Genomic DNA, 72089 nt, shown 5'->3' on the forward strand with positions numbered 1-72089 from the left:
CCTTTTGGGGAATTAGCTTTAATCTCTGTAGAAAACTGCGCTCATTATGCGACAGCATTTTGCCATTTGCCTTTAAGCTACCTTTTTTTTTGATACAGCGAGGCTTCAAACTTGATTGCAACTTTAATTTGGCTACAAAACGAAGCAAGTTTGTCTCCGACTTTGCGCTTGTGGGCTCTGATTCTGATTCAGATTCAGTTTCTGATTCTGATTCTGTTTTTTGCCTTTGGCTTTGGCTTTCGCTGTGTTTGGCACAAATTGGCTTAAGCCCGCACAAAACGTTTTTCATCATACTATGGCAAAAACTTTTCCGGCGCTGCTTTCCCGCGCTTTTGTCACAAGTTTTCCCAGCGCTTTTGCTCTCTGCCACTTCTTCTCTCGCTTCCTCTTTCATGTCGGCCCGCCACCCCGCACACCACTTTGTCTGTGTGCGTAATTGCATTGCATGTTGCGCTGCATTAAACATTTCATAATTTTATTTGGTTGCCTTTGTCATTGGCTTACGTTTGTTATTTGGCAGTTTTCCACAAAAGTTTTTCATCACTCGCGTGTTTTTAAAAGCTGCCTAAAAAAAAAAAACAAGAAAAGCTGTATAACATTTTCGAAATTTCTTTTGTATTTTGTTCGCAATGAATAAAAACCGGAAAAGGATTTGAAATTAATGTGCACCTGCAAATTTTTGTAAAGCAGACATAATCCGGCTTTGCCTGGGCCAAGTTTTTTTTGCTCAATTTAAAATCAGTGTCCCCATTTCCCGCCAAAAAGGTGGCATTTTAATAATCTGCAAAGCACGTTTTAATTTTGCATTAAATGCTGTGAGATTGCTAAAAAATTTCCAATCAATGCCAATGTCAAAATGAATACACATATTTATACATTTTTGATACGATCAGTTAAATAACAACACAATTCTTCATAACCATTTTTAAAGAGTTTTCCGTCAAATAAAAGAATTTTCCGAAACCCGAATCAGTCGGTCGGTCGGTAAAAAACAGCTCCATATTTATATATATGTAGATTTAACAGTTGAAAATCGTTCCCTGAATCCATTATAAAGGCAGAAGGAAGCATCTCTGCCCCATAAAGTATATATGTATATTCTTAAACAGTATCAATAGCCGAGTCGATCTAGCCATGTCCGTCTGTCTGTCCGTCCGTCCGTATGTATGAAGGACGGACAAGGATCGCAGAACCTATAAGAGCTAGAGACTTGAAATTGTAGATGTATATGTAGATGCTCCTAGATCCCGCGCAGATCGAGTTTGTTTCCGATAATCCATAACTTACTCCGTTACCAAGCAATCGATAAATATCGATATCGATATCCTGTTTTTGGGCAATTTTGGTAAATAATAAGAGCTAGAGTCACCAAACTTGACATAAAGCTTCTAAAATAGAATATATATATGCATTTGATGTTGGAAGAAGAGGGTTCAGGGTATCCCCTAATCGGGAGCCCCATTCTAGAACCTCTTACTTGTTTATAATTATAAACATGTTCTGAACGATTTCTGACCTATAGAGCTTAAACATATTTATTAAGCAAATACTCATAACAAGTAAAAATATATTACTGAATGCATAGAAATAACATTTTAAACGTTTAACTTATTAATAATTGATTAAATATGATAAAATTAATAATAATATATATAGCAAGTTTTCTCAAAGAGCTTCTAGAAATTCTCCTAACTTCTTCAACATGCCCTGCGGTCGACTTTCTTCTGGCCGACACTTCAATTACAACGTGGGAAACTAAAGAGCACTCAATAGTTTGCAATATCTAAGCGATTGTTCTGCTTGTCAAAATATTGAAGGCACCTGAACTGCTGAAGAGAATCTCGTTTCAAAAGTGCCGCTCGTCGCCGTCGTCGAGTCGGTAGCAGCCAGCACAACAAAAATTCGCAAACTCATTGCGGCGCACTCATAAAAAGAAGTGAGACAAAATATGAGAAGCGCAGAGGAGAGTGTTAGGTTTGATGGAACAGAACCCGAACAAAAAAGTGTAACAAACACACGACTTCCCACATTTATTAACTAATTTGCTAAGGTTGAGCGGGCGAGCGAACAATGTGACCAAATGTTAATATCTTCTAATTGCTACAAGCGGCTGCCACACACACAGGAGTATGAGAAAGGCTGGCGGCGGTTTTCATGAGCCACCTTAAAACGATTCCCAAGTTCAAGAATACAAAAACATGTCAACGTCATCGTTTTTGGCTTTGCGTGTGGCCCCCTACCTCCCGCTCCACTGCCCGCAACTACTGTTCGGTTTGTGGGTCTGGACAATGGTGAGCGGCATCTTGGGAAAAATGTCGCACACGTCGTTGTCGTTGCCGTTGACATTGTCATTGTCATATAGAGAATCTCATGCTCATTCTTCTCATTGTCATTGTCACCTGAGAATTGGTTACTCTTCGACTCTCTCACTTTGTGCCGCATGTCCTTTTTGTATGAGCCGCTGCCTTTTGATCCTGGTTGCTTACCGCTCGATTTGCTTTCATTTGAAACTCATTTGGCTGCACTTGCCCAGCCCTTAAGTGTTTTGCCAGCAACAATTTGTGAGTCGCTCAGGTGAGCCTGTCGCTTCTTCAGCACACATTGTACGACTTTGCGCAATTGTTTGCGCTCAATTGCCAAAAATTGTTTGAAGCCGCCCGTCGACGCTTTAAGGCATTCGCCTACCTCGCATCCCTCTGCTGTTCTTCCTTCTTTTGCCATTTGCCACTGATTGTGTCTGTGTGCGGTCCTCGGCTGGGAATCGCCGCAGCTCAGAAAACATTGCATTTTGGGGCATAGACTTTGCATATACTTAAAATGCAGTGTGCTCTCGGCTCAGTTCGAGCTGCTCAACGATGAAGCTGATGGTCGCCTACGGACCTTGCGGCTGCATAGTGGGGCGAGTGTTACACAAAATAGAAATAAATGATATTGAATAAAACTGATTAAATAAATATATATTGCGAAACCGAAAACTTTTATCGTAAAACATGTGTCGATTCACTATCTTAAGATCTACAGTATTATATTAAAAACGAAATGAAATATCTATAATAAATTATAATATAAAACTGATATATAATAAAAAACTGATTTTATGGTTACAAATTTATTTAAATATATAATATTTTATATTACTGTACATTTTTAGGTTTTTAATTAAGAAATAAATTCACAAACAAATATGTAAAGCACTTTTTTTCATTCTATAATTATATTTAACTTATAAATAGGTGTATTCAATATGTATTTTGTTACATTTTGTCGTACTTATACCCAAAACAACATTCGATAAATTATAATAGAAACTTTTAAGAACTTTAAAACCAGTTATTTTATTACTACATTATACAGCTTTAATTAATATTTAACCAATTGTTTATCCTGATCCATAACCTTTGCCATCTAATATGTGTAATTTGTCCCACTGTGCATAGGCACAAACGCACTTTGTGCCACTGATGCTGTAGCTGAACTGTTTTGCATGATTGACTGTTTGACATAATGAAACGCATGCAGAAACAAGCTGGCGAGGAGCAGCCAAGCAAGCGGCAGAGCCAGAGGTGCCCAAGAGCTGGCAAGTAACCAGATTTGGGATGACCATGGTGCATAGCCCACGCAGAGTTGCGTTTGTAGTAGTAATCATTGCTGTTGTTGTTGTTGCTGTTGCAGTTGTTGTTGCTACTAATCAAGTGCACTGCTACTTCCTGGGGGGGTCGCTGAGCTATGGTTGGCATTCTGTCATTCAGCTGGTTCCAGTATTGTGGTTTTTGCCAGCTGATTTTCTTTTATCAACGTTGAAACAGACGGCAGTCCATGATTGCAAACGTTGTTGTTGTCGATGTTGTTGTTGTTGTTGTTGGTCTTCTAATCAGTTAGTGCACAGTGCACAAGGCAGAAAGTTGGTCAGCAGTCGGTTAGGGGGCTAATGAAAATGAAAAGCTGTGTCAATGTGCATTGTTTGCATATTGAACAGAACTTGAACTAAAATTGAGTTTGAGTACCGTTTGAATTGTTGTTGTGAGGTGAGGCTTGTGTCAACAACATATTTTTTGTTTTGGAGATTTCTTTTGTTTAGCATACAAATTAACTGGCGACATGCTCTGTTGTTGGGTGGGCTGCTGCTGCTGTTGTTTCTGGTAATTGCTGGTCAGGTGTAGGTGCTGCAGTGCCCCCAAATCTTGAACAACACTTCAAAGAGCATATGACAAGCATTTTTTTTCTTCATTTCTGTCACTTCAAACGCTCGCTGCGCGGCGCATGTGTGTGTGTGGGCTCAAAAGCCAGTTCCAGTTCCAGTTTCAGTTCGAGACGAAACTATTAAAACAAACGCCCACCGTTTGTCAGGTCTGGAGGTCTTCAGACCGGCAGCATGTGACGGACATGCATTTTGCTTGTTGAATTTCGACTGACACTGAAGTGATGAAAGTGTTTCACAATCAACCAAGACATTGCAAGGCGGCAGCATCACAGGCCAAAATAACCAAGAGTGTTCTAGTCTTAGCGCTGCCCGACCAAGAAACACCCTGTACAAAGACTTTAGTTGCTGTATAGAATTGTAAGCTTATGCAAATTCTGTGCTGCAGATTTTTTAGGCTTTCTTATTTCACTCGACATAATTTAAAAATATATGGGAACGATAAACAATAATACAAAATGTTGGATTTAGCAACCTTCTGGAAACATGGCTGGTATATAAACAAAATATAATTGTGCTAGATGAAAATGTATAAGCCAAAGTTCGAAGGGAGAGATTCCCTCTGCTGCCTGTGACATAGAGCTGCAAATGTATACTAAACCCTGTTCCACTCAGCTCGAGGGTACAAAAACACAGACATTCAGATCGTTGCATTTATAAACTCACACAAATACACTCTCACATGGACACGACACCCACACACAACAGGACGCCGTCATGTCTGAGGGCACAGAAAGCAGCCTATAGAGAACAACTCATACCCTCTACCATGGCGCGGGCAGGGCGTTACTAATTTGTGTCACATTTTTTTCTTGTGCTCGCCTTGCATTTGCTACACTTGTTACACGGTTCACACGCCGATCCTTACATCTTCCGGCTTGTCTTTTGCCATTGTCTATTTGGCAATGATTTTTGCGGTAGGTCGACATCATCGATCGAGTGCTTAGGCTCTCATTCATCAATGCCGACTGGCATTACTAATTGCCGATTCGTTACAAAAATGTGCGACTTTTTACAGCTGGAGAATTGTCTTTACGGTGGCGGCACCTACTCTCTGAAGATGCCTCACTGTGTGGGCGAATCAGCGTCCACATATTAGACAGTCCGAAAATCCCTGCGACCAGTTCCCGCTGAGTCACGCAAATGCCCCCAACTCCTAGCACGTAGTGAACATGCAAAAAAGTAAATATACATATATGTATATATATATATATCTGTTTTATAATATATGGTACAAAAGTTTTTTGGACTATACTTGATTTGTATTAAAAATTTGTGCAGTTTTCACAAATTGAGTTTTTGTTTAGGTAGCTATTTTATTTTATTTCGAAAATACAAACGACATTATTTATTATTTCCAATGCCAAGTTTGTAATCCACCCATGGTGGATAGAAGTCGACATGACCCGACAAAATAAAACCTGACATCAACTCCATTGCGGTCTGAGGCAGAAAATTATGCGGATGCGGCTATAAAATATGAATTATAAACTTATCGAAGTAAAATTGTAAAATATATGGAAAGCAGGCAAACTCAACAAAAACAACGTTCCACGTACTAACAAATTAGAACAAAACTTAATACTTAATAAATTAATTGTTAAAGAGAAAGTAATAATATATTCAGCACGTCAAATATTTTATACCCTTGTAGACACCTTCCTTTTGCAGATATGTGAGAATAGTGCAGCTGGAATATGCTGAGTTTGTGTCAATATCATTGACACCAGAATATTTTGCCATATAAAATCCGAAATGTAGGCGGTACAGTTTAACTTACAAATGCCGAGTTTGGGTGGAATTAGATAGACAGACAGGCGGACTTGGCTATATTAACTCAGCTGTTGATACTGATCAAGAATATATAAACTTTATGGGGTTGAAGATGTCTCCTTCGTTACACATTTCCAGAGAAAATTAAAATTCCTTTTACAAAATTTATATATATAACATTTATGCAATATTTTAGGTGATATACAGTTGTCTGAAGCATTGCTTGTTTGTTTATTTGATACAACTGTTGGTCTGTTTGATGTGCGCCATATGTTAATAAATTAATAAATAAAGTCAGTATCGAATCATAGCATTATATATAATTTCTTAATGAAGCTAGCGCAGAAAAACTCTGATTTTTGAGGTTTCGATTTTCCTCAACTATTTTCACAAATTATCGTATCGTTTGTACTGTTCCAGATTAGTGTTTTGATTCATGGTACACTTAACTAATCGCCCATCGTTAGCTGGAGAGTAACACCAATTCAGAGCTAAGCTTTAAGTAGTTGCAACATGCAACACACCTTCCCATCCGCCCCACTGCCTACCAAATCACTTGAATGTTAATCTCAGCCAAATGCATTTGTAGCTCAGGTTACGTTCGGGCTTCACCCACTCGACAGCGTAATTTAATGTGCGTCTCTGAACGCTTTTGGCCATGATTTGGCGTACGCCATTTAATCAGAGATATCAGGCAACACCTGCCGCAGTTGGGCAGCTAGCTAGCTGCAACTTGGCTCCTGCAGCGGCAATAAACAGATAAAGTAGGAGTCGATGGGAGACGCTTCCTGTTCGTGAAGGTAGCCAGAGCATGGCGAGGCTTATTGGGCTTGGGTTGCCTGCCGCATGGCTTAAATCAAACTTGATGCTGCAGTTAAAGTCAATGCTTCTGCTGCTGCCACAACAGTTGCAAGTGCTTTTGGCGCAAAAAATTAATTAAGTTGACTTCTGGCATTGGCAAAGCCAGAACGCCGGACTGGTTGGCAAGCGGAAGTCGTCTGTTTTCCACTTTTTTTTGTTATATTTGGTTTGCCGTTGCATTTTAACCAAGTGTGTGGAAATTATGAAAAATGAACGCGCAAGCGGAACGACAACTAACGAGCAATCCACGCAGTTGCCGGCGCCAATAACAACAACAACATTTCCATGCCACATCAGACGCACATGGTGCAAGCACAATTGCTGCGTAGGCGTACATACACAAATATTTTGCACATAATTGATGAATTGTTTAAGCGCGCTTGATAAATGAAACTTCTCGACTACAAATAGTTGCTCAGCAGCTATGTGTGTGCATGTGGGGTCAGACCCTACCAAAAATGCTCCACTAATCAGTCATTAAAGAGCCGCCCCATACACACACCTTAAATGCCACAGTCTGGTATGCACCTCAATAATGCTGAAATGTCAATTGTCTGGGGTTATCAGCGACTTGCGTATCTGTATCTCGTATTCGTATCTGCGCTTTGTTACCAACAACAACATAAAATTCTGTCCACTAAAGTGTCACCGACAATTGGGCACAATATGACGACTGACAGTCGAAATTGATTTCGGTAAACGCTTAGCCTTAGATTACAAACCATTAACCGGCTGTCTATGGGCCATATACAGGGGCTTGGCTCGCCTCAAATCCCCCAAGACAGTTTCACTCTGCGTCTTGGCCAACAATTGTTTGCTTAAGTTGGTTTGCGTACTTTTTGTTGCAGCTCCATGACTGGCACGAAACTTCTTACAGATACGAATATATATATATAAGAAAATTTAAAACAAATAGAATAATATAAAATATATAAAAATAATTGCTGCATTTCAAAGTAATTTAGTAAGCATACATGTTTAAAATTTAAAATTATTATTAAAATGTAGCTTAAAAATATTTTCAAACAATGTTTTAAATATAAAACTGAATATATGCCAATATCATGTAAAATAATAATCATTAATATTACTATAAAATGCAAAAATATTTTAACAAAAAAATGATTCAAAAGCATATTTTAAAATTTTTAATGATTAAGGTTAATTTTAAGGTTGTTTTCAGCTGAGAAATAAAATATATTCGAGAGCCTTGAAAATGTATTAAAAATAAAAGAGAAACTATTTGTATGTCTGACTGATTAGTGATCCACGCACAGGCCATACCGTAAAAGCTAGGAAGCTTTTTACTGTAGCCACTTTATGAGATAAAGGTGCACGTTAAGGTTTCGGGAAATTCCATCCGCATGTGTGGAAAAATCGCGAAAAACGCGAAACTTTTTTGTTTCCCATCCAATCGGCCTCAGACTCATTTGCAGAAATCTTTGTTCCCAATCTTCCAATAGTGTATTCCTCTTTGGTGGAAATGGGGGTCAAAGATTTGGTGGATGACGTTTCGCGCTCAAAATTCTTTACAAGGATCTATATAAAAAATCATTTAGAAGTGTTCCAGTGTTCTTGCTAGATAATACGAATCATGGACTTTTTTGGTGAGGTTTGAGGTTTTGTCCGATTTGCTTCAAATTTATTTTCAAAGCTCCATATAATAACTACATAAAAGTTTATTTTACTGTCCGATAGGTTCAAAACTCATTTTTAAAAATCTTTAACAAAATCTATTTAATTCGTGCCATTAAATATTTAACTTAATTTATGAACGTTTTTATATTATAAATTAAATTAAATTTAAATTGTCTAATTTATATTACAATTTCGAGAAAAAAAATTAATAATAATAATAATAATTTAAGTAATAATTTAATTTAATGAAATTATATAAATATTAGCATTGACTTAAAAATACAGATTTTCTAACGCGCCAACCTCAGTACACAACGAATTTGGGATTGTTATGGTCAGTAATAGAAAACTAACAAAATTTATTTCATTGCCAGCAAAAGCCAGAGCAGTTAATAACACCACATTTAAATATGCTGTTACGTTTGTATATTAGCACACATTCAAACTTAATTGCTTGCACGGCTGTCATAGAGCCGAAGCTGAGAGTATATTAAATTTTAGCTTTATCGTTCTCAGATTGGAACGTTGTTTTTGTTGACTTTTCCCGCATTCCATATGTTTCTAACTTCGATAAGTTCATGAATCACATTTGATAGCAGCAACCGCACTATTTCCAGCATCAGAACGGTATTTAAAGGCAAGAACAATGCAGTTCATGCCAAGTTTCATTTTGTGTTGTGAATTAAAAAAATTCCTTTAAAAGCTTCAAAATAAAGTATACGTCCGACCAATATGTTGAAAAATTGCAAGCTGTTTGCGATTTTAATAGCTTTCTTGCCTGTGGCCTGGACAACAGAATGTTCGACTGAGAATAAATCAGTGGTAGATTAGACTTAAGTTAAAAAATGCATTCGGTACTAATTAACAAAATTAACTTACTAATTAATAAATTAACTACAGGAACAATGTGGCGCATATGCATTTCGGATCGTAAGCCCAATGCTTGAGCATTTTGCAGAGGTTAAAAATGAAATCGAAATGAAAAACAAGAAAGTAGCTGAATTGAAACAAGTTGCCGAAGCTAATACAATAACTCTCAAAAACAATGATCAACAATTAGCAAAACTAAATGACAAATCTGTAATATGTGAAACGGAGTTGCAGAATTTAACAATCCAAAGCTCAAATTTAAAAGATAGTTTTAATATTAAAGAGGCAGAGGTCTTCCAAGCACAGTCAAACATAATCATTATACAAGTTGATTTCAATTGGCAATTACAGTGGAAATGCCGGCAATTCCATGAAATCCCACCAAGGAAGTAATTTTTCAACCTACGATAGCGATAATGATGATTCTAAAAACGGGAAATGTGCTTCGATAGTTAAAGGTAGCTAGTGGTATTTTAACTGCGCAGATAAGTAAAAAAAAAAACAATTATTAAACTATGTTGTAACTGTTTGCTCAATGCTCAATATTTTCAATTAATGTTTTAGCAACCTAAACGGTAAAAGGTTCGACTTTAACGTCGAAGACACGAACGAGTTAAAAGGATGCATTTACTGGCAGCATTGGCATGGCCGGAGTCACTCCTTAAAATATGTCCAAATGATGATACGCCAATTTGAATATAATTAATCTATATATCTTAATTAACAAGTTTCTTTAACGCAAATATGAAAAACATTTTTCGAAAATAAAACATTTGCTTAAATGTTTCAAAGTTGCAACTGTAACGTTAATAATTTTTTTTATTGAATGAACATTTCTATAAGTTTTGCAAAAACTATTAATGTTAAGGTTAGCCAATAAAATAAATATGTATATATTTTTTAAAAATTCCTGACTTCTTAATACTGCTTACTGTTCACTTAATAGTAAAACCTAAATAAAAAAATATTAAAATTTCGAAGTAAGAGTGCTCTAGTCGGAAGTGCCCGACAATCCATAAAATGAAAGGTATTTAATTTGAGTATAGAAATGATTTATATATAATGCTAAAACCCTTATGTCCAATTCAGTATGCCCTTAAAACCTAAAAGATTTGCTCAAGAAACAGAATTTCGAAATCGGTGCTTATCGACCTACGTTAATATGTTATGTCGTATATACGGACAGACGGATGGATAGAAGGACAGACGGAAAGAGCTAGCTCGACTCGACTATTGATGCTGATCAAGAATATATATACCTAATGGGTTCGCAGATGCTTCCTTCCACTTGTTACATACGTTCTCTCAAGTACATTGTACCCTTTTTACTCATTTTTAATGGGTTCAGAGTATAAAAATGAATATACCAAACTAATTATGATAGAATCTATTTGAACTGGCATAGAGAAGATCAAGCAACAATACCCAAATTCTGTATCAGTTGTCTGTTATGCCCTTTTAGTTAACTTCTTTCACACTTAAATATAGACCATGTTTGATACTTTACAAACTTTATATGGTATCGTAAATCAAATCGAAAAGCTTAGCCCTCAAAGTGCTTTCGCTTGTTGCATGTTGGATCTTATCGCTTAGGATAGTAGTTTGATGGGTTTTGCTAGTGTCGCTTGGCGGCAGACCGCAATTCATTCACGAAAGTAAAACTTGTAATAAAAATTAAAATTAAACTCAAATTCGATTTTTATGATGGACGCAACGCGTTGGGGCCACAAAAATTGCAGCTAGCTGACAACAAGCCACAATATTGTTGGAACGTAAAATGATTTTAAAGCCTATAATTAACATTATCAGTTGGACATAATATGGGCAGAGAGTCATAGATAAAAGCAAAAGAGATGGGGGCATGGCAACTGGTAGGTCGACAAACACTTTTTCAACTTTCCTTTGACGCCCCAGCGAGTAACAGAGTTGATTTTTTTTATGGACTCAAATTAAACGCGATTTGTGCGTTCGACAAAAGTTTTTGTTGCGGTTATTGCTGTTGTTGTTGTGGCTGTTGCTGTTGTTGTTATTGCTGTCTGTTGATTTGTTTAATTAAAAGTAAAATCAGGTTAAGCATTAAGCAAAAGCGCAGCATGAGCTGCTTTGTGTTGGTTTTGAGGGGGCCTAGCCAAAATCTCAACTGCGACTGCTATCAAAATCGCGTAAATCTCAGGCCTACATAGGGCTAGGCCATCAAATAAAAGTTCATTAGTTGCGCATAAAAAGCAAAAAATCCAACTAAAAATAAAAAACAAATAAATAAATGAGCACACACAAGCGACTCGGAAATTCAGGTATGAAAGTGTTGCTTAATTTGTAACTACAATTTAGCTCAGTTTTATTGTCAGCTCCACAGCTGCGAATTGCCTGCCTGGAAAACAGAATTTAGCAACGCGAATTGACGTAGCTCAAGGCGAGTATTTGGCTAATGTTTTTGCCGGGCTAAGCCAGCTGCCAAAAAATTATGCTCGCTGCCAGTTGGCCAGTAACTAACTGAAAGCAACGTCTCGGTGTCGGCCAAATCCAATTTGAAATGCGTGTCACCCTCACCGGGCCTGGAACGAAATGCCAGCAGGACAAACGCAGAGCGTGAAAATCCTTTTGGGGCACCAACACACACAAACACAGACACAGGCACACCTTAGGAGGTGCGTGTTGGAAAATTTAAAGTGTGAAAATTGCTTATGTCTTGACATTCGCATCTGCAATATGTGTGTCTAACGAAAATGTGAAAAACACAAAAAACGTCAACAATCATAGAAACTCCTACACAATTTTTGCCTATGCGCTGCCAATTTCCTAATGGGATTAAATCGACCAAAAATTAAAGGTGCAACAGTTTTTTTCATTTGAAGTCGCTTGGGAAATTCGTTTGGATATATAATAAGTATGATACTAAAGAAAAAACATTATTAAATATATTAAAATACAATGATGGATTTCACGACCTAGACCATTATTAGGTTCTTAAAGGTCAGAGGCGCAGCTAAATAAAGATTTAAATACAATATTTAATAGTACACTGAGTACAAAATATTATAGGAATTTCTGTGTAATATTAAGCAAGATTAATTATAATGCTAACTTTTCATCTAAATAATAAAATTATAAAACTGTACACTGTAAATTTAATAATTATATGTATTTTTACTAATACCAATAATGCTAACTATAATTATTGATATTTTCTAGTATTTATAAATTTTGAATTCATCAAATATTTTTTAAACTTTTCTTTCGCATTAAGATATTCAAGTATATTTTTTTGCAAATTACTTCTTAAATCTTGGATGAATCAAAATAAAAGATTCTAAAAGATTTTATATTTTATTTAATATTTTTAAGAGTATTTTTCGATTGAATTGCCTTATAACCTCCACTCTACATTTTTTTAGTTTTTTATTTTTTAGTTGCTTTTGAGAGCGTGTTTTGGCCATTCAAAAATGGGTCACGTCGTGGACGTGCAGCTGCTTCAATCACATTTCATTATTAAATAAGAATATCAACAAAAACACAACAACAAATTATTATTACTGTTTTTATTATGGCGGTCAGGTGATGCGGACCACACCTTCAGCACGTTTTGATGGAATTGTGTGGCTAAAAGCACAAAAACCAAATTAAAAAGGAAACAAAAAAACAACATAAAAAAAAAAAATACTTAACAAAGCGCTGAAAATGTATTAAACTATTCATAATTCACACAGAGCAAATGTTAATGAATACTCCCCGTTGCGTTAATGAGTCAAAGCGCTGAAATTATTTGCATTCACTTTTCAGCACTCAATGAAACTGAATGGAATTCATTTTCATGCCACACGAAAGTTTATAAATCAGCACAAAATGTGCGACGCGGACGGGCTCAACAAAAACAAATTATAAATTTTCATATGCAGCTGCAACAAAAAAAGGAAAGAAGAAAAGAAAAAGTAAAAAAACAAGCCAAAATTAATTGCAGGCAAAAATTACAAAATAAATAAACCTAAAACCGAAAACTAAACTTTTTTGTAATACGCTGGCAACTAACTAATGGAAAATCGAAAATATATTCATTATATATATGTATATATATCACGCACGAAAAATCATATGTGGGCTTTATGCAGTTTGAAGACCACACACCCCCTCACCAACACACATATGCAACTCACATATGTGCCAAGTGGTGCAGTTGGCCATGTGGAAAACTGGTTGACGCTGCAATATAAATAAAATTGTGTAAAAAATTTACATTTTTTATAAGTGCAGTGCATAGATTGCAATGTTCATTAAAAGCCAACGGCAACTACAGAAAACTAAATTTTTTTCACATCCAATAATTGAGCATAATTGAAGGCTGCGATTTGTTTTAAATGAGTTTATTTATATATATTGCACCAATTTAAATATGTTATGAATCTGTTTTATTAGTATTGATTGGATTAAGAGCTTTATGTCAAATAGAAATTAAAACCCTTTGAAACTTTTGATTTACAACAAGTAAGAGGTTCTAGTTGGAAGCTCCCAACTAGGGGATACCCTGAACCCTCTTCTTCCAACATCAAATGCATATATATATTCTATTTTAGAAGCTATATGTCAAGTTTGTTGACTCTAGCTCTTATTATTAAAATTGCTCAAAAAACAGGATATCGATATCGATTTTATGGAAACGGAGTAAGTATACCCATTTTTAATGGGTTCAGGGTATAAAAAATATATATGTATATATAATAGAGAAGAAAGGTTTTTTATTAAAAGAAGAAAACGATATTTTCATAAATACTTAAGACAACATTACAAATTTATAAAAATATATTAGTTTAATTTAATTTAAAAGTTTTGATATAACTTTGCACTCATTAAATGTACTTCAATGCAAATATCCTCTGTGAAAATTTCTTACGCACTTTTAAACTATTATCGAAACATAATATTCCCAAAGCCACATAATATAATGCCAATTCCGATAGCTATGTCCATTTAATATTCATTGGAAGTTTGCTGTGTTGGGCAGTAAAAATATTTGAATAAAAAAAGAAAAAAACTGCAATTTGGCCAGATGCAAAAACAGAGCAACAACAAAAACTCCATTTGGTCTGGCATAATTTCCTGTTGGGCGAAAACGGCAAAATTTATGAGCACACAATTGTGTGAGGCCAAATAGCACAGATACCAAAAACCAAAAACATGATCAATTATACTGCGAAATGCGAGTAAAATTGCTGGCCTAAACAAATAAAGGTGGTCAGGATGTGTGAAGGGGGACGGGGCGTGTGTTAAGCAGTGGGCAGAAGGGGTTGGCTGCTTGGTTAACTAAGTTGCATTTGTTTAGATTGCGAAGTGCGGGCGCGGCTCATGTGAGTAATTCATTTATGCCATTGGCTGTAGTTGCTGCTGGCCGGCTGATTAATCGCGGCTAGTTACGGGCGGCAATTGCAAAATTAGCCATAGATAGCGCACAAAACTGGAAAAGTAAGAAACAAAAAAAAAAAAGAAACTTGGCCAACGAGCAGCGACTGCCACAGTTTTCAACACCTACGTGAGGCAACTGCCAACTGGCAACAGGCAACAGCTGAACCATGTGAAACAATTATGCAAATGTGCTCAGTGCGAAACAATGCGGAGAAATCATTGCGAGTCGCAAATTAATTACCAACTGCAATATGTATCCTAACAAAACATGAAGCTTGCCTCACGTGGGCGCGGGGGCAGGTGTAGCTGGGGCACCTTGTGTTCTGTTACGCTAATGAGACAATTGCCATTGTTGCTGCACACACTCACTTTCAAATGTGTGTTTCGGCTTGTCATTAAGATGCAGCTTAGTTTAGTTTGCGAGTTGTCACAGTCTGGCCCCGCCTTTACCTTTAGCGCCCCTGCCTGTACTTCCTGGCCGAGCAACATGTGGGATTGCAAGCACAACTACTTACAACTTGCAACATGTTGACGTGAGCGCTGACTGTCCCAATTCTCAGCAATAGCATTGTCATCACTTGTGGTAATGTGACATAAGTTGTAGGCAATTACACTGCCCAACAAAATAATAAGCTACAGAACACAAACGTGTGGACCATGAGTTTGACAACAGCTGATAAATAACTTAAAAAAACTTGCAAAGATGTTATTAAAATTATGAGTAAGGTTTGACTAGGGACTTATGAAAGATACAAAAGATACTAAATAAATTTGTTTTTAAATAATCGTCAATTTAAGAAACTGGGTTGATTCCTGTTATTATATTAAATTGTTACCTAATTAATATTCAGGTGAATAAATTAGGCCTCTTCAAGGACGACTTCACATTGAAAAAAGTTAAATAACTAACCAGTTCTTCAATTGAAATAAAGTTGGAAATGAATTCTGCAAAGCCCAAAAACTTTGCTGACCAGTGTTTATTTGAGCGTGTTTATAATAATAATGACTGTCTCTCTGCCTGTTTTTCTATCTGGTCTATGTTTGCATCTTAATTTGTAAAATGTCTTGCAGCAAAAGTGTTGCTGCTCTTACGGTTATTGTTGTTGTAAATTGACTTGCCACATTGCCTGACTGTCTGGCTTAGTTAGCCAACTGTCATCATTATTTTGCCAATATGCATTTAGCGTTTTTTATGAACATGCGTGCTGACGTTGAGGCATCGATTTCAGCATTTTAGCTTTAGGTTTGAGAGAAAGAGAGAGACGGAGCGAGTGAGAGAGGGGGAGAGGGGGATGGAGAAGCAGCGGCAGTCTAATCGGCATCTCATATTGTTGCCTGCTGCTGCATGTGGCACGCAATTGTTATTGTCTGTGGCATATCCTTGGCCATTGAACTTGCCAGTGAGTTGTTGGAGCATTGAGTGTTGAGCCGTTCGTGACAGTCGCCCCGTTGCTCATAGTCAAAGTCGTCATCAATGCTTGTTTATATTTCGTAGACATTCTTCCGTTTTTCGAGGCCTTTTTGGTCAGCAATTGACGTCGCTTGACGTCTTAATTTTTGTGGCTGCTGCGGCGACGGCGAGTCGTCAAGTTGCCAAAGCACTTGAAGTGAAAAACTTCATCACCACATCTTGAGGCAAAGGCTGAGACGGCGACGGCGATGGAGATTGAGCCCGAGACACTGTGGCATAGACGTCACAGAGCTCAACTTCAACTTCCAACTTGCCACTTCATATGTGTATGCCTGTGTGTGTGCGTGCGTCTTCCACGGCACACTTGACGGCGTCTCGGGGCATCCATTGGTTTTTGGTTACTTCCCATTAATTGCAATTGCGTGTCTGAAGCTTGGACCATTGTTTGTTTTTGTTTTTTTTTTTTTTAAGGTTTGGTTCTGCTGCTGCTGCTGCCACTTTCCTCTCCGTCTACCTCTGCCCTCACTGTGCTGCCAATAATGCATTTTTGGCCTACGCTGTACAAATAAACATTGATCTTGAAAAATTATATTTACTCAACTCATCAGCAGCGTCATCAGCCGCCGCATCAGTCACTGTTTTCTTTGCTGATTGCTTTGCATGAGCCAAGCAGATGACTCTTTGCACAAAGTGTATCCGAGGCTCGGTCTTTGGTTCATCTTCATTTTCTACACACTTTTTTTTGCAAGGTGTTGATATTTGCTTATTAAACACGAGACTTTTTTATGAGCTCTGTGTAAATAAAGCGTATGCTTAATGAGCCCAATCACGTTAATTTCTTGTGTAAATATTGAAGCTGGCAGCTCGTGCGTAAAGCCCGTCACCTTGGACTGCACAAACGGGTCTGTATTGTGGCTATGACAGGTGCTGGGAACTGAACAAAAGGATAATGAACTGATCATATATACTATATCATGACTTGGTAAAACGAATGAGCGCGTATTATGAGTACGTATTAATATACTCTTTAATAAGACATCCGCAAAGCAGAAACATTCTTAAGAACAATAGAATAATATTATTTGAAATAGTTTCAAATCTAGTTACAAGTTACCAAGGTATCAAATCAAACATTTATTTCAATATTTATAAATAATATTTATTAATGATTGTCGGACGTTCTGAAGCAAAGTAGAAAAATTCGAAAATATAATAAAAATTTATTAAATATTTTTAAATTATATTAAGAATTAATATAACATAATTAATTGAATTTATTTAAATCAAACTTCATATTAAATATTTTTTTTAATAATTATTCCGAATATTTAATACTACAACAAATTACAACAAATACAAGATTGACGGGTATTATGAGTTAACATATTTGCATAGCAGCAAAATTCTTATAAAAATTAATAAACATGCATGCTATTATTAATTCATATAATTAAGCCATTTTTGATATTTTCAAGTCTTTTTAAAAGTTCAATTAAAATAATTTGGTTTAAATCGATTTAAACATCAATTTCAATATTTATATCAATAACTAATTGAAAATCTTGGGCTGATTGACGAGAGCCTTTACCAATAAATCACCCATTCGACGTCATGAACAAATTTCACACATAAGAGACCACAGCGAAGTGAAATTCGTTTCAAGGGCGTTGCAACAAAACAGTTTTTCTTGTAATCGAAACCCACTGACTAACTAACTAGCAACAAGCATCAACGACAACAACAACTCTAACATTGATCTTGTCTATCAGCAACAGCATAGAAAAATGCGGCAATATCTTCAACCAAGTTTAATTTTGCGATTTTCTTTTTTGCGGGCCGGTTAAAGCACGTGAGCGAACAACCGACACCCCCAAAACGTAACTTACAACTTGTTGCACAACAACAACAACAAAAACAACAACAACATCTGCAATAACAACAAAGTGGAGACGACGTCATTGGAGTGGAAAAATCACTTCCGCGTATGTGACCAAAGCGAGGAACAGTCAATAGAATATTTTTTGCTGAGCATTGGAAAAATATAGAGAAATTTGTGTAGAACTCTGCCATTTTCCACTTTGGCACTGCAATTTGGCGCGCTGGCAGCAGAGTAAAATGAAAAAAATAATGTAATGCGAATTTAAAATGTTGTCGATGATAATCTATTAATTATAGCGTTGAGCTAACGGCAGCCCAAAAGGTGTTGAGTGCGGTCAGCCACAGCAGACACAAAGCCCAAGCAGAAGTTCTAGCAGAAAATGAAGCTCAAATTCAGCTGTTGCAAAAGCACTTTTATTTGTGGCATGATGCTTATGCTTTTTTTTTGGCAAACCTCAGGCAGACGCATCAACTAACAGTATTCTAGTTATAAAGTTTGAAAATATTGTAGAGTATCTAAGCGAAGAGTGCATTAACTAGAACTAGAAGGCGTACTTTTTCCAAATATACTTTATATATACATAAATATATTTTTCGTTGCTTGTAATCTTTTTGTATTTGTTGTATTTATTTTTTAAAGATTTCTAATTGGACTTTAATACTTTTTTTACGTTTAAAAATTAATCAATATTATTCGTTTATTTTATCAAATCTTTTTTTTTTTTTGTGTAAGTAATTTTATATAAAAATTTATGAAGAGCATATTTTATTTGGTGCTAAAGAGCTAGCTTGTTTTTCTCGTTTCTAACTGTTTAGAGTAACGCCCCTCAGTAACACCTAGACGACCAGCACAACAGGCACTAAGGCAACGGCAACACGGCAACTTGCAACAGCATCAGCAACACCCCGACAACAACTTGTCTAGCAACATGGCCAAGCAAATTAAGTTGGCACTCTTTAATAAGATGATGATGGTTCGGCTTTGATATATCAGCGCATCGCGACTGTGGCTATGGCTGTGGCCGTGTCTGTGTGTCGGTGGTTGTGTGTCAGTGTCTGCCTGGCCAGCGTGCCGGGGCGTTGCAGCAACTTCAAGCTCTCTGCACAACAGGCAACAAAAAGGTGTCGTGCGCATTGCTGCTGCCGCGGTGTGGCGAACGGCATTGACAGATTGCAACTGAGCGTGAAAATAGTTCCCATGTCTGGGCTAGTTGGGTATTTTCCTTATTTTCTTAACTTTTTTTTTTTTGTTCCTTTGCTGCCGCTGCTGCTGTTGCAACTTCTAATGCGCGTTGCTTACTTGCCGTTATTGCTGCTGACCAGCAACAGTTGCTGTTGTTGCCTGGCAGTCATTATATGGAATTTTTGGATATATCATCTTTTGGGCTCTGACTGACTGGCTTACCTGCAACACGTAGCGCCCCACAGTCCCCCCGCCCGACTTTCTGTTGCCGGCGGTTAATTTTTCTGTTGCTGCTGCCTGACTGCCTGGTGGACACGTCTGCCAAAATGTTTCGTTTTATTCTGTTTCGGCAACGGCAACAGCAAACAGCCACAGCAACAGAGCCAAGTACTTTTGCTATCATTGCAATTTATCACGGAACGTCGGCGCGGCGGTCCTTTTTGCCAGAGTTGCCCCTACTCGTCGCATCTGCTGGCTTGTGTGAGAAGTGTGCGTACGTGTTGCTGATGCGCCGCTGCTGATGATGTTGCCGCCGCCGTCGTAGCCGTTGCGACTCCCAGCTTGCGACTCACGGCTATGATGCTGCCCACTAACAAGCAATGCCCACTAATCATAAAAATTATGAGGTCGTTGGCGTTGCCAGCGCTGCCATTTGACACATTTTTAAAGCATTTTTTGAGCTATGCTAAAAATAATTGCAAAAATCAATTACGCTTATCAGTCAGTTGGCTGGGGTCAAGTCTGGCTGCAAACACACCAGCAACAGGCTATGCCATGGACAAGTCTCGCACACACAAACACACTAAAGTGTATCTCTATGGAGACAATCGGGGAACGACAGTTAACAATGCTGAAGAACAATGGGTTCGATAAGCTATTTCCCAAGTTAAATAATAAAATAAAAGTAAAACTTTTTACTGTTAAGAAACCGTACGATATAAAACAAAAAACAAATAAAATAACAATTTAACAAAATTCAAAATAAATAGCAAAAATTTCAATAAAATTAAAATTAAATTTATTTAAATAAAAATATTAATAAATATAACTAATTTGAATTAATATATTGCTGTTGATATGCATTGCTTAATAAATTCAATTTTATTTTTTTTGTTATCTTATTTTCTTACAATGTTACTTTGCATGTTTCCAACTAGCAGAAAGTGACCGGCATCGCCCGGTTAAAAAATCCGACAATGACGTAAGAATTTCTCTCTACGCGTCTATGCACTTCGCTTTTTATGATTTGGCTTTTTTCTTGATTAATATTAACGATTTAAATGGATAAATATGAAAAATGAAAGATTTCTGCTAAATTTGCTTACTAGGTCAATGCTCAGACATCCAAGCTACGCAGACTCTTGTCGTCATGATCGTATTTTATATTTCCATGGTTATCAGCTTTGGCCACAACTCTTCCCACTTTTGAGTTCGAAAATTGTACAAGTCCGTCTAGTGTACACTTTCGCTCCAAAAGGAAGATACAGTCAAATTTCGTTACAGCTGTGTATTTGATCGGGACATACTCATTGATAAGTATACAAATTTGAACAACATATATTTAGTATGTTAAGTCCCACTGTGCATTGATAATTTATGTTACGCATCAGTTACCATACTTTATACGCGGCCAGATAGTGCACTCATTCGCGTTCGCATTCTCATTCTCATTTAGAGATTGCGTTGGTCGCGAAACTTAACTCGATTTCATTTCCTTATCATTATCACCTTGGCCCCGAACACGGACACAGCGGACCACTCCTTGTTGTCTGGAATTGGCGATACTGTGGAACTGAGCTGCATCTCTTCTGAACACCGTCGCAGCACTTGGCTTATCTGCGTTGGCCTTAACGTAATTCAACATTTAATCTTGTCTCCGCTCTTAAGTGTCTGCCACAATTTACGCGCTGAACCCGATGGCTCTTATATCCAAAGCAGTGGCTCCCAAGGTTGGCTACGTCTGGAGTCCTGTTCTTTGTTTTTTTCTTTTTCAACTGCAAAATTTGCAAAATGGCTGATAGTTTTACACTTGTTACACTTGTTGCAACAGGTATTAGAAAAGGGCACGCGCCATTGCCTGATTTATGGCCATTCAATGGCCTTTCACTTCGCCCTTGGCCGCTGCAGTTCCGGCTAAGTCAAAACGTCAGCAGACACGAGCATGACAAACTGTCTATGGGGTATCTTACCTGGTTTTAGCCAGGACACTCATTTACGCGTCGCGACACACGCTGACCAGGAGGTGTCGTACGTTTGCTTATCTATGCCCAAAAAATTTCCGGAAAATATGCAAGCCAAAAATGTTTGCTGTCAATTGAGTTTTATGGTGCGCTTCACGCCGTGCCTTGGTCAAGGTCGACTGATGTTAAGAGCGCGTGCTATGTTAAGCGTATACAATTTCTGTGGCAGCCACCAAGAGTTGCCATCTCTTGAGTGGCTGCCACCCGCGCCAGAGCAAACGCAACACATCTGAAGGTGCACTTTGCATACGACATTGAAATTTATGACACTTTCAGCGCCGACACCAAATGCGCTTTCATCAAAGTAGCGTGAATAGCGTTTACAATCACACACATCTGATCATCAACTAGCTGCTGATCATGATCATCAGCAAATGCATCATCACGTTTGCACTTGCCTCAAGGCCCACGCAGCACCAGCAGCAGCAGCTACAAAATTAGTTTTGGCGGCAAATGTTTACACATGGCTAAGAAATCTACAGAAAAAAACATTGCAAGGGGGCCCACAACTCTCGGCGACTCTCTTTGGGTGGGTGTTGCACATAAACTACCAAAATATTTAAAGGGGGAGCATTCAGCAGTGGACAGGGGGGCCAGGGGGCACACACGCTGTGTGCAAGTTGCTCGACGGCTGCCGCTTGACAAATGCAACCGCCAACAATGACGCAGTTGGTGGTGCATTTCTTTCGGCATTTCTTTAAAAATAAATTTATGTGATAATTCCTCGTATTGGCCGCAGTCTCAGCTCCAGCTTCAATGAACTTGTAGTCCAGTTTCCAGTTTTATTATTTTTTTTTCTCCATGCGGCCGCTGTCATTGAACTTCTACCGAGCTAATTGCAAACAAAAAAGTTGCAAGACTCAATGAAGACTGATCGCATATGAGATACCCTGTACATAGATCTTTTTTGATATACAGCATGTTTTCCAAGAAAGCGATTGCTAAATAATTTTTAACGTGAAACGGAAATCAAATTAATCCAACTATTGAATTCATTTCAGCTGTTTCTAGATGCATGAACCCAATAATTTTATGGCAATAATCTGTCAGATCTACGTTTAGGAATATAAACGGAACTTTTCAAAGCATGAATAGTACAAGAAGTAAAATAAATCTAATTCAAACATGAATTACAAATACCAACATGTAACACTGTCTTACTCACTCAAATAATTTATAAGACTAGAAATTTCTGATTCAAACTGAAACTCTATCATACCCATTGACATCATTTGTAATGGGCAACAAAAAGAGCAGCCTTAAACGATGCCGCGTTTGACTTTTGTGTTCCCATTTTAATGGGCGCATCAACGTAACGCTTCGGCCTTAAATTTCGATCTAATGAAGTTTAATGCGCGCATTTGCCATAAATTATGAAAGCAGAAAAACCAAACTTCTTCTTCTTCTGCTTCTGCTTCCTTTTGTTGTGCACAACAACATTGCACTTGGACCCAAGCAAGTCGTATACATAAAGCGTTGGCTTTGTACCCAAACCCCGGGCGAAAGTTGCCTGGTTTATGCCGAGGCTTCGGACTTGTTATTTTCCTTCTTTTCTTTTTTTTCTTTTTTTTTTTTGATTATGCGTTTTTAATGTTACTTTATACATATTTTTTATAATACCAAAATTATGGTCGATTTTGCATAACAATAAAGCGGATATCGGTCGGCATTGGGTATTCAGCTGGCCAAACGGGCAACGGGCATTCAGAAGCAATCTGTGGCTCGGTTTTCATATGACTCAGACACAGAAATAGGCCCTAGACATGAGGGCGACATGATGCTCCATTGAAGAGTTTAAAGCTGAAGCTAGTCAGAACTGTCATTGATAAAATCAAAGTAAGTAAAAGAAAACGATCCGATTCTATGGATAATTCACATTTGCTAAAAATTGTGTCAATGGAGGACCCATGTACACGTTACTATGTGTACTTGCTTTCTAATTCAACAAAAGTTATACCAACTCATATATTTTTTAGAACCAGCATGTTATCAAATTGCTGATGCTCTGTGCTACACACAAATATGTTGTCACTAATTGACCATGGAGGATACAAGTGCATTTTATTAAAGAATGTGACAATGGAAGACATTGACATTATGCGACTATGGAGGATATATGTTACTATATCTACTCAATTAATGTCATGTCTAGTGACCATGGAGGACACATGTGCACTTTATTGTAGGATGTGACCATGGAGGACACAAATATGTGTTGCTGTATGTATTTGTTTTCTAGTTAAACAAATAGTATCCTAACTCAAATACTTTTAAAACCATTATCTCATTAAAATGCTGAGGCGCTGGGCAATACACGAATATGTTCTCACTAAGTGAACATGGAGGACATTTAAGCACTTTATTATCGCTTATTACAGTAGCATACATCTTAGTTTTGTCTCTGATTGCTGTCTTCTATTGTCATAGTCTGACTTGATAGTTATATTCAGAGACTATATCTGATCCAATCACAATTGTAAAACCGCACTCTGAAATGATAGCATTTGGTTTTGGCTATTTGCCAGTCTTAATCCCTGAGCGCAAGTGTCAAATGCTAAGATTGTGCTCGGTTCAGGCGGCACAGAGCTTTGGTAAACAGAAATTTGTGGTATATTATTCTTCTATGTATTTTCTGTTTCTGATTTTTTTTTTAATATTTTTTTTTTTTGCCAAACAAACATCTGTCGACAGCATGCAAAAGTTTATAATGCAGCAAATGCCGAGAATTTTGTGTCATTTTTTATGTGACAAGCGAGCGTTGTGGGGCACGTACTAAGCCGACACAATGATGCAATCATCACGTGCAGCAACAGCAGCCACTTCAAGCATTTGTTTTCTATTTCTCTTCTTTGTTTTTTTGGTTTGAGTTTTGTTGTGTTCTTTTCATTTTTGCTAGCTTGTTACCCTGTTTCGAGCTAGAGAAATATGGCATAGAATATGCATTGGGCATTCGCAACGCTCGTTGCCAGCGATTCGAGATGAGGATTTTGGTCATGAGGCCTGCTTGTGGTCCGCTTGTGGTTTTTGTTAGATTACTGCGAAAATTGTATATAAAGAGAAAAAAAAGACGAGAACCCTTTCAGATTTTAATTGTTGTTGCCCGGCCCAGCTGCCATTTGGAGGCTTAAGTTTTGAGTAGGCTACGTGACGAGGCCACACGCGCGCCTATTACACCATGAAACAAATTCTAATATTATATGAACAGTTGTTGTTGACCTGATGTAACCCTACTTGTCAAAATAGAATGCGTATTCCTAAAGTAAAAACCCATTTAAAGAAAATCTACATTTTAAAAATTTATAATATATATAATATATATATATATTATTATTATTTTGTAAATTATTTTTAAGATTTAATTCACAAATTAAACGAAATTTCTTCATATTAAATTTAACAAATTTTAAATCCCAACATTTTTAAAAATGTATTGTTGAATTTCTGCTATAAATCCGAAAAGCTCTATTAATAAGAATTTTTAAATGTTAGGTTTTCTATATACTTATTATATTATATTTTCAAATATTATATTTAAGTAATATATTATTAAGTTATATGACACTTTTTAAGACTTGCAGCTTCAATTATTTTTTTTGATTTTCTTTATAAAGTAAGTGCATTTTAAGTCTACTTTTTTTTAATATTTTACATATTCGGATAATTTCCAAATTTTTATTTGTTTTAATGATATTTGCCAGCTCCTCTAAATGGTAAACAATAGTTAGTTTTGTTTTGTTTATTTGTTTAGTTACTAATACTAATAACTAACAGGTATTTTTTCTTCATTTCCCTTACTTTGCTGTCTAGTGTTATTGAAACGAATGATGCATCTGCGAGTGGCGAGTGCATTGACTTGGCAATTAAAATTCTACAGATATGCGATACATTAATTACTCGCTTCAATTGAAATGCAAATACCTAAAACGAAAAACCAACAACGTCCGCCTGGCCGGGGCCTGGCTTGCATGTCTGGACCAAGTTAAGCATCTGCTGCAGTTCCAGTGCCCATTTCAAGAGACCCTAGCAGAGTGCTAACTGTAGTGGCTTTTGCCTTCCGACTAGTTTTCTAGGAAAGTCACGCGGATGATTTACAACAACCAGAAGCCGCTTTTTTTGTTCATCTCTCTCTATACGTTCTGCAGTCAAAACAAAAGTTGACACTTTATTGATGCTCATAAATTGCGACGTCTGGCAGCAATTAAAACAACATGTCCCCAAGGACATGTCCCCGTACGCGCCCACCACGCATCCGCGTGCTCTAGTGATTTGTTTACAGAGATTAGCGTGCGAAATACCAACAACAGCCAAATACAATTCTTGTGTCAGGTGCCTGCAACCAGGTAGGCAGGTAGGCAGCAACCATGTCAAAACTGCACTGAATTTATGTCGCAGCGATTTATGATGCCCAACCAGGTCCTGTAGCAGGATCAGCGGAACCCAGTGCCCACATAGAGCCACATAGCATATGCCATTTTCGAGGCGCGAGCTGCCCTGTCCCTGTCCGGCCGTTAGTTACATAGAAATGAAAGTCGTATATTTGCAGGCGACCCTAAAGAGTAAAACGGCGCATGCCGCGCACGCCTCTATTTGGGTTACGCCCACAGCGGCACTGCTTGTCATACGCCTACCCAAAAGTAAGACACAAAAAAAAAAAACAAATACGAAAATGCCAACACAAGGGAAACATATACGAGATGGCAGCTCTTTGATTCTGTGCCCTTTCGGTAGCAATCGCCGTTTTTCGCTTCTGGCCATAAATATTGAAATTTATGTAGTACACACAAAAGGGACACTCGTTGTGGGACTCATGAGCCCAGACTTTATTAGTATTTATTTCGTTATTGACATTGTCCGAGATTTTCGGCGGGTTTAGTTTTTCATGTTTTATGGTTCCGCGAATAAAGTGCAACAATGTTGCAGGGCACCCAAGCGGGCAGCAAGGGTAGCGAAAGATTTTTGTTTTGAGATAAGCCAAAGATCTATGCAGATATCAAATATTGATTTTCAAAGTAAAGATATATTACCTGAGTTTTTGTCTTCGATTAAGTTGATAGCAGCTCTTGATTGTGTGATTTCTGAAATCATATAAAACAAAAGAATTAAGAAATATATTTACTATATAAAAATCAAAAATTGTTTATTATTTTAAGGATATTTACACAAAATATATTTATTTGGCATAATCTAAATTCCTTTAAGCATTAATTATTTTACATCTCATTTGAATAGCAATTTGTTGACATTTCCAAAATCAAATCAAATAAATCTGAGCCATTTGACATCCATTTAAAATCTATTTCCTTTAGCAGCTGGTAATGCATTTGTACAATAGGTCGAGGTTAGCATTGCGACCACAAACTAGGCCTAATCATTTGTCAAATGCATGTCATTTAAGCGGAAAACAATTTAACAACATTTAGCCAAAAACAAACTGGAGCAATCAACATAAATTTAAAGCGCAGTCAGCCAAAATGGCCCACAAAATGCCCAAATGGCCATTTGGCAGCCGAAAAGTGAAAGTCGAATGTATGCAATGCAAAGCGGCAAAGCGCTGGCAGAGCAGCCAGGAAAACCGAGCCCCAGCCCCAGTCCCGAACACCCAAACACCCAAGCAACCAAACAGCGAATTGCACCCAAAATCCCAAAACCCAAAAACAAACCAGGAATGGCCAACACATTCGCGCTCCGCTTTGTAATTTTCCATACAAAACTTTTATTACCATAGGATTTTCCAGGCAATGTTTTGGCTGCTTGTTGGCCATTTACCAAAAGATCGAAATGCAAATGGCTAAGACAAGCATTTGAGCATTTTGTTAGACAACGCCAAACCCGTCTACAGTCAGGTTGCCTCTCCTCCTCTCAGCCGCCATTACTCTTCTGCCACATATGAGTGCCCCCAACGAACCGCTCCAGTTATGTCAAAACTATGGGCAAAAGGGAAAATAAAAAGCCAAAACATGAGGTAACTCGAAAATGTTCGTTTTTCGACCAGCCAGGAACTAAACATAGCAACTCGGCGGAAAGCAGGGGGCCTCTGCGCAGGCGGCTTGTAAAGCAAAGTGTTTTACATGGGCCGCGGCTGTCTCAAAAATACTTTTCCGTCTCTTAAATATTTTTACTCCACAGACGAGATGGGCTTGATACATTTTTAAGAATAACCAAAAATTTTAATTAATTACAACTGTCTGTCCTGGGTTACACAAGTATTTTAGCATCCCAAAAAAAAAATTCAATACCAAAAAGTGGACAAGAATATTTATAATAATTATTTAAGATCAGAACTATGCTTAAAATTCATAACGTGTAACTAAATAAATAAATTAAGTAAATAAACAATTAATAGATTTTTATTGAAAAATAAAAAACAATAGATGTATGTAATATATTATAATTATTGTTATTAAAAAGTATAATTAATGGATACATCATCATAATTATTATTATTTATCATTTAAACCAGCAATTAACATTAATATGATTAAAATATACAACTTTATTATTTCTTTTCAAAAAAAAGCTTATAAAAAAGTATAAATAAGAACTTCTGCGTATGTAATGAGTAATAAATACAATTTAATTAGAGGGTATCTTAATTTTGTCATGTTATGTGTAACGCATAAGAGGAGACATCTCCGAACCAATAAAGTATATTTTTTCTAGATCAGTATCATGTTGATACTATCAACAGCCGAATAGACATAGTCATGCTCGTCTGTCCGTCAGTCTGATACCCTTATTTTGTCAGTTTCATTATAAATATTTTTTTTTTTTTCAAGCGAAAGTTTTCATATATTTGTTTTTTATTTTGCAGTCTACTTTTTAACCAGTTCTCGTTTGCGGCCAACACAAATTGTAAGCCATAAATTTGTGGTGGTGCCAGCCTAAAAAACATGCCCAGAATTTGATTTGACATATCAATAATTTACGAGCGTAAAAAAATTATAGAGTACATTTGCAACAGCAGCAGCAGCAACAACAACAAGAAACACACCGGAACTGCTGCTGACCGTAATTACAAGCGAAAAATGCTGCCACGTAAAGTGTCGATCGTTGTCGCTGTCGACGTCGATTTCGATTTCGACGTCGAGAAGAAAATGCAAACAAAAAATAAAAAAAGAAGCAAAATTAAAATAAAATATAAAGAAAATTCGAGCTTAGCAGCTCAATGAGTTGTCTAAGCCAGAGACGTGGCGTCGATTAAAATCGGTGTTAAAATTTATGCAACTAAATTTTTACGTGATTTTTATCGAAACAACAACAGCTACTACAGCAGCAACAACAAACACAACAACAACATCAACAGTATCAGTAACAACTGTACTGCAGTTGCAGCATTTTTGGTTTTTGGCCATTTTCGGCTGCTGTTCGTGTGTGTAATTGTGGCCAAACAAGCGATTTATTGACCAGCCTCGTATAGACCCAGTGGAAAATGTTTGCAGCATCCGTTTAAAATTAATAAATACACATGTATAAAAAATGATAAGAAAATATGAAAAGCCCGCTCAACCTAACAGAACAGCTGTAAACAATATTTAAACAAAAATTTTTAATTTTTATTGTTTTAATTTTTTTCAAAATGATTTATCAGTTTTTTGGCTCAATATTTTACGGCGTCACGCGACAACGATATCATGAATCTATAGACCCTTGACACTTTTAAAACCCGATTATTTAGTAGGTTTATATACATATGCTTCAAAAAATCGGTGCCAAAGATAAGGCAGCTGAAATCGGGAGCTTCAAAGTGTTTCATTAATTCCCAATTTAATTTATATACAAGTCAAGGTACTTCTGGGTTTATAAATTGCACGACATGTCATACTCAATTAATATTTGTGTCAATAGTTTCAAATAATAAAATCTCATGTAATTCTTATAGACCCCAATTAAATATTATATTCTAATGAGAGAAATCAATTTAAGATATCTATTATATTTGAAAATATATGTAATATAATTATTACTTAATTTATATATATATATATAGCCTACTACATATCCGAACGAATGAAATTAATAAAAAAAAAAATACATGCAATCTTTATTATTTTATTTAACAAAAATGTTATTACTTTTATCATACAACAAATAAATATTAAAAAAAAAAAATAACAAAATTTCTTTTAAAATTTATAGCCATTTTTAGGCATATAGCAAATTTCTCAGCGGGCACTCTGATATCTATGCGTGTGTGTGGATGTGTGTGCCTGCATGCCAAATAATTGCATTTGGGCATTTATTAATAGAAATAAATCAAGTTTTGTGCACTGACATCAATTAGCTGCTGCCGGTTGCCACAGCCACAGCCACAGCCACAGAGCAGCCAGAGACCGGCAGCTAGCGCTCCATCGCAGCCTACTGGCGTCAGATACAAATGTATCTGTTGCCGCGCGTTCGACTTGCTGTTGTGGCCATGTAGGAGCCACGCTGCTACAGATACACACACACATCCAAACATATACATCGAGGAGTATGTTAATAATTTGCAAAATGCATTTGTCTGGCGATAACAAGCGGCTGATAGCAAGACCGCGTGGCTGCCACCTGGAAAACTGTCAATGGCTGGCCAGCCACCGCGCGCCCCGCACCCACAGACAAATGCCCGGCGCCTCATAAGGTCTTGCTGCTGGCAATTAGCGCTTGAATTTGGTCTTATCGCGGCTTATGAAGCTATCAGAGCAGAGCCAAGCAGAGCGAAACAGAGTTGAGCTCTGATAGGAGACCATGTCATAAGTCAGCATTGAAATCGGAGATACAAATTCCTGCCTGCTGTGCGTGTAAGTAATCAATGGGAAGATGGGTAGAAGCTGAAGCCATTAGATAAAAATGCGCTGACATAGATTAAAAATGTTATAAGAAAAAAGAAGTGAAGAGGAAAAAAACAAAACTTAAACGCAGCGATGCATTCGCTCGATAAGCTTCAAAACGGGCAACGGCAATTCATAATTTGTGCCCGAGTCCAGAAACTCAACATTGTCGCACAGGCGCAAGCGTAACTCGATACCAAAAGGGACGCTCGACACATAAATTGCCAAGAAAAACAAAACAAAAAACAAAGCCCGATGGGCAATGAAAACAGAAACGCATCCCGAAAAAACGCATATTTCTGGTTTTGAATCTGTTTTTTTTCTTCAAATTTATATTTTGTTAATTTTTATATGAAGAGTTGACATTTCGGTCCAGTCGCGTCGCGTCGTCGCGTCATTGTTGTTGTTGTTGCTGTTATCGGCCGTTTAAGGCAACGCCGTTGGAAGCCCCCAGGCTGCCGACTACCATTATGATAAATCATTTTTGTTTTTGTTTTCTTATTTCTTGGCATACATTGCCTTTGTGGCCACATTCACAGCTAACTAACCTTAACTTATCGCCGCATTAGCTGTTGCTGTGTGTTCCACCAGAGAAGAGCATTTCACAATATATCTTAAGAGTTTTCGATAGCAAAGCCACATTTGTTGTTGTTAAATATAAATTGCAAACATACAGAGAATACATTTATAAATAAAAGGGAACATTTCTGACATGCACTCTGACTTGTTCGCTTTACTAACTATGTTCATAAGCCACAAAATATGTATTTGTAATTTTGGTATTTTAAAATGCTAAGGCATCATTGTGGTTTCAAAATATTAGCCCAAGATGATCAAGAATTGCATTTTTCTTTCAAGAACCTTCTATAGGCAAACTGGACGAAACATAGCTAATTTGCTTGCGTCTAGGACACACAAAATGAATATATTTTTAATACATGCACAACACACATTTATTCAATATTTGGCCTTTAGTTTAACAAGCAACTTCACACATTTTTAACACATCTTTTTAATGTCTATTCCCCAATACAAACCCATAGACTAGCCTTATTTCAAAACAATAGCCCAGTTACACATATTATTAGCCCGCACACATAAAATATATCCACAATTATTTTTTTGCTGAAACAAATTAAAACTTATTTAAATATTCCCACCAAAACAAAACGTATGCACATTTTAATTTTACTTACAACGTGTATTAAGTAAATTAAATAAATATCAAGTAGAACTTAGACAAGCTTTTTTTGCCGTCTCATAAGCGGAGATAATTAAATGTAATCCAATTTTAATACTTTCTATTATAAAATAAGCGTAACACTTCCTGGCGAATAGGTTATTAAGCAATGCGCAGTTCAATTCTATTTCATATTTGTCGGACATTTCCCTGTATAAGGCAACGAGCTTCCAAAACCGCTTTAAAATGTTGAAAGATTTAAAAGTATATGCAATTTTATTAACAATTTTAATTGCGGTAATATCTGGAAGTGATGCGGTGAGTAGTCGACATGAGGAAATGTTATTATAATATTATTTAACATGTTCTCTCGATTGATTTATTTTAAGGGTGAATGTGTATTGTCGCAAAGTTGTCTTCCTGCACGAGTACAATCAATAGAAATAGAAGGAGAGGCGCCCTTCTCCGTCGCATGCGATTCGGAGACTGCAGGCATAGGGTGGACCGTAATTCAGCGTCGCACAGATGGAAGTGTTGACTTTTTTAAGAATTGGTCAGAATATGCTGAAGGATTCGGGACACCCGATGGTGAATACTGGATGGGTCTACAGAAATTGAATAAACTGACAAACAATCAAAGACACGAGCTCTATATTAAGCTTGTAGATCAAAATGACGAAGTCCGCTATGCCAGATATGATAATTTCGTAGTTGGAAGCGAGGAGGAAAAATTCCCGTTGGTTTCGACTGGCCAATACAGCGGAGATGCTGGCGATTCTTTGAGAAAACATACAGGAAATGCATTTTCAACCAAAGATCAAGATAATGATACGCATCCGAAAGCCAACTGCGCAAAAGGTCTAAAAGGCGGTTGGTGGTATTTCCACTGCGCTGACAGGTATTATTCTCGAAATATTTTGCCATGGAAAATATTTTACATATTTCACTTCACTATCGTTAAGCAACCTGAACGGCTTTAGTTTCGATTGCCAAATGGAGAAGTCAAATAAATTGGAGAGAAACGGCTGCATTTACTGGAATCATTGGCATGGCCGTAGCTATTCCATGAAAAGCGTCCAGATGATGATTCGCCCCTTTGAAGCCGAAAAACCCTCCTAGGAGCGACTTTAATTTAATCAGCAAACGCGCGCTCTAATGCAAATGAAATGCAGTACTAATGAGTTATATTATATAATTTCATTGAAAATATAAAAAACGAAAGAAAACTAGTTTATTTTTAAATAAATTGTTTGCAACATTGGCAAGCTCGATGAAATAAAACTGATTCGCTTGCGTCTTGGACACACAAAATAATAAACTTCCATTAGTTAACCACCACAGATTTATTGCTTACTCCACATTCACACACTTTCAACTATATGTAACCATATACTAACGATACACAAAATGCAATCTTAAAAATGCTATTAGTTACAAGAACAAATTATACTTATGTCCTGTACATAGCCGTATGCCTTCTTTAATTACCAATAGTTTTTACTTAACTATCCCAAATTACATTTAGATCCTTAGATACATATCCGATGGCCCCAGCACTACATTATAATATTATATAATATTACTAAACTATCCTACATGTAAATAATTAAATAAATAAATGTACATATGCACCCAAATGACACTTAGATCCTAAATATCCGAAGGCCTCAACAGCCACTATACTTTTCTTAGGCTAGTTATAGTTAAAATTATTTGTCCTTCGTACAAATAAAACAAAAAGACTTACATGTATAACGTTTATAATAATTAACATACATGCTTCATTTTCTGAGCAATCCAAAGATAAAAATTTTGATTGTGACTTGGGCGTTGGACATAATTTAAAGCCAGCTGACTGCATCTACTGGTATGACTGTCATGGTCGCAGTTTCTCACTCGCAACTGTTCAAAATTGATTCGTTCTTAAAATTTACAATAAATTTCAGATCATCGTCTATTGAATTAGTTGATATGTATATAGATATATTTGTGGCGTATGTTATACAGATATAAAAAATATATATATATAAATAAAATCAAATGTAATTGATCTTAATGGAATAGTAAAGATAATTACTTGCATTATTTAATACAACTCGGTTTCAGGACAAATCGCTCTAAATAGAGGCGCCTTTCAATACGCCATTGTTGATATATTTACGTTACTTCAAACGTGTCTGAATTGAATTGAATAAATCTCAAGTAAAACTTAGACAAGCTTTTTTTTGTCGTTGCATAAGCGGAGATAATTAAATATAATTCAATTTTAATACTTTCTATTATAAAAAAAACCGTAACACTGCCTGGCGAATGGGTTATTAAGCGATGCACAGTTCAATTCTACCTCATATTAGTCGGACATTTCCCTGTAATTGGCTACGAAATTCGAAGACCGCCTTAAAATGATGAAATATTTAAATGTATGTGCAGTTTTATTTACAATTTTGAATGTGACTGCGGTAATATCTGGAGGTGGTAAGGTGAGTAGTCAACATAAGGAAATGTTATTATAATATTATTTAACATGTTCTTTTAACTAATTTATTTTTAGTATGACTGTACCACGAGTGTATTTCCGAAAAGTTGTCTTCCAACGCGAGTACAGACAATAGAAATAGAAGGAGAGGCGCCTTTTTCCGTCGCATGCGATTCTGTGTCTGCAGGCATAGGGTGGACCGTAATACAGCGTCGCACAGACGGAAGTGTTGACTTCTTTAGGAATTGGTCAGAATATGCTGAAGGATTCGGGACACCCGATGGTGAATATTGGATTGGTCTTCAGAAGTTGCATAGAATGACAAACAATCAAAGACACGAGCTCTATGTTAAGCTTGTCGATCAAAGTGGCGAAGTCCGCTATGCCAGATATGATAATTTCGTAATCGGAAGTGAGGGGGACAAATTCCGGTTGGTTTCGACTGGCCAATACAGCGGAAATGCTGGCGATTCTTTGAAAGGACATGTAGGAAATTCATTTACAACCAAAGATCAGGATAATGATTCGCATCCGAAAACCAACTGCGCAATAGCTCTAACAGGCGGTTGGTGGTATTTTCACTGCGGTGACAGGTATTATTATCGAAATATTTTGCATTATTAAACCTTTAACATTTTTCTCTTCACCATCGTTAAGCAACCTGAATGGCTTTAGTTTCGATTGCCAAATGGAGAAGTCAAATAAATTGGAGAGAAACGGCTGCATTTACTGGAATCATTGGCATGGCCGTAGCTATTCCATGAAAAGCGTCCAGATGATGATTCGCCCCTTTGAAGCCGAAAACCCCTCCTAGGAGCGACTTTAATTTAATCAGCAAACGCGCGCTCTAATGCAAATGAAATGCAGTACTAATGAATTATATTATATAATTTCATTGAAAATATAAAAAACGAAAGAAAACTAGTTTATTTTTAAATAAATTGTTTGCAACATTGGCAAGCTCGATGAAATAAAACTGATTCGCTTGCGTATTGGAGACACAAATAATTAATAATTACAATAAATTTCAGATCTGGTCAGAGCCGCTATTGAATTAGTTGATATGTATATAGATATATTTGTGGCGTATGTTATACTGAAATATATATATACATATATATTTTTTTTGTGTATATTAATTTTTTATTTAGTTATTTATTTATTAATTGTCGACAAAACGAGTGTGTTCCTTCTTCAATAGATTATACATACAATAGATAAAGGAATCAAATGCTAAAAGCCTAGTTTCTTAATAGCATCACCGACCGATGGAGATTTTTTATTTGCCAGACCGGCCAGCTGTGCCCCTTGTCAAAGCTAATATTGTCAGAAACGCTATTAGAGCCTTCATCTAAGCAGAAGCGTGTAAGTAGAAAAAAAATTATCTTAAGTAAAATTAAAAATAATCTTAGTTTGCTATATTAATTAAGAAAATAAAATAAATAGCAAAAAAGAAAGTAAGAAGATTGTTAATAATGTAAAGAAATGTATGCTGGACATATAGAGTGTTAAGTCGATAGGACAAAGAGAAAAGTAATGGGAAATCACCGACCCGCTGGGGGAAAATTTACAGCCTGTCCGGGAAGCTATGCCCCTGCTCAGTGACTTCCCGAAGGTATCCTGAAAGCAACGATTTTATTAGGGGCAGAGAAAGTTTGGTAGAGATAACGTCATGCAAACTATTATAATTTTTACAAAGCACGCGAAAATGATTGTGCATAGCGTAGTCTGTTGTGCACGTAGATAGGAATAAGGGGGGATAATTTCTGGTTGGTTAGCCGGAACAGAGAATTGAAGTCGCCTTAGCAGAAAATGAGAATCTATATCGCCAACAATCAACTTATGTAGAAATACAACACCGAGAATTGTCCTACGGTTGGTTAACGACGGAAAATTAAGGAGAAGCAACCTGCTGGAGTAGGATGGCAACCGAAGATTAGGGTCCCAATTTAAACCTCGTAGGGTAAAATGCTAAAACTGCTTCTGAACCGATTCAATACGATACTGTCTATTATTATACTGCGGAGACCAGATGCAAGAGCAGTATTCAAGAATAGGGCGAACAAGAGAGAGTAAAGAAGTTTCGTTATAAAAGGATCGTTAAACTCTTTAGACCATCGTATAATGAATCCAAGTACACCTTTTCCCTCATTAACGATGCTATCTATGATACCATTATATATATCTAAATAAAATCAAATGTAATTGATCTTAAAGGAATAGTTAAGAAAATTACTTGCATTATTTTATACAACTCGGTTTCAGGACAAATCGCTCTAAATAGAGGCGCCTTTCAATACGCCATTGTTGATATATTTACGTTACTTCAAACGTGTCTTAATTGAATTGAATAAATCTCAAGTAAAACTTAGACAAGCTTTTTTTGTCGTTGCATAAGCGGAGATAATTAAATGTAATCCAATTTTAATACTTTCTATTATAAAAAAAGCGTAACACTTCCTGTCGAATGGGTTATTAAGCGATGCACAGTTCAATTCTACCTCATATTAGTCGGACATTTCCCTGTAATTGGCAACGAAATTCGAAGACCGCCTTAAAATGATGAAATATTTAAATGTATGTGCAGTTTTATTCACAATTTGGAATATGATTGCGGTAATATCTGGAGGTGGTACGGTGAGTAGTCAACATGAGCAAATGTTATTATAATATTATTTAACATGTTTTTTTAACTAATTTATTTTTAGCAGAAAAGCCCCACGAATGTATTTCCGAAAGTTGTCTTCCAGCGCGAGTACAGACAATAGAAATAGAAGGAGAAGCGCCTTTTTCCGTCGCATGTGATTCTGTGTCTGCAGGCATAGGGTGGACCGTAATACAGCGTCGCACAGACGGAAGTGTTGACTTCTTTAGGAATTGGTCAGAATATGCTGAAGGATTCGGGACACCCGATGGTGAATATTGGATTGGTCTACAGAAATTGCATAAAATGACAAACAATCAAAGACACGAGCTCTATGTTAAGCTTGTCGATCAAAGTGGCGAAGTCCGCTATGCCAGATATGATAATTTCGTAATCGGAAATGAGGGGGACAAATTCCGGTTGGTTTCGACTGGCCAATACAGCGGAAATGCTGGCGACTCTTTGAGAGGACATGTAGGAAATCCATTTTCAACCAAAGATCAGGATAATGATTCGCATCCGAAAACCAGCTGCGCAAAAGCTCTAACAGGCGGTTGGTGGTATTTCCACTGCGGTGACAGGTATAACTATTGAAATATTTTGTCTTAGAAAATATTTAACATATTTCTCTTTAATATCGTCAAGTAATCTGAACGGCTTTAGTTTCGATTGCCAAGTGGAGAAATCAAATAAATTGGAGAGAAACGGCTGCATTTACTGGAATCATTGGCATGGCCGCAGCTATTCCTTGAAAAGCGTCCTTATGATGATTCGCCCCTTTGAAGCCGAAAAACCTTAATTTTATCAGCAAACGCGCGCTATAATGCAAATAAAATGCAGTACTAATGAATTATATTATATAATTTCATTGAAAATATAAAAAAAAAAGAAAACTATTTTATTTTTAAATAAATTGTTTGCAATACATAAAATAAAAGTTAAATGTTTATATTTTCCATTTATGCTATGACAGTTCTGGTAGTTGAATCACAAGCCGGAGCGTTAACTATTTAATTCGAAGCGAAAACAAACCACCAAACAAAACCTGAGGACTGACTTTTAAATACCTTTATGACTTTATGATTCATCGAATGAATCGAGCTGCTTGCGACGAATTTAACGATCAGAAATCTGGACAAAAGGCACCAAAAAAGGAAAATATACAAAAACTGATAGCATCGCAGTGTCATAAAAAAATTAAAGCATGAGTTTTAAAAAAGAAGACAAACAAAATAACAAGAAATTCATAAGTTCCGTTCTGTTGAAGCATTTTATGTAAGTTTGGACCTGAGCTAAACGCTGCAGGCAGCTCAAACAGCAGATCGATACAGATCTGACGGGGTTATATATGCTATATATATAAGATGTTATTGAATGCAAAACAAAATGTACATGTATTCGACATGTGATGTGTAATGAAATGTGGCACCAATTGTCTGACAGCAAGCAGGAGGGAATACCTGAAGTGATCTGATCCGATCTGGGCTGAATTGAACTGAATTGAATTGATGTGATCTGTCGCCCCCGTAAGCAGAGCCAATTGAATGGCATTTGGAACGGTTAAGTGCCTGGGTCGCACTTCCCAACAGCGCTAATGTGACACTAAACTGATGTAAGAAAAAATCCGCTTAGTGCGCTAACAAAGGCAGCAACCAAAAATAAAACTAAATACCCAAAAACAGCAACAACAACAACAACCATTGATATGAAATTACACACGGCCAAGAAAAAAAAAGCAGACAAAAAATAATATATAAATATTTTTTATGTGGGCTACCCAAGAGTTAATACCCTGCAGATATTTATTATGATTTTATTATGTTAATAAGATTTTTGTTATATCAACCTATTTTTTAGCCACTTCCTTCTATATCAGCTGTATAATAGAATCTATACACTTTATGGGGCCTTCTTCAATTTGTTACATACTTCATCACATAAGCACAAATACCCTGTACAAGGCTATGTTATGAGTAAGCGCACAGCTTAAATGCCCACGAATGTAGAAAATCAAAATCAAATTTCAAATAATGCATCAAAAATAATATTAAACTCAAGGCTTCAGTCAATGCGTTGATTGAGGCGCACTGAGCTTTATTGTACGGCAAACCCATCAAATGACAGTCACGAGTCTTTGGGCTATTGTGTCAGGTGTCTAATTCGAATGTCAATGCCGCTGGCCAAAAAGCCCTAGAACTTGGCCCCCATATGGAGTGAAGCCAACACCAACGCTAGCTTTGGCAAAGAAATTAAATAATTATGGCGCAATCTTTAGTTATATTTCCATTTTTTTTTTCAAAGATTTTTATATAGTAATTTCAAGAGAAACACGTTTCGACCAAAGTGCTAAGGAGCAGCTTGAGTCCAGAGTTTGCATCGATCATCGATCAAGTTCTAGTGGCCCGAACTTCAATTATGCGTAATTTAAAAGAAATTAATGTCGTGCAAGAAATTACTTTTCGATATTCGGGCCCCTGGAAACCAGAAAGAAACACACACACACGCACAACAACTACAATATTTAGCTGCATTGGTACGCGTTGAATATATAACTGCGCCCATGTTTGGAGCGCGTAATCATAATATTTATATTATTGGCACTAAATGCAGTTTCCGCTCAAAAAAGAAAAACAAAACCATAAAAATATTTGAAAAGCACAGCAACAATTTTTTGTAAGTTGTTTTTGGGCTTGCTACAAAGCAAATGTCTTAACTGTAAGGCAGCTAAGTCGTCTGCATAATACAAACAAATATATATAAATATTAATTACAATAATTGAGATATTAATAAGAATTTAAATATATATTAAAGCTACAAATAACAATAGCCATTAAATAAAACCTAAATATATTCTCACATATTAATAACAAGCAATTTTTCAAGTGTGCCCAAAGGGCGAGCTGCCCCAAAAAGCAAAACCTGGGCACACACTAACCATATCTCAATCTTTAGGCATGCCACGGCTTCGTGTCTGGGTCAATTGCTTTGCTAAACTTTTGCGCTTAAGAAGTTTTGGCCAACGAAAAGCAAAAAAAAAAAAAAAAACACAGAATATAACCCTCAATTATGATATATATTTTATGAGAGCACTTTAAAAACCAATGCCAGACAGCTCTGTTCCTCAATTCAGTTGAGTTGAGCTGGCAGAAGGAGCAGCTCCTGCGCCAGCAACGCCTTTGTGTGGCGGCGTGATATTCCTTTGGGCACGGGCAACATATAACAATAAAATAAAGTGCAGTTAACACATGACTTGGCGCAAATAGTGTCACATTTTGATAAATGACACTCGTTTGTCAAACAACACACACTCAGCCAAACACACACACACATGGGAGCAACGAGTACAAAATGAACTGCAAAATATTCCAGAGATATAACCACGCGCTCTTAGTGCGCAAAATGAGACCCAAAAAACGAAAACATTATTCTCAGACTGCCGAACATTAAACACACTATATATATACTAAGATATTTACTATTGATTGCTATTTTTCTGCCTCGAACTGTCCAAATTTTTGACTTCAATCAAGCTGGTGAATGATTTCCTTATATATGCTTAATATCGAGCTGGGAAATGTCACCTTGAGTGTGTTGCACATTAAGTAATAAACTTTAAGTACCCGCTGAAAATTCGAAAATATCGTTTAAGCCCCCCTCGACACACTTCTCCTCCATCTATGTAGTTCGTCAGCCCAGTCGAAAAGGTGTTCCAAGATGTTCAAAAACTGACGTCCCGAAACGCGTGACGGATGGCTGAGAGAAAGAGAGCGAAAGAGGAGAAATCGCCGGATACACTTGGGCTGGGACAGCTTTATTATGTCTTAATTCAAACCCGGGGCGATTTAGGCGACAGACCCTTTTGTGGCACCACCTCAGTCACCCAGTGGGTCAACTTTCCTTTCAGTTCCAAAGTGGCGGTGTAGGACGTGTTGCAGAAAATTAAATTAAATTAAATTAAATTTTTTTTTTTTTATTTTGCGGTTGCGTGGGGCGAGTATCTTGTAATTTCTTAATCCAAACTGCACCCAAAAAAAAAAAAACTTTTATTAAATGAAGGAAGAAGCGAAACGGCAACTTATCATTTTGGTGGTCCTTTGCCTGGCCGCTGGGTGGGCGCGGCGTTGGCGTTGCCATCGTTGGCCAATTCTTTATTTACCGCTAGAACTTGTGCGGCGCGCGCGATCCTCATCAGAGATTTTTGGTTGGGTGTAACCATAAAATTCGCGCTTGCAGGCAGGCAAAAGTGAAAGAACGAGTTTTTTGTTATTTTTTGCTTGGCATCTTGTGGGCGTGGCTGGCCATGTCATGGAACGGACGCAGACAGTTTTAGGGGGCAGGGGGCAGCATATGACTTTGCTTTGTTGCATTTTTTAGTGGCACAAACCAATGCAGTAGGCACCAGGCAGTCAAAGCATACAAAAGCCTCAAACACTTGATAGTCAATAAATTAAAACATTAGCCAGAGCATACAAGTCACATGCGGCGTATGCGCAATGCGGACGTGTTAAAAATAAACAGTTGTTAAATTGAGCGCAACTAATCCCGAAAAACATCATGATAAATTATGACTTAAATCAGCTTTTGTTCAATTTTCAACTCATCATCAAAACTCATGACTACCAAATGCAGCGCAGGTGACTCGCAGGTTAAATAGTTGTGCATGTGTGCATAAGAGTGTGACTGTGTGTGTGCTAGAAAAGGTGTCACCAACACAAACAAAAGACTAAATGGATAAAAATAATGATGTTGCTGTTGTTGTTGTTGTTGTTGTTGCCACAGGCTATGCAAATGGAAAATTTTAGATGCAAAAGCGCTTAACTAAATGTTGAATGAGATACAAGTGAAATAAGCGAGCCTGGAGCTGAGGGGCGTTTGGGGCGGCAGACACGCACACGCACGCATACACACACACACACACACACACACACACACACACACACACACACACACACACACACACACACACACACACACACACACACACACACACACACACACAACAGTTTGTTGGCAGTCAAATGTGCAACATGATATGGCAAATGTTTGACTGTGGGTGGGTGTACGGGCATAGATATACGACACTGCAAGCAAAGCATGCAAAACGTTAGAGAGGAGAAAAATATGAAACAAATATGGTAAATTAACACATTTTTAAACATTTTTTAAGATATTAAAAATATTTATATTCAAAGTGAAAAGAAACGAGACAACAAATTTATAAACTTAACCAATTCCGAACGGATTCTTTCTCATTAATTTATTTCATTTTATTTATTTATAATTTTTCACAATGATGATTACCTTACATTCCCCTAATTTCTCTTTGATTCCTTTGAAATTTATATCTCGAAAATTTTGCTTTGTTAAATTTTGGCCTAAGACCTCTCATTTTTAACCGAAACTAAAAAATTTCTCTCAGTGCTGTCGCGCCATTCATATAAAGCGCATCGTCGCCTCTTTATGCCAACAAAACGCTGCATTTTTCTTTGCGTTGCCAGGCGGCAACGACATAATTTAGATTTTTCGCCCTGGCTGGCAACGTTTTCCGCTTGGAATGGATTCCAGCCCCCTTCTGCTCTACACGCCCTTGCACTCATCAGCACTTGAGGTAAAAGCTAAAAGAAAATGCGCCCAGCAGCTTTCCTGTCTATTGTTTGTTGAATTAAGTGCAAACATTAGCAGCGCACAATGGCTAGGCCCTGGACCACGGTTGGCCCCCGAACCCAACCCAGTTCCAGTCGCAGCAGCTGATGATGATAATGATGAAGTAGAAAAAAAGAGAAAGAATAAGATGAAGAAACTGAAGTAGAAGATGATGCTGAGCGCGTTGCTATAATACCACATAGACTTTACACCCAGCAAACGGAACGTGATAAAGCTTTTTCTTCTACGGCTTGCAAATGATTATCAATCATTTTGGGATTAAAATTCCTTGTGGTGTTTTGTCACTCATTTGTTGTTGTTGTCGAAGTTACATGTGTGTGTGTGCGCGAGCGTATGGCAAGAGCAAGATATATCACATTGTTTTCGTTGCTGTTGTCGTCATCAATAAAATGCGGCGGTATTTAGCATAAAAAAGTCTTTCACTGCTCGCCCTTAAATGTTGCAGGTGTCGTCGTTGCAGCAGCAGCAACAAATCTTTAATAGAGTCCAAAGTTAAGCGAACAACATACGGTTTTTGGGCGCCCGAGCAGGGACACCGTACACCAGGTTAAACGGCTGCCCTGACAATATTTTCTCGTAGCTCGATCTGTTTGCACTGGCTTTGGCTTTTGTTTTGTGTCTTTTTTTGTTGTTTTGTATATTTTTTTTACTCGAACGATTCTCACGTTTGTTGCCCTGACAAGTGGATTTAGCGGCATTGATGTATGAGTTTCCAGATAGTTTCCACTTTTATTTTTTTTCCTTTGTGCACTGCTCGTCGCTTTGCAGTCGCTGCTGCTGTTGCATATGCTTAAAATTGAGTGATGCTGCTAATGGCCAGTAATTAATATTGTGTTCAAAGTTTGTAGAACATTTGAAATCAGAGCGTTGAGCATTAACAATGCCTTCGCAAATCAAGTGAACGGTACGAAATAAGCGTGGCTATGAGAAATATCTTTGCATTTTAAAGCTATTATGAAAGGAAGTGCTACAAAAAGACCATATTAAGCTATAGAGCAAATAAAACGGAGATACAAATATATATTTAAATGGAACAGAAACAGTTAAAGCAATTCAAATTAAAAATAATTGTGTTTAGCATGAGTTCTTTCCTGCAAATTATTCTTAAGAATTATCTAGCTCAACAATATTATAAACTTTTACAAAAATTTCTTATTAAAATTTAAAAATATTTCACTTAAAGCTTAAGATAGTTGTCTAAAAGTTTAACGATATTTGTCTTTAAGCTTTAAGGTAATACGTTTAAAGCTTCACAAAAATTGTAAAATATTTGATTGCTTATTATGTGCTAGATCTCAATACTCTCTACTTATAAATCTCGTAATCTTTTGAAAGCCCTCTCATGCCTCGAGCCCTTCGCTGCCATTCTCATGAGGACGTCCTCATTATATATTTTGACATTCTGGCATTAAAGTACGTTTATAGACTTTGCTGTGCAAATATCATTACAGCCCAACTGCCAGTTAGTGACTGACTCTTACCTATGAGTTATTTATGCCAGGCACGTATTCGTATCAACTAAGCTGCAAGTTCTGAATGCAATTTTCAGCCGTAGCTCTACTCATGATCACAATTAAGCTTAGATCTCAGAGTAACTGGGGCCATTTCAAGTAAAACTCAGGTCTTGGCTACGTTTTTACGACACTTCTAATGAAGCGACGTCGTACGTAATATATCGTAGGTAGAAGCCTAGGGAATAAACTCAACTTAGCTGAACCGCTTCAGTTGACACTGACCGACCGCTGATGCCTATCTCAATATTTAGGTTGCCGCAGAAATAAAACAAAGAGAAAGACAGCAGCAAAGCACTTGAGAATAAATCAAAAGATGCAAAAAAAAAAAAAAAGAGGAAAACAAAAACCAACAGGCGACACTTTTAGGCCTCGTACCGCTCTAAAAGGCTCGAGATCTAAACGAAATGATAAATGTTCGCGCTGCTGTTGTTGTTGTGTATCAAGTGTGAATTTTAAGTGAAAATGTAACATGATGTGCGCAGTGAGAACACGCTGGGAAATTGTGTGTGTGCGTTTTCTTTTTTATGTTTTAGTTAGTTTTAGCTTTGATTTTGAGGCCTTTGTGTTTTTATGTGGAATACGTGAGTGAGCGGCGCAAAAATCAAGCTTAAATACATGATTGTTAACGCCAATAAATGATTTTAATTACAAACAGTTAGTTGGATGCTACCACAAAAAAAAAGAATTTGTACTAGCTGCCTTTAAAGTTCTTTTTGGTATGGGAACTGCGCGCTGGCACATAAAAGCCACATAAAAATAGAAAAGAGAAAAACACAACAAAAAAAAAACAACTCCGACAAATAAAAACTATGCTTAAATATATATATATTTCTCGCTTACTTAAATTCCATATAATTCGTGGCCGATAGAACAGCCGCCGCTGCCATAGAGCCTGGCAAAGAGCGCGGCATCGTAAAAAGTGCGAACTGTAAATCATGACAGTTTTTATAACCCGCTCAGAGGCTGGTGGTATATTACTTGGGCCCAGCCTTAGGTCTTACCTGGATTTACTTTACACACAAGTTTTTTAATTTTTTTTTTTTTTTTTTTGGTTGCCACCGTTTACCTGTTGCTCAGTTAGCGATTTCTTATAACCAGGCGGAAATGTAATTTTGTTACTTTTATTTTTCTTTTATTTCGTTTAGCCTTTTTTACTAGCAAGCAGTTAGAATTTGTATTTATTATTTTGAGATTTAAATTTCATGCGCTTTTTTTTAATGCGCAAAGTTTGTCTTGGGCGTTTGGGAACTTGAGCCATTGCCGCCTTGGCACAAATCCCCGCTTGGCCGACATAATCTCCCACCCAAGACAAACTTTGCTTGGGTTTGTCATAAATCGATATAATAATTGCTTATGGAATCGTTCATTGCGGCCGGCTTTGTTGCTGGCCCTGGAGCTGTTGCTGCAGCTTAGTATAAGACGCGGACATATTTATGGACTAATTTATAGATAGTTGTGGGCCGCTTTGCAGCTGAAATAAGTATTCCAATTTATGTGACGTGCTGGCATGGATTAAATCAAATTCAAAATTGCTTATGCCTTCCACATGAAGTATATTAACACGAACTTTTTAAAATTTGAGGCGTGGCCAAGGCATTCATTGAGCTTAACTGAAGCTAATGAAAATAATAAAACTTAGTCTGAAGAATAAAACATGAACTGGTTGGAACAATAAGCAAAATATCTGGTATTTAATGTTAATAAAAGTTTTATTTTAAGCTGATTGAAGTTCTCGGGGCGTTTCCTCTTAATCAACGAATTAATGAAGATGCGTTTTTCCTTTCGCCTTGATCCATGCTTATTCATTTTCTATTGCTAAAAGTAGTTGCTTTCAGAGCATACAGCGCCTCTCTCTGCGATGCTCAGTAGTTCAATAAAAATTTCGTTTTAACTGGCGAAACTCCATTGTTAATCCCTGAGATGTTCTTTAATACAATAAAAGTATCTGAATTGTTTTCTCAATATTTTAACAGCAAAAAATGTTTCGAATTTCAATATTAATGTTTCAATAATAAAATCAAATAAATTGAATGGCCTTATAAGTCAAGTTTGCCCGTCGGTCAACTACTCAATGACGCCTACAACAAATTGAAATTACAAGCCATTATGCACACTCAAAACAAGCAGAACCAATTGATTACAACACGCAAAACTGTGAAATTTCAAACAAATTACTAAACGTCAAAACAATATATACTCAAATGTGGTGTTAGCCATGTTTCAATCCAGATGTGGGACTACATCTGGAAGTCCTTAAATGCTTACCATATGCCTCTCAATTAAGTGTTTAAGTCAAGGCTTATAGCTTATAGTAGAGCGCAACTATATCGTAGGCATAGAAACGGGTTGTGCCACGCCCAATAGCGTTGCATTTCGACTGCAATTGCAAGCTACGAAACTGAGTCATGCTCAAAGTTCAATTGTTCAGATCCAGACGTGTGAGGCAATACCTCAAATGGACCGTTAGTTTGTCTACCTTTTTATCAATTGTTCAATTGTTGAGGCTAACGCAAAGTATGACAAAAAGTGGGCAACATTAACGCTTTGTATGCATCAAAAGACATGTAGAAAACCCGAAAAAATTATGACAATTTCATTCGAAGAACCACTTCGTCAATGTCAAAAAGCTGACGAGGCCCAAGTTTTGTTCGAGTCCCCATTTCCTAACCTGTTGGTATAGCAAGTTCTTTTAAAAAGACATGTTTTTTTGTGTTTTGTTATTTGATATATAACACAAAGCCCTAAGCTGCTCAGAAATAATCGTATAGGCTAGGGTTATAGTACCTACAACCCATATATGACTCTGACAATGCCTAATTTGGCAGCTCGCGCTGGCGACTGTTTCTCGGGAAATAGCTAAAAACTGATTACAACTGTTGTTTGCTGTAAAACACGAGCTGAATTTTTACATGTTGTGCAACTTTACAATAAAAACCCAGCTTTATGTGTGGTCTTTGATATCTAAGCCAGCTACAAGAGTGGCACACGTATCGCTTCGGCTAGATTCTGGTCTGAGTTGAGTCTCGTTCGGCAAATAATCAAATAGCATAAATACCTAAGAGAACTAAGGAAGGGTATAAAGGTATTACATGTTCTAAAAAATGAAATTGTAATGTAAGGTGTTAACAGATTTTGGAATAATGTTTGAAATAATAATTACTTAACTTTATTTTCTATACAGTTTTGGACGCCAGAAGCATTTGCCGCAATTTATAATAATACATCGTCAGGAATATTTACTTATATTTTCATTTTAGAAAAAGTTGATTACAAATATTCCAAAATATTGATAAAATGGATTGACCTCATTACTTTAAGAGTTAGAGTCAGCAAACTTAGTCCAGAGCTGCTTACTATGGAAAACTCTAAATTTGATATCATGTTCTGGGCTTATGAACCCGGAGCCAAAGAATTGCTAGAAAACGAATTACACCTGAAAGTTATAAAATCACATATTGTTTATCTTACAAAATGTTATATATTTTTATGGTTTCAATTTGATGTTCGTTACCACTGTGCATGACTTATACCCATAATATGCCAAAGTTGTCACTTTGTTTGCTGTTGGCTACTTTTTCGGTAACAGTGTTGGGCAATACACTTCACAACGGACCGCTCCAATGCCTTGCAGCTTCCCACTACACGCTGGCAAGAAACTATGTGTATGACTATCAAACTGTCAAAATTATGACATTTGAAATTTCACGTAACGTAACATAACCGGACAAGAAAGCTGCCAGCAAGAGATCCGTGAAAAACCCCCCGGGTAACCGCCCTGCCAAAGACCAAAGCCACGAACCAAGTGTTTCAAGTGTCAAGCGCACTGTTTGTTTGTCGGTTTTTGGTTTTGCTTTGGGATATAAAATATTTTCAATTACAGTTCGTGCCAAAACTCTAGAGATCAAATTGTTGTGCACAGACGTGTCTGTCGGGCTGTCAGTACTGGATCTGTCAAGAGTGAGCAAAGCGAAAAAAAAAAAAATAATCATTATATGTACTTATTCAAATTGTTCAACATGAGTTGTGCCTCTTGTTACGAAAAAATAAAACAAAAAATAAAAAGACAGCGTTCGGCGAAAAGTTTGCAGCTCCAGAAACACGCGACAAAAATATAAAATACAATCTTTTTGTTTTACACCAGACGAGTGTAAAACAATCTTGGGCTTCGTCAATGAATGAAACGCGATTTTTTTTTGCAGATTTTATTCTCGTTCATTTGTCGAGCTTTCCGAAAAAGAAAAAATCAAAAGCTACGAGATTTTGATTTTGCTTGCAGGCGAAATGTGAAACCGTAGCAAAAGAGCACGAAATTAAATTTCCGAATTGTTGACTTGGCGTCAAAACATTTTTGTATTTTTGTCATTTAATTGAAATTGAATGATTTGGCATTTTTCTATATATAAAAATACATACAGTTTGTATGTTTGTTTGCATATTAGCCAAGGCTTATGGATTTGGCTAATGCAGCTGCCAGTTGCGGCTGACTCATTCGCTTCGTCAGAAACTCAAAATGATGAATGCTTAAAATTCCAAAAATGTTTGCATATAAGTTATGCTCGATTGGGTTGAAATAAAAGCAGATGATTAGAAATGCAATAAAATTTTAAAATAATAAGATATTTCTTGTCTCGAAATCATTTTCATGGAGTTAAGAAAAAATAGTTGAAATTTCCTTGAAATTTTTAAAGAATTTAGAATTCAAATATTAGTTAGGCACAGAAAGCCCTAATCTTTTAATATGTTGAATCCAATCTGAAGACTAATAAACTACTTTTTCTTCAATTATAATTTCACGATATTTTCAAAATTGAACCTTTAGGAAGTTTTATGTAAATGGACAATAAAATATCGAACAGGTTACAAAAAGAATCATTTAAGTTTTCATTATGTCAACTTTTTCCTAGCAACTGCCATGATCCAACTATATAAGCATGGATTTGCTACAGCTGTCAATAATTTAACTATGACGCAAGGCTCTTAATAACTGTCTAGAGGACCGCCCGCAGCGCATTTGACAGTCGCCTTTGCCCACTTCCGTTGCTGATTTGCCCACTTTTGAAATTCGATATTCACGAAATTTTGCGCTTTTCAAGCACATTGCGCGTGCTTTTTGTCAGCGCGAAATCGAATGAGTGCGAGCAGAAGAAGCAGAGCTAGATGTAAAAAAAAAGCTGTTAACTAGGCAGAAACCCCAAAAGAAAAAGAAATAAGAAAAAAAGCACCTCACCGGCTTCACCGGCGGCGCCAGTGCTGACAACGCAATTTCACAGGCGAAAGGTGCTGCTCAAATTGGTTCATTGTGGCCAATAGCCCGTGTTGCCAGGGGCATAAGGGGGCGTGTGTGTAGGGGTTGGGGATTTCGTATTCAATTGATTTATTTGTTTGCTCGCAAAATTTGCATATACATAAGTGTAAAATAATTGATTAGAAAGTGGAGTGCGTAGCTAAGATTTTGTGTTTTTTGTATCTTCCGGCTAGACTTTCGCTGGAAAGCAGTGGAGAAACAAGAAGAACCAGCCGCATGAAATGTGCATATTTTCATAAGAATTTAACAAGACCCAGCCTACAAATTGTTATTGAAGTGGCAGAAAAATATGAGGAAAAACTTGAAATGAAATGGTATATTAAAAAGCGACAAAGGCCGAACGAGCGAATGCGCAGCTGTCAAGCACTCGAAATCATTTTTCGTGGAAAATGTTTCAAATAAAAGACTTTTCTTCAAGCACGCAAAGTTCTCTGTGGTCTGTGTCTGTTTCTGTGCTTGTGTGCTCGCTCGAAGGCCGGCGCGCGAGTAGGCCAGTTTTCGACACTTGCTGAGGTGGAGGCTGCTGTCAGAGATCCAGACGAACCGAACCCAGTCCCAGTCAGCTAGTCGGTCAGCTAGCCAGCCAGTCTGGGCCAACAACTGGTTGGGTCGGGCCAACAACAATTTGTTTTTCCCCACTTACACTTTAACCTTTTTTCTTTCTTTCTTTCTTTTCTAGGCGGCATAATTTCGGCAACTGTATAAAGCAGCGGGGGGACTGGGGGAAAAACTTGTCACTTGCTTTTCTTATGAAATATGTACGTCAGCGCAGACACACACACACTCGCACAACAACTACAACACTTTCAAGTGGTTTGTCAGCAACATTTCAAACAAAGCGTCGGCAACTGCAGTGACAGCATCGAGTAGAAGAAGAAGAAGCAGCGGGCTACAGAGATGGACTGAAAAAAATATATAGAGAAACTTGTTTGCATCCTCTAACGATGCTGTGCATTTTGTTCACACATTGACCAACACTGCACATGCCTGATCCCCCTCTTTGCACACTATTTCGACATTTGAGTTTTTTGTTAGTTTGCAAAATTTGCCCCTAAAAAAAGTCAAACTGCAGCTCGTAAAGTTCTATGAAATGCATGCCAGGGATTTACTTTAGGCAGTTTCGGTTACTCTAGTCTGTGCTTATGGGCTTAAACCTAGCCATGTAAAAAAGTCTAGCCCAAACATTGGGCACTAGAAAAAGTGCAAGCAAAAAAGTTGATGGCCTCCCAAGAACAGAATTTAGCGAGTAGTTGATGAATTTATAAAGACAAGCCAATGTTGCAGAGCTAAGTAACTCAGGAAGCTAAAAAACAGACAGCTAGCAGTAGCAGGTATAACGCGGCTTTGCACGGGTCAAGTGAATCTCTGTTCATTTAAACTGTTATTTTTTTTACCCATATTTCGCTAATGCTGGTGGATTTGTAAAAATAGAGCTTAAATAGTCCTGAGATTATCTTTGTAGCAGGCTGCTACCTCCAGATTGTGTAAGGATTTAGTCAGCTGTAAATTATCTAGCTATTTACTCATCACTAGCTTGACAATGTTAAGAAAAAGGATAAGAGTCACTTTTTGAGCAATGTTGATAAAAGTCGGATGTGAGTTAATGTGCTTTGGTACTAACCTGTAAAGATACAGATAAAAATAAAAGACTATTACATCTTTTACATAGTCCTTCAATTTGAATGTTAAACCAGTCTATTGATAAGCTTAATACGTTTTCACTCAACTTTCACGCTTGCAGGTGAAAATTACTGTAGAGCTAGTTACACTTAAAGGTCTTGATATATTTTATACACATTCCAGTCCTGCACAGCTGTGGGTTTCTGGTGAATCATGTCCTTAGCAACACCTGCAACGGCAGAGGCAGCTTGCAACTTGGCGAGACAAATTTTTCATAAACATAAAACTCGGCAGCTATACATTTTGATGATTTTAATGGAGAAAAGTGCGCAAAATGATGGCCACAAAACGTGTTGGGAGCTGCAGCAGCAGCAGCAAACAGAACTCTCGCAGAAACTGTGCAGTTAGCGGAATGTGTTGCCAAGCACCTTTTGCATTCTGCATTCTTTTCTCTTTTGGCTTTGCCACACGCTACCCCGGCCACTGCCACCTCTCCGCGTCCCATAAGCGTGCAAAGTGACAACGGCAATGTTCAGGCGCGCGCCCATTTAAAATGCAGCAAGTGTCACCATTGACTGAAACGAGGCGCAATAAATAAATATGTATATATATATACATATATATTTCTGCATACAGTAGGTACAAGCGGGGAATGTGCAAGGGGGTGCATCTGAAAAGGGGGCTATATACAAAGTGCCAGTGACTTTGCCTGGTGGCTGGTCTTCGACAGGCTTTATATGGGCGAAGGCATGCGCCGCATATTGGCAACAATGCAGAAAAATAAAACAAAGAAAAAATGTAATAAGTTCTACTAAATGATACCCTGCATTATAAAGATGAAGCTTAGTATGAGAACATGGGCATAAATTTAGTACAAGTAATTGGTTAATAAATACAATTCTAAGTGTTATAATTATTAATTTGATAAGCTTTCTACTTTACAACACTGCTCAGTTTTGATTTTTACATTACATTACATTTGCTACAATTGGTAGCCATCTTTCAGCGGTTCACAGCTAAACCACCTCTTGCATCAAGTTTTTACAGAATATTACGCGACTTCCATCGTCGCCTCACAGTTTGCCTGACATTTTCTTACACTGTCGAAGTTGCCAGGCCCCGGACTCGTCATTTAAATAACAATAAAATTTGATGACAAGCATCGTTGCTGGAAAAGTCCACACGAACAGCGAGTCCTTCCCCTCAGTATAACCCAAGCACCAAGCTAAATGTTTGCAGTTTCGATTTTGCAGTTTGCTGCGAGCTGATTGGCTTTTGCGTGGCATAATAAAGACATTCGATGCCTTTTTAAGCGTTTCACTTTCGCACGTAACTGTAAAAAGTTTGCAGCATGTCCGGTTGTAAAAATAAATATTATTAAGTTCTCAAAAACCATAGACAGAGGGGGGAGAGCTGTCTAGACGATAGCTGCCCACCCATCCACAGGGCCACACATTGTCAAAAGCGCTTTCCATTTCATAGGGCAATGCCAAGTTTTAATTAAGAAATCGTGCCCAGAACTTTTTATTGGTTTAACACTGAGTGCTTCAAGTATGCAACCAGTGAGATGCCACACACACCCACATTCAAGCTTTCAATACCAATCGAAAAGAAAGAACAAATCAACGAATTGCAATTAATCGAAGTACGAAACAATTGAAAATCAGATAACAGACAGTTTTAATCTTTTTAAGATAAGGCAAAGAGTTTTTTTTTAAAAAGTTTAAGGCTTTATTAGTATTTTATATTTTAATATTTAAGCGGCATATTTAATTAAGGGCTTTTATAAATTTAAGCCATCAGGCTATTGTGCCTTAGCACAGTTTTATTGTCATTTTAATTTCTTTAATTTTTTTGTTAATATTCATTAGACTTTAAAATTGTTGTTTCATTGAAGAATAATCTAAGTCAAGTTAAAACTTCATATTATAAAAAGGAATCCAATTATTAAATGTAAAAAAATCTTCGAAAATTGATTTAACATATATTTCTAATCAATGTCAGGAACTCACAAAAATTCGATTAGATAAATTATAAATTAATTTAAAAAAAAAAAGAATATAGTGAGTGTCTAATAGTTATTACGACACTTCGTAATTGCATTTAAAGCTATTTTCAAATGCTTAAACATAAATAAAATAATTTCAGAAAGTTATTTACAAATCAACGGCCAGACGAAAGTTGGCCGCAAGACACAGAAAGCGAGCAATAAGAGAGAATGTGGTAGAAGGACAGATGAGAGCAGCAGATGAATGAGAAAAAACGCAAAGGCAAACGCGGTAATTATTTTTTAATGTAACAAAATAATATCTGGCCAAAACGATCAAGTCACGCAAGTGCCGAGTCGCCGCCGCCGCAGCAGTGGAAAATTAACATGAGAATAAATAAGAAATTTTCAGAGCCTAAAATCCCAGCCAGACACGAAAGTGTTGCCAGCTCTTTTGGGCCCAGCACGCACCAAGACTGACCGAAAGAATAAAACAGAGAAGATAAAAGAGGCAAATGCCACAAAATGCATGAGTTAGAGGGAAAAGGAAGCGCTTGACCCAGAGAGGGACTGTAGAAGACTGCATGACGCATGCGCAGCTTCCGTTTGCGATTTGGCCAAAACGATATTGCGCGCAATTCGAAGCTAAAGGAAATAACAGACCGTTAGAATTTGGTATGGCATAGGAGATTTATCACGCTTCCAAAATTAACTACTATTAAATTAAAAAAGGTCGTCTCGAGTCGCCACAAAAGTCAGCAATTAATCAGTTTACACTTTAGCTTTGGTGATAATTTACTTTTGCCTAGATTTTTTTATGTCAATACCCTCTAGACAACACGTTTGATGGGCATATTAGAAATTATAATATAAACTTGTATAATTGAAACAAGAAAGGATTTTTCAGGCCAACTTAGTTGCATTTTTTAACAAAAATTAATAAATAAAATTATAAAAACATTTTTGAAGAAAATATAAATGTAAATTTTGGTTATCAGTTACATTTTTTAGTGTTTCTTTCTTTAAAGTCTTTCTTTTAGTTCCATATTTGCAAATGACTAAGACGAGTTCTTGGCACTGTCTTGAGGCACTTTAATATCTTTCAGAGGGCATTTGCTAGTCAGGCACTCTTGACACAGATACCATTTTATTTCATTTTCTTTTAACTTATTCATTTAAATTAAATTTGTCTTAGTTAAAAACCTCTTTAAATTTTCTGCTGTTTATAAATGTCTTTGCATTAGCTGGCAGTCAATTTTAGGTCTTTATTTTTCTTTTTTTTTTCGAAACGGTGCCTCACATTCGGCGTTCGTTTCAACACTTGATAACAAGCTGGGGGCAGACCCAATTTTCTCGCTTTGCTTGGAGGGGAAAATCGTTTTAAAATTAGTGAAAGTGATTGATTTTTCCACTTAATTTTCAGGTATACAACATGCATGCATGCCGACTACAAAAGTAATGTCGATAATCAGCGCCCAAATGCACCAAGTGGCCTAAGCCAGACAGCCAAAATGCCAGGCAAATTGGCCATTTGGCGCATGCGTCAAAGCCTTTTCCATTGTTGTTGTTGTTGCTGTTGCTGCATTGTTTAGCTGAATTTGTTGTTGCACTTCCGTCAGCTTTCGGCGTCTGCAGTTTTATGCAAGACAATAAGAGTGGGAGTTGTCTAGAGACTGGGCGGAGTGGCAGGGCGTGTTTGAATGTGTTCGAACGAAAGCGAAGACAGCAAAACTGCCATTTGCCGAAGGGGCACTAGCAACAACAACAATGCAATGAATGAATAATCATGCCCACACATATGATCTACATAAAAGTATAAATTTATTTTGCATAACAATTTCTCTGAATTATAGACGTTGATTCATAATTTATTATAGGGCACAAAAGCATCGTATTATATTTAATTGCCATCAGTTCACCCTTAGCAATTTATAATATAAAGTTTTATTACCTTTAATGAAACTGACTTCAGCTGTTGCATTCGGTTTAAATAGGAGAGAAAACTACTGTATAAAAACTGTATATATATTTCTTATAAGCAAATTGATTTTAATTTCATTTAAGGTATTTATAAAAGAAACGTTGGGGACGTATTCCTTCGTATTCCACTGCAAATCTGCGAATCAGTATCCAGGCTACGCTCAGCAATATTATAATGTTGGTCTTCAATTTTGTAACTCTTAAAGTATAACAATTTGAATAATTATATTTAATTGATATACATTTTCGTTATAGATATTTGCATGCACATTTTGTTGATATTTTCACAGCTGCCACAGTAAATTGCAATGTTAATTATATTTACATTGAATATTGTTTATTTATTCAACTCTGTCACATATGTGGCAGAGTCAATGCAATTTTATTTAAACACAACGAAAAATCCCATGCAAATTGCATACTAAACACCAAAAACCAATTCCAAATATTCAACATGTTGACAAGTGTTTTAAAGCCCAGAGAATTCGCAATTGAAACATCTGATAATTGTTGTTGTTTCTAGTCACATTTGCCACGTTATATGGTTTTACAAAAATCCGGGCTCAAAAAAAAAGAAGCAGAAAAGAAGGGCAGCATATTTGTTGTTTTGTTGGGCGCCGGCGGGGCTTAACTAAAATACTCACATTGTATGCGCTTTGTGGCCCACTACAAATTTGCATAAATGCCATGGAAACGGCAACGGCAACAGCAACAACAATAACAACAACAATCAGAACGGTGGCAACAACAATTGGCACAATGAGCTGCTAACAATGCAACATGTTGTCGCTGTTGTTGTTGTTGTTATTGTTGTTGTCGCTTGTCGTTTGGCATGTTGTGAATTATGTTTGGTATTTTGACCAGCTCTCAAATAAATTCAGGCAACAGCCACAATTTTAAAGGACGGTTCTTTGAACCAGTTTCATGTCAGGTATTATTACACTCTATAGTTTTCATATTAGAGTACCTAACGAACAAACCAAACATGCAACATTCAATGCTATTTTTTAATTGCCTCCCTCCCAACAAAAAAGAAAAAGCGATTATAAACGTAGGGTTAGATTTTTAAAATCGGTTTATGCATGTTATATAGGGTATATAAATTGTGGACAGGCGCGTGTTATATGTAAAAAGTTAAAAACTAGTTTGTGATAGGTTTTTTATTAAAGGAATATACTTGCACAATGGATCTATTTGAGGGAATATTTTCTTTGCATTATTTCGGCTCTTTATACTTTATACTTTATTTTTATATTAATCTAATTTAATGACATCTATATAAAGAAATTACCTACTTTCGATTCGATCAATCCTTAAGAGCATTCAAAGCACCTTGTTAAGGTCCGTGACTTTATTTTTGTTGTTGTATAATTTATCGATTTTGTTGACGTGCTACGGTCACATTAGAAGTTCCCTGACCGGGTGGCCAAAACGATGGCGTGTCATCGCTGAAAATGTGTTAATCTTTGGAATTTAGTCAAACGTTCGCCTTTAATCATAAATATTGCTGCAAATTGCCAACGCAGGGGTTGGACTTGTCGAGAGCAGGAGCTCCGAGTGGCGAGTGCTTAAGAGTTTTGGGAGGAGCAGGAGCAGCGGGCAGAATTGCTTGCTTGGCCACTCAACCACCAAACGTGCCCAGCTGGCAGCGTTTGCTGCAGCAACTGCTGCTCTTGCTATTGTCAATGCGTAGCCACTGAAGAGGCCGCCACCGCCAGTTCGAGTGGGACAACCCACCACAAACTACAACTCGTGCACGCACAAAATTTGTCGATTGCATCCCAAAACTGGCGAAATGTCAACGGGCCTGAAGTTCAGAGTGCACTTCACAGCTCTGCGTTGCACTGGCGACAAAATGCAGTTGCTGTTGCAACACGACAGCAGAAGGCAGAATGGGGCAGCGCAGGGACAGGCTGTACGCCCAATGGGACACTCGAGCGGCCCTTGGCACCCTTTAGCTGCAATGTAAATCAATGCAATAATTAAGAAAAATTGTTGCTACCCTTGCCAGGGTATTATTTAAATTTCAAGCAATGTGTAACGCATTAACGTTTGAGTATCTAGAGAAATTTTGTTACATATCCCTCAAAGATGACCTTTATATATATATAGTTTACACATGAACTATCGCAAACACATGAACTATCGTCTTTGTTCGTTTATATTTGCAAACCATCTACAAATGACAACTAGGAAAATGGAATAGAGTTTAACAAGTTTTGGGTATTTGCAGATCTTTGGATCTCAGACGTTCTTTTATGCTTGACAAGATACTTCTTTAGGTCTTACTACATCAGACATGCCCATCTCATACTCAATTAAATCGTATATACATACATGATTATATCACACCTGACTATGTTATCCATGAGTATATTATAATTGACTATATCATACTTGACATATTTATCATATATTCTCTACACAAAAGTGCATTTGATCTTCGGCTGAAATGACCTGCATCTTTTCTGATTTATATATAGTCCATACGTGTGCGTAGGGCACGCATGAAAATGCAGCCCTATTCGTGCAGCCTTCCTAACCATTCCCCTATTCGAACCCCCCTACCCAGCTGGTTCAACCCTTTTGGGCACATTGCTCGTTAGCATAACTGCAATTAGACAGCCTTCAGCAGGGTCTTTGCAGCAGCCTCTGATGTGCTTGACAAATGTGCGTAAAAGTTCATGAATTGTAATTGGGGGCGGAACAGTGCAACAAATACAATGCCAGCACATGTGCTTTGTTATTGCTGTTAATTAGTGAGTGCAGGAGAAGAAAAAAAGAAATGCAGGAAGCAAGGCGAGTTGCAAGGCTCCGTTCGTGGCAACTTCCTAGGCTAGGGCAGCGGCGCTTGCTTCTAAAGGCGCCGCTCGCCAACGCCGTCGTTTCGCACTCCAATGAGAATTTTCGTGTAGTGTGTCGATTTTTTTTTTCTTCTCACTTTTTTTCACATTTTACTCATGTCTTAGTCTTCTCTTTTTGTTGTTGTTGTTTTTTTTTTTTTTTTTTGAGCTGCAGAACGTGCAGCAAGTTGGTCACGTCCATGGTTCTGCGTCTGGATCTGGATCGGGGCATTACTTGAGTTGTTGTTGTTGTTGTTGCAGTTTATGCTCTATTTAAATGCTTTTTATTTGCCATGTCTGGCGTTTGAGTGTTACAACTAGCTCAGGCCGTAAAAACAGGCAGCTAAACATGTTCTACAACCATTTCGCAGTCGGTCGATCTTAGGCTAATGCACTTTGACCTGAACACACAGCAGCAGCAGCCGCCGCTGGCCAACATGTGAGGCTTCAATTAACTGGCATTGTAGCTCAGGTACCTTCAGAATACATTTTGATTGAGCTCTTTAAATATAGAAATATATACATAAAAATAAAAAAAAACGTTCATGGTTCAAAAAATGGTATTAATTAAGTTCTTGGTAAGTCAAAAAGTTGTTAGCTTAAATCCTAGCTCGAGTATCTAGAGAATAAATTCAATTCAGATATACAAATATGTTTATAAAAATAAAACTTCCTAGGTGTAAAAATAATGGAAAATTAATTTTTATCCTGCAGCTTATATATTTATTTATATTTATTAAAAACTGGAATACATTATACAGCATTTAATTTCAATCTACGTTTATATTTTTGTTAATTAAATTATTGCTAATTTTTAGCAATTGTCTTTTGTTGCTCAAGCGAAAAACCCATTTTTTATGAATCCACAATTTAAAATAAAGCCACATAACAGAAAAAAATATATGTATGAACATATATATTAAATTAATGCAGAAATTAAAATAAAAATTTTAAATATAAAAGCCGCCCTTAACATATTGAAAGAAATTCTATTGACACGCAATTAAATTAAATTAAATTGTGCAATTCTCGTTTGTAATTTTCTGGTTTTTGCTGTTGTTATTTTTGAGCGAACGCAGCAAAAATTACAAAAGGTGGCAACAAACATTTCAACAAGAACAACAAAAACAATCTTATTAGCATGATGATTATTAATTAATTGAAAAAGTGAATGAAGCATAAAATGTGCAATGAATAATGTAGCAAAAAAAAATAAACAAGGGCAGAGTAAAAAAAGCAGACTACAGCTGCGGTTCAACAAAAAAAAAAAAAACCAACAAGACAAACAATTGCGCACAACATATGCGATGTGTTGTCAGTAATAATAAAAATATTTAATACAACAATAAAAAATGCATATTGATTAATTTATGCAGTACGATTGGCTGACATGCTTAATACTATTCAGAGATTACAAAGGGAATTCAATTACTGCACTTACTGCAAATGCTGTTAACTTGAAGTGAGTTTCAGTTCGTCACGCTGTCAACTTGACTGAAATTTTTATACCTCCATCTAAAGCTGTTAAATGCAAAAATATATTGAAAATCATGTAACAATAAAATATTTCACCCAAGGCAACTTTAACTCGTTTAAAAGCGCGTAATATTTATGTAAATTAAATTTTAAACAAACGTAAATCAACAACATTTCATGTGCAATAGGATTTTTAAAGTATGCTCTGCCATTTAACTTTTACAACTTAACAATTTGTAATCTTACTTTAAGTATGGTTCACTGCCGGCCTTTGTTCATCAGCATGGACGCGACGCAGAGATATAATTAAGACAGCCAACAAGTTAAGAGTCCAACACCTCTGAACAGTTAAATAATCTACATAAATATATAAAATATTAACATATTAAACACACTATAATTAGTTCTATGTGCTCTGAAAGCCTCTACTCCTTTTGTTTTTACCTGAAAATGCAATTAGCTATGTATATTATTAAGTATTACATCAAGCTTAAGCATCTTAAGCCTTGTGTAAGCCCAGTAAAAGCCAAAGAACTTGCAGTTATAAATTTTAAAATAATTTTCACGCAGCTTGTAATGCCTTCTTATTTTTTTCTTGGACGATGCGTTCACTAACGAAGAATTGCAGCAAATTTGCAAGAAAAAGAGTGAAAAACTGCGAGCTGGTGAGAAGAGAAGCGGAGGGCCGGGTTTAGTTTATAGAACTTCCATGAGCTTGGACTGGCAGGCTGTGAAATTTATTAAGCGCAAAACTATAATTAAAGCAAAGTAAAAATTATTAAGGCAACAGATGAGCGAGTAGACTGCAAAGCAACAGCAGCAGAAGAAGAATTGTATCTCAAACTAGTTCTGCTTAGTTATACCACGAACCCATTGAAAATGTGTGGAAGGGGTATATTGGTTTTGAGCATATGCACTTAACAAGCAGCAGCAGGAGGAATCTTCGACCCTAATACGCTTATATTTGTATACAAACTCATTTATGGAGACTTAGTCATGGGCTTTGGTATTTACACAAATTTCAATGCCATATATATGCGCTAAACATTTCATTAAAATCGCACAATAAGCATCCGAGTTAGAAGAAGTTAGTTTGAATGTTTCTAATGGCAGCTCGGTACTGAGCCTAGGGTATATCCTAGTTGGTCGCCGCCGATTAGAGTACTCTTACTTGTTATCAACCTGTTGTTGCGTCTACACAGACACCAAAGCACATACACATACGTAGAGTGGGATAGAGCTATATAGAACTATAGCCTTATGGTTAAGGATAGGCGTAGAGTGGAGTGCAGCGTTCTCGGTTCGCCGCAAAACGTTTTAATTTTATGCAGAAATCATAAAAACGCGTCAGGTAACAAGATAGTTGCTCCTCTACACGGTTAATTGTATGGAGTTTTGCGGGCCACTGAAAAATGATGCAAAGTCGAATATTTTAAAAATGTTTCTCGGCTGCCAGCGCATGCGCAATTACGCCACAGACTGGCACGGGGCAAGGCAAAGAGGGAACAAGTTTGGGTCTGGTTTGAGTGTGTGTATTGTTTGCCATGGAAGTCGTAAATAAGCCGACTCGGGTATTGTTTATAGTTAACACCTAGAGTTGGCTTAAAGTTTAAACAAGACTTCCTGTGCCAGGTTCAATGCACCAACTTGGCCAAGTTGATCTATGAAGTAAGTTTCAGCTTTTTGAAAGGGTTTTTTGTTTTTTTTTTGCTTGATTATTAAGCAACATTATGCGTAGCGTTATTGGAACAATTAATAAGCATTAACTGATTGAAACTTTGGCACACATTTCACAGCTCCGGGCGCTACCTCAACAGAACCCGCAGCATTTGTGGTAGCAATGGCAACTCTGCTTGTGGAACATTTATTGATGCTAGAAAGGCGTAAGCAACAACACTTACCATGTTTGCAAATAAATAAGAAAATAGAGTTAAGGTATATTAAGCCAGGCGATACCCTGTGTAAAATTTAAGTACCAAGAAATTCCTGTATGAACAGTCGATTGATAAATGCAAAAGAACAGTCAGCATATTAACTGAACTTAAGACGAGACAACTATTTTATTATACATATTCTTGGCACCTGCCTTGCTGCAGATACCCCACAGCTGGTAGATGCTACAGCGTATTCAAAGCCCACTCTCATAACTATATGTATATTCATATGGCATAATGAATTGCTTTTATATATATATATATATATATATATATATATATTGCATAGTTAAGTATGATATAGTATAGTGGCTTTTGCTTTGGTTTGGATTTTGTTCGGCTGTTTTTATTTTCGATCGACGCCGCCCGCTGCGCCGCTCGGGCTGATGAAGTAGTTTCTGTGGCCGCGGCCACAAAGATTCGCGTGTCCAATTCTCAAAGTCCAAGTCCAAGGCGGCATGAGTAAGTGTTTTGCTTAATTGCCTATGGCTTATTAGGCACCACAGCAGCAAGAGGCGAGAGAATAGTCAAATTAATTTCGATAGACTGGCAGCAACAATCGAAGCAGCCGCGTTCCGAGATTTCAGTGTCTGTGCGTGGTCCCCCTCTAATGATGATGGCGTTACGAATTTCGACTGCCTGCATTCACCGACAGCCCCAAACAACAACAACAATAAAAGCCAACACTAACAACTACAAACAATTACAAACGAATGAGATACGAAAAAAAGTGTATATATATAAACTTTTCTTCAACCATTGTCTAGCCACAATAGAATTTTGAGCGGTGGTGGCAATTGTACGAACAATGCAGAATCATTAATTAAATTTCTTGCCAATGCTGAACTATTTGACCGAACTCTATACTGATCAGAAAGGCAGGGGGCGTGGCAGTCAAGACAAATGTAGCCACAAAGTGAAAGAGCCAGAAAATAAAAATAAAATAAAATAAAATGGAAATTGCAATTGATAGCAGTAAAGCGCGTTGGAACAAACAACAATGCAAAATATCAATGGATCTTTCAATTATGACATGGAAATCAATAATTACTATTTTTGAAGTAGAAGCAAAAGTTGGTAAATGTTTGTCTTGAAATATTGCAACTTATTCTCACTTATCAAAACCAAAAAACTTGCCTAATTATATCTTTTGTTGTGAAAAATACATTATTCTTCAAACATTGAATACAGTTCTTTAAAATTTGAAAATCAAATTTTGTAGGAAAATATACCATATTTATCACAGAGAAATTTGGTATTTATTTTCCGATCTATATGAAATGTCTAGGGTTTAAACTTTCCATTCAAAAGTGATTATATACCACGAGGCACCACGCACGAGGCTTTACCTTAAAAAAAGAGGAGGAATATGTTGAGATATACGAAAGCTGAGATATTCTTAATCTACAAAACAATTTGCAACCAATCGATATATATCGATTTTATGAAAATAGCAAAAGCTAGAAGAGGAAATGGAAAGAGGAAAGATTAGAATATAGAAAAGGTCAAGCAAAATTATATATTGATAGACATTGAAAGATTCCTAAAAATATATCAATCTTCATATATTAAAATCTTTATAAGACGATTTTGCAGCTTCACAAAGTATCTCAGAGATGTAAGGCATGTGAAATTGGCGGATTTGAAAGGCCTTTTGCCTTTCTATTGCCGCTCTACATAACGTCTGTCAAATTAGAAAAGAAATAACATGCTCAATTATAAACTGTATTTCCCAGCAAATATTTTCGGTGATCTTTTTCCGCTCTGCTTTAAAAGTTTTTTTTTTTTCGCTGCGTAATTTACACAAAAGCCGCATAAAAGTGCATGAAATTAGGCGGAAATTGAAGTTGAAAAAGGAACTATGAGTTGAGGCAGACAGTAGAGCAGAGTAAAAATTATGAATGGCCCGACGGGTGCGAGTGCTTTTAAAAACCAATTAATAAATTTTTAATGTATGCGCTCTGCAGGTTGCGCCACAGCCGCCTACCGCGAGGTGTGGAAAAATTGTGTTGCCTCTTATGTTTATTATGCAGCGCCCTGCATGGGGGCGCAGAAGTGGCAAGAGGAGGAGCAGCAGGTCGAGCGGCAGCAGTAGAAATGAGAAAAAATATAAAAAAAAGTTCCACTGGGGTCGCTCTCGGGTTCTTAGCCAGCCGACGCCACACAGCACGAGTTGTCAGTGCTTCATTTTTCTTCGGCTTTGCATTGTTTTCGTGAAAAATTAAGTGTGAACAATTTATTGAGAAATTTGTACAGGTGGCACCTACAACAACAACATTGAGAGCCATGGCATGCAGCGCTGCATCCGATTGTTTAATGACTTCATTTTGTGGCACAGCGTTGCACAGAACCAGATAGCTTGGCTTAATGAGCTTAAGCTTGCACCCAACCGTTGTACGGCTGAGAGGGATCAAAAGACGGACACAAAAGGTTGCAGGAAGTGGACAGCTGTGCGAATGCAACTCAGGTGAAAATGAATAGATAATAATATACGAAAATCGAAAAATACCCGTTTAGCTAGTTTAAAGAATTTATTTAATATCGAAATCAAATAATCAATATCATAGACATATAGAAAATCTATAGAATAGGTAAAGAATTATTTTTAGGGCACGCCTATATTGTATGGATGGAGAAATCTGTTTAAAGTATATCCATATATGTACAAATACATAGACATAATAGGAAGATGTAGATATATAAATACACGATCTCCACCTAACCGAGGGCCGGGGATCAGATAAATTTCTTCAGCAAACATCATTTAGAATTCAAAAGTTATAGTTATAGAAATATACAGTAATATTTAGTCATATCGTATAACGCTGTAAATTTTTAATTAAAGCCTTTGAGATGCTTTTGTGTGCTTTGATCATGCCATTGGAATTTGTCGTTTGTCCACAAGTTAATGAACGAAACAGATGCCAAGAAGCGACTCAGATCGATGAGGGCCTATAATAAGCCAAACAAGTCTATAAGAGCAGCAGCTATACCAACAACAGCCACAATTTGGTACAGAACTGTTGCCCGGGCTGACTGCTGTCTGGTTGGTGGTTGGTGGGGCTGGCGTATGTGGAGCACTGGCTGATCATGTCACAAAAGTTGATAACGGCGATTACTTCATATGCTTGGCATATTGTCGAAGCTGCGATGGCACAGGTACCCCTGGCAGAGGCATGTGGCATGTGGATTGTGGGGCAGGTATATGAACAGGACGCTGTTGTTGCCGCTGCTGCTTCTGCTGCAAGCGGCTGCATTTGCCCCGTCGCTCCACATGACACATGAGTAATGGCCACGCAGGCAAATTTATGACAAGTCACATTTCTGATGTGCTCGTTTATCAAAGGCCATAGACAGGCACAGCAGCTATGAAGTTGAGAGTTCCGAATCAGTATAGCCACCTCGCTCTCTCCATCTCTCTCCCTCTCTCTGTGACGGGCACGCGTGACAAGCCCGGTTTCCCACATGAGCCACTCTACTCGAGTTAATTATAAACGACGAGCATGAGCTTTAGCTAGACTGGAGTACAAAAGGAAGCGCGCTAGTCAAAGCCGTTGACTAATCCCGGCTGACTGATCAAAAAGAGCAGCCCGTCGGGTAGAGCATGAACTGGATTGGCGGGGCATGCAACTTCCTATTAAGTTGTAAGCAAGGTCAGACTGACCGCCTGGTGCACACGACTTGAACCTTGGGGCCACATAAATTCGCCAGGCCGCAAATCACGTACAAATTTGTTGCTTACCACCCACCCGCGTGTCCCCTTCCTGCTATACACAAATATTTCCTTTGTCTAGCGCCAAATCAGCAAAGCAATTCATTTTATACGCCTCGAAAGTGCAAGACTCTGCTCCGATCTTCACACATTATCGACGTAGCCCGAGGCCGAGGAGAGCCTTCAAGTTTGTGGCCGCGTCTGAATGACAATTCGCGGTAATAAGAAATCCAAATGGCAGCTCGAAATATCTCGTAAATGCTTAAAACCAATAATAATAAAAATACATGAGCGTGGGCAACGGCGACGACTGCCACTAAGCAACATTCAGCTGCCCCAACTGCAACTCGAAAGAGACAAACGATTAGATCACAATGCAAAAAGATACAATTAAACCAATGAACGAAGACAAGATACTCTGTAAAATCCACTGGATTGAGAGCTTACCTGTATGGTTTTAATAAAATATAATCATTTAATAGATTGTCATATAAAAAACTAAAATTGAAATTTAATTTTTGTAACTTTAAGATCAAAAGAAACTGTTAAGCCCATTTAACCCCATGTGCCTCATTAAAACTAAACAGGGTATACAAAAGAAACGTAGAAATTCTCTGCTGGTTAAGCTTAGCAGCGGCTTGTTACGTTTTTGCATAAACTGTTTGGTCCATACTCAAAGTGAAAAATAAGCAGACTGCAAAGAGATATTATATGCCTGGAAACGCGAACCATGGACCCAGGCAGGCGGGCAGGCGGGTCGGGCGGGACAGCGCGTTCTGTGGACAGCGGTCGGTTCCGTTGCGTTCGAGATGCCATCGTTCTGGGTAAAGAAAGCGGCTGGCTCCGTTGTCTGTCCGTCAAACTGGCCGCAACACTCTGTTTGTCTGTTATATATTGTGTATGAGTTGGATGGCGAACACCTACGTGTGACAAAAGTGTTGCCACACTTTTGTTTGATTTTTGTTTGCTTTTTTTATTTTTTGGCTGGCATGTGGGTTACATTGTGGGCCATTAGCACGCACGGGTCGACAACAGGGGCTGAGAGAATTTGGAAACTGCTGGAGGAGAGGTCTTCCTGCACCATTCAGGCTCTTACGGGCCACAATCATGATCAAGCCATGACAAATTCTGTTGTCTTGCTTTAGTTCTGTTGCCTCCGAGTCTGACTGGAAGTTTCGCTTGGACCTGGAGTCCGTGTCTCTGACATGGTTTGTGTGTGGGGCAGCTCAGATCTTTAAAATGAGATCAAAGAAAACTGCGAGCTTACAAAGAGCGAACCACAGATTAATCTAAAGAACCTTTTCGAGTTTTATGTATGGCTATATGTACTAAGAGTTTAACACACAGACTAAACTCTAGGATATAGGCAGTTAAATTGAGTTATCCACTAACTATGGTGGAAATTGGAAAATGGGTGTAAATTCGTGAAAATATCTACAGCTTAATTGTAAACTTAGCTTGGTTCTATGTACAATATGTACCAGCAGCTGAACTCAGATTAGGTTTCGGTATATTAATAATGAAGCATTACAATAACGACAGCATGCCTCAATAAATTATGTATGCACACATATTAAATGCCTAATATATTCAATAAATCGTGTTTTTGCAGCCCGCACACAGCCCCAGCTGGTTCTACCAACTCCTGACTTAGTCTGGAGTGAGAATACAAACAGCAGAAAAAATAAATCCTGTGAACTTGCAGATTTCCCATATTACACGCCACTCACTTAACTCGCTCTCACGGTCACTTGTCAGCGTTGGTGTGCCCGTCGCTCACGCTTGCGTGGCTTTCAGATTTTAATATCGCCACACCACATTACAATAAGCAGCAGCATATGGGGCACCACCTGATGCGGTGGCGAAGGCGGCGGCGGCGGCGCCTCATCAAATATGCGGCACAAATGATATTGAGAGCGAAAAACGCCGTGCAACTGACAACAGCTGCGATAAATTTCACGCTTCACTGGCAAAGATAGAATTGAGTGAGATTCATTCAAAAGTCAACGCCCAAAACTACGCCCACGCCCCATGCAACAGCTCGAGATTTTCATAATTCAAATTGAGCGTGTCCGGGCTGCGGCCATAATGAAATTCGCTTTGTTTTCTTTGGGCAGGGCAATTCCTTTTATTTAAATTTTTTCTTATATTCTCTTCTTTTTTTTTTATTTGCTTCCAAGTGCAAATGCCATTCAAGCAGAATAATGCAATATAAACTGTTGCAGCTTGAACGCAGCTACTCAACCGAGCATGCACCAGCAGCGGCAGCAGCAAGGAGCAGCCGCAGGAGCAGGCGTTGACAAACCAAGGACCAAGGGGGCATGCGGTCTCTGGGCTTACTTGTGTACTCCAGCTTGAAGAGGCGTCTAGTAAAATATGAAACCACAAAAGAGTTGGGCCAAGGAATCGTTCATGTCAATTATTCCAGTTAAGTGAGCAACAAAGCAAAGGCGCAACTCCTTGCATAGCTCCCCTCCCCGCTTTGTCACACAGCTCCCTTCACTTTGGCCAGTCACATTTTATCTTGAGCACAATTTCTAAGGCCTTTGGAGGGGAGCAGAAAAAAAGGGCTATCACAAAGTAGGACACAAATTGAAGCTGCCTATAAAAAAGAATACAAATTTGCAAATCCCAAAGAAATCGCAGAGAACATTAAAGACAGCTTAAATAGAAAGTAACATTTATATATCTAAGAAAAAACTTGTCTTTAAAAAGATTCGTCTAAAACTCATCAAGCTTTATTTACTTTATTGTAGCGCATCTACTAGTCGCGCATGCTCTTTAGATCCTTCACTCTTTAACTGCAATTTGTGCAGCTAAAAAAAGAAAATGAAATGCTTAGGCTGGCAAAAAATGTAATTTAATATAGGTAGAGAGCGTCAACATCGAGAGCAACGTTTAAAGACGATGCAAAAATAAATGTTATTTTTTTTTTAAAGAGTTCTAGAGTTCCGCCTGCATAAATTGCAGCTCCAGAAATCACGCAGATTACGTAGAACTCGTAAAAAAAATACAAGAAAAGCAAAAAAATCACACAGCAATAATAAAAACGACAGACAGTGACACAATGAAGACGCCCAGGAACATAATAAAGCAATAAACTGTCCTTAAGGATAACAAACAGATACTCAAAACAAAAACACAAGCAGAGGAGCCTGGCGGGGACCTCTTTTACCCTCCCTCTCTCTCTATATCTCTCTCACAGTCTTCATGTCTCTCTCTGAGTCAGATCAGATGCTGCAGCTGACAGCGCTGCGACTCAGTCTGCGGACTCGAATTTCACATGCAATCGATGACAAATTTATGACTTTCAATGAGTTTTTAGGTCTCTCAACTGGGCCTCTTCTTGTTGTGGCTCATATTTCTGTCAATTTGTTGCAACAAATTGAGTTATTTTATGTGGAGCTCTTCGAAAATAAGAATGCATCCACACATATCCTGCAGCTGTCCTGGCCCTGCATTTAAGTATCTATTTCACGCATTTGCCAAAGATCAAATACCGAAGGCAAGTGTTTAAATCCCACTTGAATAATGGAGTTGCTTGAATTGTGCCTACCGAATTGTTTCCGCTGCCTCAAGCATCGTTTCCGCTGTTTCTGCATAAAAGTACTTAAGATCGATTTGTAGTTGCTCAGTTGAGAGCAATTCCAGCCAAGCAACTAGCCGAAGTCTGAAAGACAATTGCTTGCATCCTAAAAATTAAGTCATGCAGATATTTATAATAAATAAACTAATAATAGATAAACTGCTTAACTGTTCAATATCAGGAAGTGTCCGATTGCTCTTTTAAATCGACCATCTTCTCAACTCCAAAAGCAACATCATTCACCAGGCTAGCTCCTAACCAAGCTGAACTTAAACTCCACTGCATCAAAATTATTTGGGTACTGATCAGCCCGAAAAGTAAGTTTGAGTCCTGTAGAGCTTTTCCTTTTCCAAAGGCAACAATACAATTATTCAAACGGCCTCTCGATGGAGATGACCCTGATCGAGTAGACTGTCCTGCTTTACTTACCTAAATCTAAAGCGCTATCGAACCCAACCTTACTTATCTTATATAACTATGTCTAACGTAACAGATTATAAACGGACCGAACCTTACTTTTTTAACCTAATCAAACTTAACCTAACCCATCATAAGCGAACCGAGCCTCACCTAACTTTACAAATTATATCTTATTCCTCTGCATTTTAAACATGTAAATATCATTAAACCTTCAATCCCATTCGAGTTAGGAATACCTTACACTCTCCTTGACGCATACGCTACCAACTTTAAGTAAACATTCCCCTAGACGGCTTACAACATGGTAAGCCCTTTCCCTTAAATATTTCATATATCGCATTTTGGTATTTATCCATTGCCCACACCACACGTAGGCAATTCCTTTCAAGTGAAACCCGGTCTGTTCCCACATATTCGTAACTAAAATGGCTTTTTAAGTCTACACAATGCCACGCCCTGTCAAAGGCGCAATCAGTCAGGATCTAAGTGGAAATGCATTTTCACAATATCCGCACATGCATACAAAACCTAAGCTACCAATGGATATATGTATATATACATACGTATGTATACGTTTATATTTCGCTGTATAATGAAAACAGCAGCAACGCAGACTTAAAATATGCAACGGGCTAGCAAAAACAAGCATAAGTATTTTAGTTCTTATTTGAATGCTCCCGTCTAGGGATTACCCTGTATTTAGCTTCGAGTTGCTTTTGCATAATTCGGCATACGTCCCAAGCAAATATGTCCAAAAGTCAGAAAATCTTAAAATTATTGTCAGTGGTTCGATTCAAGCTTAACATTCATAAGCCCAGGTTGTGGTGCATACTTTGGTTTGTCAAATATTTAAACATATAATTGTCCTTTTCACACTATACGAAGCCATTTTTTAAAAAAATAGGGTTTAGCTCTAGGTTTTGACTTCGCATTGTAAAGCAACTGAATTGGTTCAAGGTTCGGCCCATAGTAACAAACAAACTTTACTTTCAAGTTGGAATCCGTTCGATATGAAGTCGAGTTGCATCATTAACTTAAAATTTTAAAATAACTAAGCAATGAAAGTTACCAATAAAATTAAATTAAATATAGCGTATATAAGAAACTGATTTACAAATGTGGTGAGTCCAACAGCTATTGCCGCTTATCAAAAACTTATTGACTTAATAGGCCTGAAGTTGCCCGCCTGTTGCATACGAATATACCCCTTTTTCATTTTTCATTTTCAAAGGGCACAGGGTATACAAAGAAAAAACAATAATAATGCAACACAAGGGCCCCGTGCAATAGCGAGAAATAAAAACAAGTAGCAAATAGCTCAAGACGCCACAAAACGCTAACGAAGTTTTTGCTTGGCCTGGAAGTGGAGTGGACTCTTGGCTGGCGGGGCTGATAAAGCAGCCTGATAAGCGACACGCGACCGGGCCAGAGTCCAGGCGGCTGGCCGGCGGCACAGGTTGCCCCGTTGTACAGTTTGTTTTATGCCCCGCAAATTGGTTTCAGCTCTGGCAGGTGCCGTGTCCAGCTCAGACGGAGCAATCCACACACTCACAACATACACACGCACACCTAACCGCACACCCGCACGGAGTCATGGCAGCGACTTGCCGCTGTCACTTAGACGCCACATGGCTGTCGCTTGGGCTCGCATATGCCACCAAAGACACGACCGGAGACAAAGTTGCTGCTGTCGAGCGTTTGTTGCAGTCGAAAAGACTAGACAAACACGAGCTCCAACTGCTTGCAGCGGCCGTGTCTTAGGCGCAATGTCTGCAGTTCCGTTTTGTGTACCTATGTCAGCGACCCCATGCCCACACCCCCACCGACCACCCTCTGCCCAGCGACAACACACACACACACAACAGACAACACACACAACACAGCCGCACAGCGACGAGTCTTATATTAATTGTCACGCATATGTCTAACCCCCGACGACCCAGGCCGCAGGCAGACCTCAGCCGCCGTTGCGCATATTTTTGGGTCTATTGAGAAGCCAAAACCACAAGAATGTTACCAAAAGTGTTTTGCAGCTATGCCAGACCAGAAAACACACACACACACACCTACAAATATACATGAGTACACATAAGAAACAACTACTACTGTTGCTTGTTATACACTACGATTTTCGAGCATATGAGAATTAAATAGAGAACTACTTCAAAAATGTATATATAAAGAACGTATACTGATTGCTTTAATTATATTTTTATTTTGATTTTATCTATTTTTAATTGATTTATTGCACTTTTCCAATTAGAACGTTCTCTCCATGTTCTCACCATTATTCTCTTCAACCCAATTTCCACATATCATCAATTCTTTATAACGAATCGTATCCCAAGCTTTTATTTTTAGTTATATTACAACGTGTCACTAATTTAAATCTTTTATAGTCATATTTATAGCGCGTCCTCCATGTTCACTTAACCGGCACAAATTTGACTTTATCTGCTAAAAAGATATGCTCTTAGATTGCCTTGTCAGAGTATCTGCAGTTCGCATCGTTTTGTAAAGCTCGCTCCATTGTTTGTGTTACAATTTTTGTGTGTCATTTGTAGGTGGGGGCTGCAATGGGTTAATGTGTGTGCGCAGTAGCCGTAGCTACCCGAACTATCTGCATTTGCCTTTGCCTTTGCCTCAGACCTAGGCCCAGACTCTGACTCTGTATCTGACTCTGACTCGGATTCGGTATTTGTTTTTCTTGGCTGGTTGTTGTTGGTCTGGTGGTTTTTGGTGGCAGTTCGTGCCACGTCCGCGTCTGCGTCTGTCTGTCTGCCTATCTTTGCTCTACTTGACAATTACCTTTGCTACATATGTCGTCCCATTGTTGTTCTTATTGTACTTGTTGTTGCTTCTTTCTTTACTTTCTAAATATTTTTGTTGTTGCTTTACTTTTGGCCTTTTATGCATGAAGGCAAAGTCAAAATTAAAACAGAAATTTTTGTTTTTGTGTTTTTATTTCTAATTGAATGACGGGCAGGGGACTAAATAAATATGGACCAAACCGTAGGGAGTAGAAAGCCAATATGGCCACCGCTCCCCTTCAACCTCTGCTTATTTATTAATGCAATTTGCATTTTTGTTGCACATGCCACACACTTACACAAGCACACATTTAAAAGTTGCCACACACACACACCAGCCAAGTCGCATTTTGCGGTAGCCCTCTAAGTGGCACACAGATTAGATAAAAGATTTTGTATCTTGTTTTTTTACAGACCCAATTATATGACAATAATACAGTAACAACTACCACAGTTGTAATTGCACAATCCAACAAATATTGACAAGTGCTGCCAGATTAGGTTGTCTTTCTCTGGTGAAAAGCAGTAGAAGTAATCGTAATTGTGCAACTCTTGTTCAAACACATCCCCATTAATTAGGTTTCTTGCCCAACTATACTGAACACTAATGTCAAAACAAAAAACTACTTTCATCTTAGCTCATATTGATCCTCTTTTTTTTTTGTTTTTTGGTTTTGGGAAAGT

General features: G+C 37.5%; 3 protein-coding genes and 1 long non-coding RNA gene across 5 annotated transcripts; all 4 read left to right on the forward strand.

Moving 5' to 3' along the window:
- Positions 1-8893: 8893 nt before the first annotated feature.
- LOC115766558 lies at positions 8894-10066 on the forward strand. Its single transcript, XR_004018223.1, has 3 exons — positions 8894-9292; positions 9371-9798; positions 9905-10066. It is a non-coding gene; the product is annotated as an uncharacterized LOC115766558 (long non-coding RNA).
- Positions 10067-31646: 21580 nt separating this feature from the next.
- LOC115766590 (ryncolin-1-like) lies at positions 31647-32714 on the forward strand. Its single transcript, XM_030710576.1, has 3 exons — positions 31647-31751; positions 31823-32331; positions 32396-32714. The coding sequence occupies exons 1-3, from the start codon at positions 31680-31682 to the stop codon at positions 32550-32552; spliced, it is 738 nt and encodes a 245-aa protein (XP_030566436.1). The 5' UTR covers positions 31647-31679; the 3' UTR covers positions 32553-32714.
- A 1081-nt stretch (positions 32715-33795) lies between these two features.
- On the forward strand, positions 33796-34820 carry LOC115766589 (ryncolin-1-like). The gene is made up of 3 exons (XM_030710575.1): positions 33796-33913; positions 33985-34502; positions 34567-34820. Exons 1-3 carry the CDS (start codon positions 33836-33838, stop codon positions 34721-34723), a joined length of 753 nt encoding a protein of 250 aa, XP_030566435.1. The 5' UTR covers positions 33796-33835; the 3' UTR covers positions 34724-34820.
- Positions 34821-36432: 1612 nt separating this feature from the next.
- Positions 36433-37422, forward strand: LOC115766551 (angiopoietin-related protein 6-like). Of its 2 annotated transcripts, none has more exons than XM_030710526.1 (3): positions 36433-36546; positions 36618-37134; positions 37199-37422. In XM_030710526.1, the coding sequence occupies exons 1-3, from the start codon at positions 36489-36491 to the stop codon at positions 37350-37352; spliced, it is 729 nt and encodes a 242-aa protein (XP_030566386.1). In that variant the 5' UTR covers positions 36433-36488; the 3' UTR covers positions 37353-37422. The 2 variants fall into 2 exon arrangements, with proteins under 2 accessions (XP_030566386.1, XP_030566387.1); XM_030710527.1 differs by having other exon boundaries at positions 36621-37134.
- Positions 37423-72089: the final 34667 nt, after the last annotated feature.

Source organism: Drosophila novamexicana, unplaced genomic scaffold (genome assembly GCF_003285875.2).
Source record: "Drosophila novamexicana strain 15010-1031.04,08,12 unplaced genomic scaffold, DnovRS2.1 tig00001209-arrow-arrow-pilon, whole genome shotgun sequence".
Lineage (NCBI taxonomy): Eukaryota > Metazoa > Arthropoda > Insecta > Diptera > Drosophilidae > Drosophila > Drosophila novamexicana.

What these genes read in the sequence shown, in the direction of transcription:
- LOC115766590 (XM_030710576.1), top strand. Translation starts at nt 31,680, where the DNA reads ATGTTGAAAGATTTAAAAGTATATGCAATTTTATTAACAATTTTAATT. An exon ending in TAATATCTGGAAGTGATGCG is followed by an intron (nt 31,752 to 31,822) that starts GTGAGTAGTCGA and finishes ATTTATTTTAAG; the next exon opens with GGTGAATGTGTATTGTCGCA. An exon ending in TATTTCCACTGCGCTGACAG is followed by an intron (nt 32,332 to 32,395) that starts GTATTATTCTCG and finishes ACTATCGTTAAG; the next exon opens with CAACCTGAACGGCTTTAGTT.
- LOC115766589 (XM_030710575.1), top strand. Translation starts at nt 33,836, where the DNA reads ATGATGAAATATTTAAATGTATGTGCAGTTTTATTTACAATTTTGAAT. An exon ending in TAATATCTGGAGGTGGTAAG is followed by an intron (nt 33,914 to 33,984) that starts GTGAGTAGTCAA and finishes ATTTATTTTTAG; the next exon opens with TATGACTGTACCACGAGTGT. An exon ending in TATTTTCACTGCGGTGACAG is followed by an intron (nt 34,503 to 34,566) that starts GTATTATTATCG and finishes ACCATCGTTAAG; the next exon opens with CAACCTGAATGGCTTTAGTT.
- LOC115766551 (XM_030710526.1), top strand. Translation starts at nt 36,489, where the DNA reads ATGTGCAGTTTTATTCACAATTTGGAATATGATTGCGGTAATATCTGG. An exon ending in TAATATCTGGAGGTGGTACG is followed by an intron (nt 36,547 to 36,617) that starts GTGAGTAGTCAA and finishes ATTTATTTTTAG; the next exon opens with CAGAAAAGCCCCACGAATGT. An exon ending in TATTTCCACTGCGGTGACAG is followed by an intron (nt 37,135 to 37,198) that starts GTATAACTATTG and finishes AATATCGTCAAG; the next exon opens with TAATCTGAACGGCTTTAGTT.